Source organism: Erinaceus europaeus, chromosome 13 (genome assembly GCF_950295315.1).
Source record: "Erinaceus europaeus chromosome 13, mEriEur2.1, whole genome shotgun sequence".
In the NCBI taxonomy this organism is placed as follows: Eukaryota; Metazoa; Chordata; class Mammalia; order Eulipotyphla; family Erinaceidae; genus Erinaceus; species Erinaceus europaeus.
In genome coordinates this window covers 46,198,022-46,268,819 of record NC_080174.1, presented here as the reverse complement: position 1 = coordinate 46,268,819, position 70,798 = coordinate 46,198,022, and the positions used below count along the sequence as shown (strand labels likewise).

Genomic DNA, 70,798 nt, shown 5'->3' with positions numbered 1-70,798 from the left:
TCCCTGCTGAACATGGGTGTTGGCAGGTCAATCCATACTCCCAGCCTGCTTCTCTCTTTCTTTAGTGGGGTGGGGCTCTGGGGAAGCAGGGCTCCAGGACACAGTGGTGAGGTGTCTGTCCAGGGAAGTCTGGTTGGCATCATGCTAGCATCTGGAACCTGGTAGTTGAAAAGAGAGTTAATATACAAAGCCAAACAAATTATTGACCAATCATGGACCTAAAGGCTGGAATAGTGCAGGTGAAGCGTTGGGGGGTCCTCCATTTTGTAGATAGCTAGTAGGCATACTTTAGTTATATTCCAAAGGGCCTGTTGTTATACTAGGTTTTTTTCCTCCTGAGCCTGAAATATAATATGCAGGGGATTGAACCTGGGACTTTGGAGTCTGGGCATGAGAGTCTCTTTGCATAACCATTATGCTATCTACCCCTGGTTTACTCTTTTTAAAAAATATTTATTTATTCCCTTTTGTTGCCCTTGTTGTTTTATTGTTGTGGTTGTTATTGTTGTTGTTACTAATGTCATTGTTGGCTAAGACAGAGAGAAATGGAGAGAGGAGGGGAAGACAGAGAGGGGGAGAGAAGGATAGACACCTGCAGACTTGCTTCACCACCTGTGAAGCGACTCCCCTGCAGGTGGGGAGTCAAGAACCGGGATCCTTAGGCTGGTCCTTGTTCTTTGCGCCACATGCGCTTAACCCGCTGTGCTACCGCCCGACTCCCTTGTTTATTCTTTCTTTATTTTCTCTTGCTGGTGGGGTTGAGTCTCCAAACACATCTCTAATATCAAACTCCCAAAGTTCTTCTATGTACTTTATAATTTTAGGCCTAATATACACTTTTAGATTATTTTAGTGTATGGTGTGAAACTATGGTCTAGTTATATTTTCCTATGTGTGAATGTCCAGTTTTCTAAAAAGCATTTGTTGAAGAGGTTTTCTTTCACCCCAATGAATGGTTTTGGCTCCTTTGTCATTTATCAGATACCTGGGTGTGTGTGAACTTATTACTGGGCTATTCTCCTTTAAGCAATAAAATTGTCCTTCCCAATGAGTTTCTAAAGAAGTGGCATTTAAATTTTTTTGGTGAACTCATTCCTCTGGGGTGTCCCCATCAGGTTTCATCTTCCCTCACTTGGGGTGTCCTTCCCTGCCATTTCTCAGGCTGCCATGGGCCTGGCTCTAGTCATGGTGCCAGAAAACGCTCAGATGTGACCCTGCTCAGGCGGCAGCCATGTTGTACCAGTGCCTCTGGGGTCTGTTAAGTCAGGAAAGATCTATGTCATTTTCTTTTATTTAAAACTCAGTGGATTCTAAACACCACTTAAAAATGCATTAATAATGGTGTTGGTGCATTATCCATCTTGGAGAAGTGACAGATGTTTCCCTCAGCAAAATGCTAAAGTGGGAAGTGGGGAGGGAGTCAGGAGATTGATTGGCCTCTGTCAAGCGGCTCATTACCTCGTCTAGATGACCTGCTTACCAGTCCCCTGATTCCGGTTCCTGCACCCCCACCCTGGCCCAGTCTGTTCCCCCTGCAGGTGTTTAGTTAATCTTGCAGACACAGTTCAGAGATGTGGAGTGGAGTTGGGGTGCCTCTTTCCCTCTCTCAGTCCTTGGGCATCATGTGATACTGACAATGTGCCCCAACTTCATGCCTGCCCAAGGGATAGACAGACACCCACACTTGGGCACTAAGAGTGTTGCAGACCTCCAGCCAGTGACTGGCTCAAGGGCATGCAGTGTGCCCACCACTGTTTGATGTACAGACTCAACTGTAACGGAAGTTCACCTTTAAACATCCTAATTATGGAGCAATGCCCCCTTTATAAAATAAAAGGTCAGTCATTGGGTGCTTGATACTTGTAAACAGGAGGTGTAGGACTTAGGAGGTGGTGCAGTGAGTAGGGCACTGGACTTGGACATATGAGGCTCTGAGTTCAGTCCCTGGCATCCCATGTGCCAGAGTGATACTCTGGTTCTCTCTCTCTCCTTCTCTCTCTTTATTGCTACCACGGTTATCACTGGGGATCGGTGCTAGCATTATAAATCCACTGCTCCCAGAGGCCATTTTTTTCTTTTTATTTTACTCAATAGGACAGAGAGAAATTGAGAGAAGGGAGAAGAAGAAGAAGAAGAAAAAGAAGAAGAAGAAGAAGAAAGAGAGAGAGAGAGTATGTGTGTGTGTGTGTGTGTGTGAGAGAGAGAGAGAGAGAGAGAGTGTGTGTGTGTGTGTGTGTGTGTGAGAGAGAGAGAGAGAGAGCTGCAGATCTGCTTCACAACTTGTGAAGCATCTTATTTGCAGGTGGGGAGTATGGTCTCAAATCTTGGTCTTTGTGCATGATAACATGTGTGCCCAACTAGCGGTGCCACTGGGTGCTCAACTGGCTGTGTAAGCCCCCACTGGTTCAGTTTCTCTCCCCCCTCTTTTAATAGATACAATCTTAAAAAGAATGTTGTGATTGCACACAGTATGACCTTGAATAAGTCCATTCTCCTTGGTATCCTCAGTTGCCTCATCTGAATAATGGGAGTTGGATTCTCTAAGGTCCTTTTAGCCTGGGAGGTTCATGCTCCCCAGATTCTGGGTGTGGATACCTGCTCATTAGGGTCATAGGTGGATGGGCTCAGCCTCTATGAAGCTTTTTCAGGGGAAGCCTCTGTGGGCAAGCCCTCTTCAGACCTCCCTCTACTTCAACGCTGCTGACCATGAAGGTGGTGACAGAGCAGGCTTCTCTGGGGGCAAGACAGGAGGTACACATGCCTTCCTTAGGATGGACTACTGCGACCAGCCCTGGAAGGTGCTGTTCCTGTTCTGTGCTTTACAGATGCTGCCAGGCACCGTCAGGATTTGGTTCCATGTCCTCAGGTCAGCAGAAACCCATCTTTGCAGGTAACAGTTCTGAACACATGTAGAACACTGCACTGAGTGGCTTGACTTCACAAGGGTTTAATATAAAATGAGTGAGCGAATGGATGGATGGATGAATGAATGAACATAGGCCCATCATGACCAGGCTCTCCACTACATCCCCAGCCTTAAGTCCAGAGCCTCTACCTCCTGTTTTCCAGACCTCCATGAACAGGTGTAATTTCTATTTTTTTTTTGCCGTGTGTGTGTGTGTGTGTGTGTGTATGTGTGTGTGTGTGTGTGTGTGTGTGTATCAAACCCAGAGCCTCATTCATGAGGTATGCATTCTACCACTGAGCTATATCCCTGTCCCGCATGCCGTGCTTTCTGATGGCTCAGTCCTGTACATGTTCCCTTTATTTGCCACCTACCTGGCACACACATCTTCAGCATTCAACCCTGCTCATTTCCTGGCTCAGCACCTGTTTCTAGAGGCTCTCCTGTGTGCCAGGCACTCTTCTGGGTGCTGGTAGTGGCTCAAACAGAGAAGTCCCTGTTTTCATAGTCCTTGAAGAGGGCATAAAATATAGAGGATGCCAGTGGCTGATAAGTACTTTGAGTGAACTTCAGTAGGGAGCAGGGGAAAGGGGAATGCTGTGGAGGTGTGACTTTTGGCTCTGAATGGAGAACATTAGGAGAAGGTTCTTCTGGCCCACTGGTGAAAGCATGAGCCTTGTACATCTTTGAGAAGGGGGTATTGAGGTGGGGGGCATAGCAGATGCAAAGGCCCTGAGTGGAGAATGAGCCTCCACATTAGAACAACAAGGAGACCTCCTATACTGAGGATAATAGCAGTGGTCACTGGTCTTTTACACCAAGTGGCAGTGGTGTGGTGGGGGAGGGGGTGCAGGATGGAAATAGGCCAATTGGAAGGCTGGCAATAATTCCAGTTGATAGTGTGGTGGTCAGGACCCTTTTTGAGGCTGTGAAGGTCAGAATTTGTCCATGTGGGGTTTTAAGGGCAGAGGGGAGAGAATGAGCAAGGCCCTTGAGATGTTGGAGGGCTGGCCTGCCCAGCAGCCTGGCTGGATGCTGGGTGGCTGGATGCTGGGTGGCTGACTCTAAGGTGTTTGTTACTCATTTGTTCTTGAAAATGAGGGTGAGTGGGGTCTGGGTGGAGGAACACTTGGTTGGGAGCACATATTACAGTGCGCAGGGTCCTGGATCAAGCCTCTATCCCCATCTGCAGGGGTAGCTTCACAAGTGCTGAAGCAGGGCTGTAGGTCTCTCTCTCTCTCTCTCTCCCCTTTCCCCCTCTCATTATCTCAGTGTTTCTACCCCAAAAAGAAAAAAGTAAAAAAGAAATAATCCTAAAATAATCTATAAAAAACAAGGGTGACTGGCTGGGTTGAGAGTTCTGAGGAAAGCTGGGGCTGGGGGTTTGGGGAGAAAAAGGTGATTCAAGTCAGAGACTGTGTGTGTGCTGGGGTCGGGGTGCTTGGTCACTTGGATAGGGCGTGGAGGAGATGAGCTCTGGAGGTGGTCCCATGAAGCAGGAAGTTGAGAGAAGTTGCCCCAGAAGTGGAGATGAGACAGATATGTTCCCTTGAGTAGGCTGCTATCAGGTCCCATAAACCAAGGGCTGGGACGTGGTCCCTGGGTCCAGCCATAGGCAGGTGGTTGGTGACCTTAACCTGGGCAGGGAAGTCGATACTTTCTGGGTGCAGCTTCCAGAGGGCTGCCAGTCTGGAGGCTGATGGGAAGTTAGGAGAGAACTTGGAGGGTTTCATTTATTTATTTTTAAACATAAAATTTGGCTTCCAAGGGGAATTTTTAGAGTCTTCGATTCTGAGCATCCCATGCGGAGCCCCTTTTACCACCCCCACCCCCTTCCTTATCCAGACCCCTGCCTGCCCTCCCAGCCTCTGACCCAGCTCCCTCTAATCCTGGCCAGGCTGCAGGCAGGAGGCCCTGAGGCCCCTGGGCGGAAGTTGGGGAACAGTAAGACTGTCCTGGGCTTTGGCTGTGTGAGGGTCCTTTGTCCCTGGTGGCCCAGCAGTTTGATCAGGCCCCTGAGGCACTGGAACCAGCCTCTGATACCAGCCAGACAAAGACCTCTTTGAGAGGCAGGAAGTGAAGAGCTGGGATTGATTCACCAGGGGATTCGTGAGACCATCCTGGGGCCAAAGCTTAGCGCTCTGGGCTCTCACAGACTTGTCACTATTATGTTTCTGATAATGTTATGATACTGATGTTGTACTGGCGAGGCTGGGCTGTAGCTCAGCAGGCAGAGTGCACACCTGGCCACACACAAGGTCCTGGAGTTGAGCCCCCAGGCCACATGGAAGCACCATGGACAGCAGCAGGGGGAGCTCTATGGATGTTGGAGCTGTGCCTCAGTCTCTCTCTCTTTGTCTGTCTCTCCTCTAAGGATAATAGAATTGGACCTGAGAGGCTGCTCAGTGATGTCACATGTGTGTGAGACCCTCAGTTCATTCTCCAGGCTTATATTCAACACACACACACACACACACACACACACACACACACACACACACACACACACACACACACACAGTCTCATTCTCATTGCTCAGTCTCTCTCTCTTTGTCTGTCTCTCCTCTAAGGATAATAGAATTGGACCTGAGAGGCTGCTCAGTGATGTCACATGTGTGTGAGACCCTCAGTTCATTCTCCAGGCTTATATTCAACACACACACACACACACACACACACACACACACACACACACACACACACACACACACACAGTCTCATTCTCATTGCTCAGCTCTCCTAACCCCATTTCCTGACTCATCCCTCACAAACAACCTGTCAGGACCCTCACCACCCAGAGAGTGGCTTAAGTGTGTGTCTAAGCAGTGCCAGCTCTCACTGTATGCCAAACACAGCTCGCACCAGCATTCTCCATATGTGCACTCAGTTAATCCACAACTACCTTGGGAAGGTGGAAATACTGTCCCATTTTACAGATGAGCAAATGAAGGCACAGTGGGGCTAGAAACTGACCCAAGTTTACTATAAGGAGTGGAGCTGGGTCATACCATATCCTGACTTTTGCCTTTTTTTGTGTTAATTTTTTATTATCTTTATTTTTTTTGAATAGAGACAGCCAGAAATAGAGAGGGAAGGGGGTGATAGAGAGGAAGAGAGACAGAGAGACACCAGCAATACTGCTTCATCACTCACAAAGCTTTTCCCCTGCAGGTGAGAGGGAGAGAGACAGAGAGATACCTGCAGTCCTGCTTCATCACTCGCAAAACTTTTCCCTCTGTGGCTGGAACCCAGGTCCTTTTGTGTTGTAACATGTGCCCTTGTGCACTCAACCAGGTGCACCACCACCTGGCCCCACTTTTTCCCTTTATTTAATTTATTTATGAGAGCCAGAGACAGAGGAGAGAGAGAGAAAGAGAGAGAAAGAGAGAGAGAGAGAAAGAGAGAGAGAGAGAAAGAGAGAAGTATTGAATGATTGTAATGCCAGTAATTAAACTTTGTACATTAGGCTTGCAAATCCTGTGCTTGACCACTGAGATATCTCTCTAGCCCTAAGATCCTGATTTAGATAGAATTCTCCCATGCTGGGGAGGTGCAGAACGTCATTGGTGAGTTAGGTGTGGAGATAGAGCCCTGTAACCTTACAATCGTGCAAACCACTAGGAAAACTGTATTAAATCATAGAAATACCTGCACACTGTTGGGCACCCTTTCATGTGTGCAGAGTTGGGAGCAGAGGGGAGGCATTGGGAAAACTATGATGTGGAGTGGTGATACCTTTGGCACATACACGGCCACTGGGATGGGCATCAAAAGACCAGGGTAACTTCTTCCCAAGCCATAGTAAATGCAATCTTTGAGGAAAAAAAAAATCATAAAAAGAATTCCCCCAGGGGAGAGGAAACTGTCCAAGTTACACATTGGGTTGTTGGAAAATTCATCCTTCCATGTTTTTGTATGCAAAAATGCATCATGGCTTTTCCCACCACCTAATAGGCAACCACAGAACTGGCACTGGAGCCCATGGCTGTGGCTGCTAGTGCAGAGGTCTGGCTTAGAGCCCAGCTTTTTCTTTTTTTAAATTTAATTCTATACTTGTTTAAAAATATTTTTATTTATTTATTATTGGAAAGAGATAGGGAGAAATTGAGAGAGAAGGGGGTGGTAGAGAGGGAGAGAGACACCTGCAGCCCTGCTTCACCACTCCTGAAGATTTCCCCTACAGGTGGGGACTGGGGCCTCCAACCTGGGTCCTTGCACATTGTAACATGTGCAGTCAACAAGGTATGCAATCACCTGACTCTTCTCCTTCTTCTTCCTCTTCCTCTTCCTCTTCTTCTTCCTCTTCTTCCTCCTCCTCTTCTTCTTCTTCTTCTTTTTCCTCTTCTTCTTCTAAATTTATTTATTTGTTTATTTATTTATTCCCTTTCGCTGCCCTTTTTGTTGTTATTGATGTTGTCATTGTTGGATAGCACCGAGAGAAATGGAGAGAGGAGGGAAAGACAGAGAGGGGGAGAGAAATAGACACCTGCAGACCAGCTGTGAAGTGACTCCTCTGCAGGTGGGGAGCCAGGGGCTCAAACTGGGATCCTTATGCCAGTCCTTGTGCTTTGCACCACGTGCGCTTAACCTGCTGCACTACCACTGGACTCCCTTCGTCTTCTTTTAAAAAATATTTTATTTATTTACTTATTGGATAGAGATAAAGAGAAATCAAGAGGGAAGGGGGAGATAGATATAAAAAGCAGCACTGCTTTACCACTCAGGAAGCTTCCTCCCCTGAAGATGGGGACTAGGGGCTTGAGTTGGATTCTTGCACATGGTAACATGTGCTCAACCAAGTATTCCGCTTCCTGGCCCCTAGTTACTTCCATATGACTGTGGGCAAAACTCTGAGGGCAATTCCTCCCCTCCCCCATGCTTGCTGAGAAGCAGGTGAGGGAGATGTGTGTCCAGAAGTCATGAGTGCAGGGCCCAGCTTCAAGGTGTGGACTCCTGTCCCTGTTTCTCCTGGCTCCCAGCTTCCACTGAGAACCACAGCATGGGCTTGACATGTCCCAAAGCACTTATACCTTAATGGTGGCCTTGGGATACTGCCCCTTCCCCTAAGCCATGACTTTTCAACCAGGGGGTCATTCTGAATCACCCAGGAATTGCACAAAGGCCATAGTCCTGGGTCCCACCCCAGTACTTCTGATCCAGATCTTCTAAGTCTTAAGTGCCAGAATAGTGAGATGATATCTGCTAGTTGTGGTAGAGGAGAGAGTGAGATGGCTCTTTTCTACGCTCCCAGTGTGCATGTCCAGTTCTGACTCTCCACTTCTGACTCTGTTGTACTAGATTCCTGGAAGGTTGAGGCCCTGTTGGAGGTTGTACTCCATAAGAAAGAGGGAGGGTTTTCAGCAGGGATCTGAAGGGGGGCACGGTAGTCCATGGGGCTCCTGGACACCTCCCTCCACAGTAGTGCCACCACCACAGTGGGTCCCAGGGATCCATCACATGTCTGTCCCCCGTGGACCCATAGTGGGATGAGTCAAGGGAACTCCCCACCACAGTCCAAATGAATGGCTGTCTGCTGGGCTTGGAGCCAAAGCCTGGCCACAGGGGCTGGGTCTGTCTGGCTACTCACAGCACTGTCCACAACTTGCCTCCAAGAGGAACACAGGGGGCTCAGCTGGGCTCCTTACAGGGCTCAGTCCTGCTCAGGAAGATATAGATAGGGGCCAGGCGGTGGTACTCCTGGTTGAGCACACATGTTACAATGCACAAGCATCTGGATTCAAGCCCCTAGTTCTTACCTGTAGTGAGGAAGCTTCACAAATAGTGAAACATGTCTGCAGGTCTCTCTCTCTCTCTTTTTCTATCTTCCCCTGCTCTTTCAATTTCTCACTTTCTCTGTCATATATACATATACATACATACATACATATATTCTTTGCCTCCCTGTGCCTCAGTTTCCCTGAGACTTTCTTGGGAAGACACTGGACAGTGGGAATTTTGTGGCCTCCTCCCTGAAGCCCCTCTTGTCCATCTCCTGTTGTGCCTGGAGAGAAGGACCAGGACTGGGTGTGCTGGGGGTGTGAACTACTAGACTCTTACCCTGTCCTCCGGTGGCCATGGATCTCACTGTAAAAGGGGTTGAGTTCTAAGCCTCTTCCACCCTTCCACTTCTGGTGGCTATGAAGTTATGACAGACTGTCCCTTCCAAGTTCCCCTGAAAGACTTTGGAGCACCCTTCCCAGGGGTTGTCACCCTTCCTCAAGCACAGAGCTAGGGACACTTGGGGTTTTGCAGTGCAGCGCGCCCCCTGGTGGCTATTCTAGAACACTGCTTCATCTGGTCGGGAGTCCAGCTTCCCTGGGCAGGCAGGAGCACGGCTGCATGGGGAATCAACTCCTTCTACCCATTTTGGGGGTGAAGGTGGGGGTGGGGGACTGGGAGTGGGGAAAGGAAATGAAGCTATAGCTTCTGGAATGATTTTCTTTTCTTTATTATTATTTTTTTGGTTTGATTTATTTTTAAAAAAAATTTAATATTTATTTTCCCTTTTGTTGCCGTTGTTTTTCATTGTTGTTACAGTTATTATTGTTGTTATTGATGTCATCGTTGTTGGATAGGACAGAGAGAAATTAGAGAGGAGGGGAAGACAGAGAGGGGGAGAGAAAGATAAATACCTGCAGACCTGCTTCACAGTTTGTGAAAGGACTCCCTTACAGGTGGGGAGCTGGGGGCTCGAACCAGAATCGTTAGGCCACTCCTTGTGCTTTGCGCCACGTGGGCTTAACCAGCTGTGCTACCACCGGACTCCCCCCCTTTTTAAATTTTAAAGTTTATTAGTGATTTACAAGGTTATTTGATAGTAAGAGTATAATTCCTCACCATTCCCACCACCAGAGTTCCTTGACCTCACACCAGTATAAACGTCATAGTTCTCCTATGGTCATAGTTATGAGTTGACTATATGTATTCAAGTTCACATGTTTCAATTCTCTATATTTCACTTATGAGTGAAATCACCTCATAGCTGTCTTTATTTTTTCTTCTTTCTTCTCAGATAAGGGAAACAGGGCCTGACTTCCTCAGGTATTCTCCAGAATCTCTTTTCTCTCAGTGGTAGTGAAAAAACAGAGGTTACTTATCACAAAGGTTCTGGGTCCTAATGGATCTGGGGTTAAGAGCTCTCTTGTCATCTTCCCTTAACACTTCCCTCTCTGGGAGTATGGACTTTTTGGGGGTGCAGAAGGAAGGAGTTCTGTCTTCTGTAATTACTTCCCTGCTGGACATGAACATTGGCTGGTTAATCCATACCCCCAGTCTGTCTCTGTCTTTCCTTAGTAAGGCAGGACGCTGGAGAGGGGGAGGTTCCAGGACACATTGGTGAGGTTATCTGCTCATAGAAGTCACGATGGGATCATAGTAGCATCTTGAACTTGGTGGCTGAAAGACAGTAAGATATAAATGAGGATGAAATGTAATAATAATCTGGAACCCAGGAGTAGAAATAGAGCCAATGAGAATAAGGACTCTAGGGGGGAAAGAGGCTAAGATATCTATTTTGGGTATGTCCTAGGAGCCCAGGACTTTAGTAATCTTTGCTGGAGCTTGATAGCTAACATGAAAGTGGAGTAGAAATGTTGTCTGGAAAGATGGTGTCAGAGTTGACAATAGAACTAGAAAGCCAGATTAGGGCAGAGAGTAGCTCCTACCCTTGAAGAAAATAAATAAATACAACTGACTGTTTACCGCATCAATCTAACCCAGGGCCCACGTATGTTCACATTTAGCACAGGAGCCTCTATAATCTCTGGGTCCCTGTCAATTTGAGCTCACAGTCTGTGGTCACTCAGATGCTTATTGACCATGAATTGTAATCCTACCACCAATATCTTCACCTCAGAGAAATTAAAGTTCTGGATGGACCTTTTTCTCCTATTTCCAGGTAGTTTATGTGGGGTCTCTATGAGACGAGTGGGAGATTTTGACATCATGGATGAGGACACTGAGTCTCAGGGGCCTTGGGAATCTGTACAAAGCCGATTTCCCAGGCCTCAGCCTTGGTCCCCTCACTCCCCAGAACTCCCTCACCCCTGACTCTGACCTCCCAGGCTGCACCTTCAGCTCACATGCCTTTCATCAAGGCTAAGTGTACACGTGCCTTCACTTATTTGTTTTTCATTGTCATATATATATATATATATATCAACACATTTTTTAAATTAAAAAAGTTTTTCATATATCAACACATTTTTTTTTTTAATTAAAAAGTTTTTCATTGACACCAGGGTTATTACTAGGTCTCGATGCCTACACAAAAAGTCCAACATGCCCTGTGGTCTTTTTTTTCCTTTTTAACTTCTTTTTCTTTTGATAGGACAGAAAGAGATTGAGAGGGAAGGGGAGATAGAGAGGGAAACAGAAAGGCAGGCCTCTGCACTTGCTTCACTGCTCCTTAAGCGCTCCCTCTGCTGGTGGGGACCAGGGGTTTGAACCCTGTCTTTTAAATTTTTTAAAAAATTTATTTATTTATTTTTCCCTTTTGTTGCCCTTGTTTTCCATTGTTGTAGTTATTATTGTTGTTTTCATTGATGTCGTTGTTGGATAGGACAGAGATAAATGGAGAGAGGAGGGGAAGACAGAGAGGGAGAGAGAAAGATAGACACCTGCAGACCTGCTTCACCACTTGTGAAGCGACTCCACTACGGGTGGGGAGCTGGGGGCACCAACGGATCCTTACACTGGCCCTTGCACTTTGAGCCACGTGCGCTTAACCTGCTGCGCTACCGCCCGACTCCCCGACCCCTGTCTTTGTGCATGGCTATCTTTGTGCTCACCTGGGTACACCACTACTTGTCACTTTAGACACATCTTTAAAATGTATTTATTCCTGCTGTTATTAATACACATATTACACATATTTTTATTTATCAGAGTATTGTTTAGCTCTAGTTTATGTTGACATTGAAGATTGTATCTGGGGCCTTTGGTGCCTCAGGCATGAATTTTTTTTTTTTCGGCATAGCCATTATGCTGTCTCCCAATCCCTAAATTGCCACTTGAAAGTATACATTTTGGTGGCCCCAAGTACATTTACACAGTTGTGTAATCGACGGGTATATCTCAGTGGTAGAGCATTTGACTGCACAGTTGTTTAATCACCATCGCCATCCATCTATAGAACTTTTTCCTTCCCAAATTCAAGGAGAGAACGAGTTCTCAGCGCTTTGCTTGCCCATGTGGCACCTTCCCTAGCGTGTACCGGCAGCCTGGAATGAACTCCCTTAATGGCCAGCAGGGGGCGCCATTGACCAAGAGCTTAAGTTTAGTGGAAAGAGCACATCTTCAGCCTCAGGGTCCCCCTCTCATCAATTCCACAACACTACTGACACACATCTCTGACTTGGGCCCTCAGCTCTGAATACAAAGACCCCTGGGGTAGGGACTCAGGATAACTTGATCGAAGTCTGAGAAATTCTCGCATAAGCAGTGTGTGGCATTATGCAAATGACTGAAATATTTTGAGCCTAAGTTTCCCCACCTTTGCTTTTTTTTTTTTTTTTTTTGAGAAAGATAGGAGGAGGAGAGAGAAGGAACCAGATATCACTCTGGTATGGGACCTCCTGCTTGAGAGTCCAATTCTTTTTTTTTTTTTTAATTTCTTCATTGGGGAATTATGTTCTACATCTGACAGTAAATACAATAGTTTGTACATGCATAACATTTCCCAGTTTTCCATATAACAATACAACCCCCACTAGGTCTTCTGTCATCTTTTTTTTTTTTTTAAATTGTTTATTGGGGAATTAATGATTTACATTCAACAGTAAATACAATAGTTTGTACATGCATAACATTTCCCAGTTTTCCATATAACAATACAACCCCAACTAGGTCCTCTGCTTCTTGGACTTTGGTGCAATATGCCAATTCCAGTTCAGGTTCTACTTGTGTTTTTTTTTTTTTTCTGATCTTGTTTTTCAACTTCTGCCTGAGAGTGAGATCACCCCATATTCAGATCACCCCATATTCATCCTTCTGTTTCTGACTTATTTCACTTAACATGAATTTTTCAAGGTCCATCCAAGACCGGTTGAAAACAGTGAAGTCACCATTTTTTATAGCTGAGTAATATATATATATATATATATATATATATATATATATATATATATATGTATGTATATATATATATACACCACAACTTGCTCAGCCACTCACCTGTTGTTGGACACCTGGGTTGCTTCCAGGTTTTGACTATTACAAATTGTGCTGCCAAGAACATATGTGTACATAGATATTTTTGGATGGGTGTGTTGGGTTCCTTAGGATATATCCCCAGGAGAGGAATTGTGGGATCATAGGGTAGGTCTATTTCTAGCCTTCCAAGAATTCTCTAGACTGTTCTCCACAGAGGTTGGACCAATTGACATTGCCACCAGCAGTGTAGGAGGGTCCCTTTGACCCCACAACCTCTCCAGCATTTGCTGATGTTACCTTTTTTGATGTATGACATTCTCACAGGAGTAAAGTGGTATCTCATTGTTGTCTTTATTTGCATTTCTCTGACAGTCAGAGGCTTGGAGCATTTTTTCATGTGTTTCTCAGCCTTTTGGATCTCTTCTGTGGTGAATATTCTGTCCATGTCCTCTCCCCATTTTTGGATGGGATTATTTGTTGTCTTGTTGTTGAGATTTGCAAGTTCTTTATATATTCTCGTTATTAGCCTCTTGTCTGATGTATGGCATGTAAAGATCTTCCATTCTGTGAGGGGTCTCTTGGTTTGGGTAGTAGTTTCTTTAGCTGTGCAGAAGCTTTTTGATTTGATGTAGTCCCACAGGTTTATGCTAGCCTTAATCTTCTTTGTAATTGGGTTCATTTCATTGAAGATGTCTTTAAAATTTATGTGGAAAAAGAGTTCTGCCAATATTTTCTTCTAAGTATCTGATAGTTTGTGGTCTAACATCCAAGTCATTGATCCACTTGGAATTTACTTTTGTATTTGGTGAAATATAGTGGTTCAGATTCATTCTTCTGCATGTTTCAACCCATTGTTTCCAACACCATTTGTTGAAGAGACTCTGCTTTCCCCATTTAATAGTCTGGGCACCTTTGTCAAAGATTAGATGTCCATAGGTGTGGGGGCTCACTTCTGGGCTCTCAATTCCATTCCACTGGCCAGTATGTGTATTCATGTTCCAGTTTTGATGACAATGGCCCTATAATACAATTTGAGATCTGGGAGTGTAATGCCTCCAGTTCTGTTTTTTCTTCTCAAAATTGTTTTGGCATTTCTAGGTCTTTTCTGGTTCCAGATAAACATTTGTAGCATTTATTCTATTCTCCTAAAAAATGTGGTTGAGATCTTGATAGGGATAGTAAATTTGTATATGGCTCTGGGTAGTATATTCATTTTGATGATGTTAATTCTTCCAACCCATGAACATGGAATATCTTTCCACTTCTTTGTATCTTTTTCAATTTCCTTGAGTAGTGACTCATAATTTTCAGTATCCAAGTCTTTCACTTCTTTGGTTAGGTTTATTCCTAGATATTTTATTGTCTATGTTGCTATAGTAAAAGGAATTGATTTCTGGATTTCAATTTCTCCTAACTTAGTGTTTGCATAGAGGAATGCCACTGACTTTTGAATGTTAATTTTATAGCCTGACATCTTACTGTATTGCCTGATGATTTCCAAAAGCTTCTTGCTGGATTCCTTAGGTTTTTCTATGTATAATATCATGTCATCTGCAAATAGGGAGAGTTTGACTTCTTCTCTTCCAATCAGTATTCCTTTAATTCCTTTCTCCTCCCTTGTTGTTATGGCAAGAACTTCTAACACTATGTTGAATAGTAATGGTGATAGTGGGCAGCCCTGTCTAGTACCTATCTGAGGGGAAATGCTTCCAGTTTTTCACCATTGAGTATGATGCTGGCTGTAGGTTTGCTATATATAGACTCCACTATCTCCAGGAATTTTCCATCTGTTCCCATTTTTGTAGTGTTTTGATCATAAAGGGATGTTGTATTTTGTCAAAGGCTTTCTCTGCATCTATTGATATGACCATGTGGTTTTTGGTCTTGCTTTTACTAATGTGGTAGATCACATTGATGGATCAACATATATTAAACCAACCTTGCATACCTGGAATAAACCCCACTTGGTCATGATGAACAATATTTTTAATATACTGCTGTATCTGGTTGGCTAGAAATTTGTTCAATATTTTAGCATCTATGTTCATCAAAGATATTGGTCTGTAGTTTTCTTTTTTGGTTGTGTCCCTGTCTGCTTTTGGTATCAAAGTGATTTTGGCTTCAAAGAAGCTGGAAGGGAGTATTTCGTGTCTCCAATATTCTGGAAGACTTTTAAAAGTAGAGGTGCTAGTTCTTCTTTGAAGGTTTTGTAGAATTCATTTGTAACACCATCTTGTCCAGGACTTTTATTGTTGGGAAGATTTTTGATAACTGTTTCAATTTCATTAGCTGTGATGGGCCTGTTCATGTTATTTAGTTCCTCTTTACTTAGTTTTGGAATTTGGTAGGTATCTAGGGAATCATCCATTTCTTCCAGGTTCTCTAGCTTGGAGGCATATAGTTGTTCATAGAAGCCTTGCATGAGATATTGAATTTCTGCAGTGTCTGTTGTGATATCTCATCTTTCATTTACTATCTGATTTATTTGGGTTTTATTCCTTTTTTGTTTTGTGAATCTGGCTAATGGTTGGTCAATTTTGTTCACTCTTTCAAAGAACCAGCATTTACTTTCATTGATCTTTTGTATGGTTTTCTTATTTTCAATATTATTGATTTCTGCCCTAACTTTAGTTATCTCTGTCCTTCTGGTTGCCTTTGGGTTCCTTTGTTGTTCTTCTTCTAGGTCTTTAAGATGTGCAATCAGGCTTTTTATTTATGCTTTTTCTTGTTTCTTAATGTGTGCTTGTATGGCTATGAACTTCCCTCTCAGTACCGCCTTAGCTGTGTCTCAAATATTTTGATAGCTTGTATGTTTATTTTCATTGAACTCTTGAAACATTTTGATTTCTTCCTTGATTTCCTCTTTGACCCAGTAGTTGTTAAGGAGTGTACTGTTGAGCTTCCACATTTTGGGACTATTCCTAATCTTTTGTTGATTGTGAAGTGTTAGTTTAATTCCATTGTGGTTTGAGAAGATGCTTGAGATGATTTCAATGCTCTTGAATTTGGTGATGTTGTCTTTGTGGCCTAACATATGGTCTATCCTTGAGAATGACCCATGTGGACTTGAGTAAAATGTGTATTCCAGTTTCTTGGGATGAATGACTCTGAAAATGTTCAATAGTTCTACTTTATCTATCTCTTCAATTAGCCCCATTATGTCTTTATTGATTCTCTGCCTGGATGATCTGTCAAGTTGAGAGAGTGGGGTGTTGAAGTCCCCTACTATGATTGTGTTGCTATTAATATATTGCTGTAGCTCTTTCAGTAAAAGTTTGATGTATTTAGATGGCTTCTCATTGAGTGCATAGATGTTAATAATTGTTAAGTCCTCTTGATTGACTGATCCTCTGAGCATTGAGTAGTGTCCATTCCTATCTTTTTTAATCTTATCTATTTTAAAGTCTATCATGTCAGATATGAGAATAGCTGTTCCTGCCCTTTTTGTGGGCCACTGACATGCATTATAGTTTTCCATCCTTTCACTTTGAGTCTGTGTTTGTCTTGTTGAGTTAGGTGGGTTTCCTGTAGACAGCATATTGTTGGGTTGTGTTTTATGATCCATCTTCCTCCTCTGTGTCTTTTAATAGGTGAATCCAGGCATTTGACATTTATTTACATCAAAGATTGAAGATATTTTAATGCCATTCTTGTAGAGTTTGAGTGTTCTGATATATAGCCTATTTATGGTGGTCTGACTGTTTATAGGAGACCTTTCAGAACTTCTTTCAGGGCAGGCTTGGTGATAGTTGATTCCTTCAAATGTTGCTTGTCTGAGAAGGTTTTTATGCCTCCATCTAGTCTGACTGACAGTCTAGCAGGATACAGTAGTCTTGGTTGAAAGCCTTGATCATTGAGGACTCAATAGATAGCTTGCCCTTCTCTTCAGGCCTGTAGTGTTTGTGTGGAGAAGTCTGCTGCTAATCTTATGGGTTTTCCTCTGTAGGTGACTCTTTGTTTTTCTCTTGCTGCCTTCAGGATCCTTTCTTTATCCTTACTCCTTTCCATTCTAAAGATGATGTGTCTTGGTGTCTTTAAGTCTGGGTTAATTCTGTCTGGGACCATCTGGGCTTCTTGAATCTTTATGTCTTTGATGTTGTCTAGAGTAGAGAAGTTTTCAGCTATTATGGCCTGAAGAATGCTTTCTTCCTCTCCCTCTCTTTCTTCTTCTGGTAATCCAATAATGCATATATTGTTTCTTTTGAAGTCATCCCATAGGTCTCTGTTGTTTTCACTATCTCTTAATTTTTTTGAGATCTCTTACTTCTTTTTTATTTGTCTCTAATTCATCCTTGATCTTGCTAATTCTGTCTTAACCCTCATTGATTCTATTCTGTCTCCTCTCTACTGTTTTCTGCAATTCATCTGTTTTGTTGCCCTGTTCTGATACTGTTTTATCTTGTTCAACTAGTTGTGTTTTTAGCTCAGCTATTTCAGCTTTCAACTCTGTAATCACCTTGAGATAATTAATGTTTTCTTCCAGAGTCTCATTTGTTGTTTCTGCATTTCTGATGACAATTCTTTCAAAATCTTTACTCACTCCTGTGATTATTTCCTTAACTAGTGTTTGGATGTTGAACTCCTTATTTTGTTCTTCACCCTTTGAGGGGCTTTTAGCTGGACTCTTGTCCTGGTTCATTTCTCCAATATTTCTTCTTTTTGGTTTAACCATTTTATATATTATGTTATGGGGTCCCTCTCTCAGTACTTTTCAAATTACTGATCACTCTTATCTGGATTGACTTGTGTTTAAGTAAGGTAATTCAAGGGTTCACAGTTGTGGAAGTTAACAGTTGTTTCAGTATTATTTTAATCCCTGATTTGGAGCTCAGTGGCTTAAAAGCCTCTTTTGTGCTTTTTCTCCCCTGTATGCTATAGGAGCCTGAGGGCTTTTGAACTATAAGTAGGCTTCTTAGCTTAATCACTGACTCCTGACCAAGAGATAAATCAGGGTATGCCAGCAATAATCCAGTGGTTATGCAAATTGACATTTCACAGCCCAGCCTATGCCACGGAGGTATAGGTCTTCTCCTGAGTTTCCTGGTCAGTTCTCTGATCCCTGGTGTCAGCACAGGGCCTCCCTGCTGCTGCTCCAGATTCTGAGGGCAGTAGCAATGGAGACTCACAGTTGCACTTGGTGAGTCTCAGGGGAGTCCTCTACTCCCTTCAACTGCCCCCTTGTTGGTGGAACAGACTGGAGGTGGTTCTCAATTGATAAGCTGCCGGACTGTTACCAGCCACTTAATCTCTCCCTAGGCTCCTCTCTGTTCACCACTCACATGTGTTTGCACTCACCAGTGATTTGGTGGGTTCCTGAAGTCATTCTAGTCCTGTCTTCCCAGGTGGTCTCCTTTGGTATTCCTGATGCATGCACACTCGGACTTTCCAGCATCTGGTCTCTCACCAGCCTGGCCCCTTGTTCTTTCAGGCATAAGTTTTGCCCCCCCCCCCCCCCCGTAGGGCAGTTCCAGTTCAGCTTCCTGTCCCACCCACCCACCCCAGAGTCTTTTATTTGGTGCAGTTTCCCCACCTTTGTAATGGAGGCTACTGTTGCCCTGAGGACCCCTTAAGAACATAAACATACTCTTCAGGTCTGAAGCATTTTGACATCCTGAAGGACTGAAGTGAATAAGGCCTTATGGGAGGGTGGGAATGGAAAAATTGAACATTTCAGACAGTCAAAATTGCCTACCTGGATAGTACACTTGCTTTGCCATGTGACCAGGGTTTGAGCCCAGCCCCTATATCATTGGAAGAAGCTTCAGTGCCAGGGTTTCTCTCACTTTCTGTCTCTGTCTCTCAGTTTTTAACTGAAAAAATTGGCCTGGAGCAGTGAAGCAATAAATAAATAAAATAAAATGGTGAACACACACACATACACTGAATGTTTATGGGGGGAGGCTCTGTGTGCTCCCAATATATTTACTTTTATGTTGATACAGTGAAATGTGGAACATTACTCCAATTTTCAGATGCAGAAACTAGGCTCTGAGAAGAGAGGTGAACGGCTCTAAGCTCATACACACACATGGTGGCAGAGCTTGAGCTCAAACCCAGGTCTTCTCTCTTTTTCCAGGTGGCTTTCTCACAAGAGGCTAATGTGTAGCCCAGAGAGGGGCAGAGGGCATGAAGAAGGCTGCCTACATCCCCCCCACCTCCTTGGACTCTGGAATGAGAGGTTCCATCACCTACCAGCCTCGAGGGGGACTATCTCTTTGGTCACTAAGGCTCAATGCTTGCATCCTGCTGATGCATCTGTTGAAACCTAGCCCCCTACCTAGGTCATGGTGTGGGCAGGGGAGCCTTGGGGAGGTGACTAGGTCATATGATGGCGCTGCACTGTGATATAGGGGCCTCTGCAGAGCTCTCCCCCTCACCCTTAACACTGTGTGAGAGCGTCAGATGAGATGGCCTCACCAGATGCTTTGATCTTGAACTTTCAGTTTCCAGAACTGTAAAAAAAAAAAAAAAAAGTTGTGTATAAGCTTCCTTCTCCAACTCTTATTTATTTTGTTATAGCAACCCCCCTAAAGGACCCTGCAGTGAACCTTGACTCATCCAGGATCTTATCTGACTTCTAGTCTGGGAAGTGCAGGGGTGCAGCTGGTTTCAGGGACAGAAATAATGGGGCACCTTTAAGTGGCAACCTCTGTGTGCATCTTGATGCCTTAGTCTGCATTTGCGTGGTGGCTTCCCTTCCACTTACTGCCACTGGGCTTCCTGCACTTGGCCCAGGGGTACAGAGAGCCGCCAGTGGGAACTTTCCAGCCTGGAGGAAGTGAGGGCTCCAGCATCAATAGGAAACCCCAGACAAAGAGTTTGATTGGCTGCTCCTGCCTGCTTCTGAGCCTATCTCTGTGATCGAGTGGAAATGAGGCATTCCGGTTGGCTGGGCTAGGTCACGAATGAAGGAAGTTTCAGTGCTGTGGTCTCTTTCACTCTCTTTCTGCCTCTCTAAAAAAAAAAATAGTAATGAAATAAAAATCCAGATGGAGAGATAACACAACATCAGAATGTTCTCCAGTGCTGTAACCCCTCCCATGTGGTGCAGGGGCTGGAGATGGGCTGTGTCTATGGCAGAGCATGTGACCTGCCTGGTAAGTTATAGACTGTGTAGGATCAGAAGGAAGTCTTCTTTATGCACTCCAGTGTCAATAATCAGAGCCTGTGTTCTCAGTTCACTTATACAACACCTGTAGTGCCTGTGGAATTGTTGGAGGGAAAAGGAAAACTGGCAGATAGAAGCTACTGTGTCTTTTCTTTTTCTTATCCTCTCCATGTTTTTTCTTTAGATTTGTCAATTAAGGGGCGAGAGAGAGGGAAAAGAGCATCACTCTGGCACATGTGATGCTGGAGATAGAAAACTAGGGCCCCATGCCCCAGCCTTCCTCTACTGTGCCACCCCCTGGGCCATAGCTGTTCCGTCCCTTTACCACCCACAGGGATCTCAAATGATGCAGTAGAAACACAGACCTGTGCTGGTCACCAAAAGGTCCATTTGGGGTGGAAGGTGCCCTTGTCTTTCCTTGGGAAATCAGGGCAGACAACATCTTTCCTAGGGAATGCTTGGTGTCTCTGGGGAGGGAGCCTCAGCCTCTGAGGCTCTACTCTTTTGCTGAGGACACAGGAGGAGGCCAGTTGGGCATTCTCCCTCTGCATCCCCCACTACCCTGGAAAGAAGTCTCCCTTGGTGTGGAGGGAGGCCTATGTGAGGGTCCAGCATGGTTCTTCTGAAGTCTGAGGCTCTCTGACTCCTGAGGGCATGGCGCCCCTCCTGGGCATCCTCCCTCTGTCTGTGTTATCCTTGGACTCCATGGATCATGGGCTCACCAGGGGCTGGGGTGGGTCCCTGCTGGGTACAAAAACACTAGCCATCCATCCAGTAGGCTGTGAACAAGGGAAGCCCTCAGTAGAGCTCGATGAGGTTTCCAAAGAAAAGACTGGGCCCCCGAAGACTGCATTCCTCCCTTCTGCTGGCATCTGCTAATTTATGCTAATCAGATGCATGAAAACCCCAAGTCCCCAGTGGGCCCTGGGGGTACAGGGAGGGCCAAGATGTCTGAGCAGAGCATAAAGTGGACCTGTGTTACCCCGGCATCCTGGCCCCTGCCCTTGCTTGGGTGACCCCAGTTCCCCTGACCCCCTGCCACAAGGGGCCAACAGCACTCATCCTTGTCCTTAGTCTCTTAACCTTGGGGAAGGTTCAAAGGATGAGGCTTCAGGGCCTGGTGGCTAGCTGGCTAAGAAGCACCTGGAGGGTGTCACTTCACTGACTTCCTTGGTTCCCCAGAAGTCACCCATGGCCAGGAGGGTATAGAGGCCTGGAGTGGGTAGCCACTCTCAGACTGGGAGCCTGACCTCCTGGACCAGCCATTGAATACTGTGTGGCTGTGAGTGAGCTTCTTCACCTCTGTGCCACAGGCTCCACATCTGCAAAGCAGGGGTAATGCTGGTGCCCCTTCCTTCGTTAGTGGGAGTTCACAGCCTTGTTGTGACCACCAGCAAAGGGTGTAGTGGAGCCTGAGCTCACTCACAGGCCAGTCTCCTTTCTCCCCCAGGAGCCCTCTCCATCAGAGGCCCCCACAGGGTGGTCTATGCCTAAAGGCACTGTGGTGGTCCCTGGGGATGCTCCTGATTCCTTTAGGTTCTTGAGTGGGTGGCCTCAGGTCACGGGGTGTGCTCAGGAATCAGGGCTAGGGACTCTCTGCAGATCAGGCTGATCCACATGCTTAGAGTGGCAAACCAGTCAGTCCTACCTTGTCATTCATTCCCAGCTATTCTCCTTTGCTGGAGCCACCTCTGCCCCCCAGAGTGGCGTTTCTCTCTCCTAGGCCCTGCCCAGCTCCCTTGTCCAGCCCAAGGCTTCCCCCCCCCCCCCACCTAGACTCAGCTTCATGGACTGGTAGTCCCTGACCTCCTCCTCCACATCTTCCTCTCTCCCTTCTCCCCATGCCCCAAGCTCATCCATTCACTCATTCTTCCCAGTATTATTGGCCTATCATGAATGTCATGGTGCTTTTCTCTATGCTTTTCTACACAAAAATGTGTCGTGACTTTTCCAATAGCTCAATCTTTTGCACAGAGATCAGTACCTAACACCTACAAGGACTGAGATAATCTTATTCTGTGCTTAGGGCTTTTTCTGTCTGTCGTTGCCTCAGTTTCGACATCTATACAGTGCAGGTAGGGTTTCCATCTTAAGGGGCTAAAGAGCAGGTGGCTGAGTGGTCTTCTCTAGACGTGGGGTGGTCTCTGACTTCCCTGGGCTTCCGGGCTCATCCAAGCCATGGCTGTCAGGTGGTTCCAGGTGGTCTGCCCGAGGGCCTGGACCTCACAGCCATGAAATAGAATTAATTTAAAATTTCCATGGAGGCACTGGCTCCAGTCTTAGTCTAGGTGAGTTATTTTGGGACACCTTGGCTTGTGCTTTTTGTCCAAATAAACTGGCTCCTACCAGTGAGGCCTAAGAATCTCCTAGATGCCGCAGTTTTTGGCCCTGCTGGGCTCTGTGGCTGGAATATGGCATGTGCTGTGGGCTCCCCAAGCCAAGGCTAGGTGGGATGGGCAGAGGCCGCAAAACAGTCCTGACCTATTAATGGCAATGTGGTTGCTGGGCCAGGCACGAGTATCCTGACCTGAGGGAAAACAAAAATAAAAATAACATAAATATAAACAACCCTGTGCCACTCCTCTGTGAGGCCTCCTCAGGGTATGATGGGGAAGGGGAATGGGGATGAGGCAGCTCAGATGTAGAGGAAAACTATTTTCCTGTCAGCTGATCATGAACTCACATGTGACCATGGGGCAGGGCAAGCAGTGCTATGATTTTTCCACTGAGTGTACCAGCCCATGCAAAGCTGCTTACTGTTGAGTGTCCAGGCACCCAGGGGTCTCTCTCCCTCTGCCATAGCTCTGTCACCCCAGAGAGGTTCCTACCTTTCTTCTGTCCAGACTGGTGTTCTCAGTCTGTCTGACCCCTCTGTCTCCTGCAAGTTGGCCTGGATCTTTCCAGATCTTCTAATGCAGTGCCTCAAAGTAATGTGTGTGTGTGTGTGTGTGGGAGGCAGGGGCAGGCAGGGGCCACTGGAGACTAAGAGGGCTGTGGTGGCCTCACATATGGCAGCTTTGATGACTTACAAGACTTAAAGATTCCTTCACATCCACTATAGCCTCAGCAGTGAGACAGTCTGGACACAGTTTAGGGGGCCAGACCTCCTTATCTTTCTGCTAGGCCAACAAGAGTGATAGAAACCATCACTTATTGAGCACTACTGTGTGCCTGGTATGGTGGCAAGTATGTTGCATAACCTCCTGTAATACCCATGGCAACCCTGTGGGAGACTCTAATCAGGGTATACTGTGTTTCTGGAAAAAGAAGATTCAACTGCCAATTCCCCTGGTATGAATACTTCCACTGCAGAGGAGTTAGGGAAATGCACACACAGCCAGCCCCAAGAAACAGTGGGCCTCTGCTCTGAGTGTGCATTGGATCTCCTATTCCCTTTTAATATATGGTGGGTAGAAATCTCTTTTGCAAATCCAGTTTGTGAGAGAAAGAGCTTTATAGTCTTTCTGTTTTCTTGAATAGACTTTCTCCCTCCCTTCTTCCCTCCATCCCTTCTCTCTCCCTCCTTCCTTCTTTCCTCTCTCATTTCTCCCTCACTTCCCCCCCTCTCACTCTTTCTCCTTCCTTCCTTCTTTATTTCCTTCCTACATTTCTTTATTCTGTCGTTGCCAGGTTGACTTTTTTTCAGATACACACATGTGCGCACACACACACATACATGGAGAGAGAAAGAGAAAGAGAGAGGGGGCAGGTGGTGGCACAATGATTGAGGACCTGGGTTTAAGCCTCTGGTCCCCACCTGCATGGAGAAAGCTTTGTGAATGGTGAAGCAAGGCTGCAGGTGTCTCTCTCTTAACCTTTCTATCTCCCCCTTCCTTCTCAATTTCTGTCTCTATCTAATAAATTGAAAAAGAGCGAGGGAGAGAGAGAGAGAGAGAGAGAGAGAGAGAGAGAGAGAGAGAGAGACGATAGCATCTATGCTTCCAGTATAATTGGGGTCTGTTCAAACCTGGGTGGCGTACAGCAGGCCACTATCCTAGTGAGCTATTTCACTGGCTCCAGACTTTAATTCTGATCTAATGCCTTCATCCTAGTATATAAGGAAAACACTATGACCTAATTATCCAGGAGCCCTCCTGACCTCTGCTGCAGGATTGTTTCAAGCCATATTGACAATGGGTAGACACATATGCATTGTCATGTCTGATTAGAACCTCCCACTCCCTGGGGTGGGTGTCAGGGCTGTTTGACACCATGGATCCAGGGGAGGATTCTCTGCACCTGCTCCTTTGAAGGCAGAGCCCTTGGGGCCCCTCCATGGCCTCTTGAGAAGGGGATTGGCTACTGCTTAACCCTCAGGAAGGACTATGTTCTCATGCTAGGTGGGACAGCCTGCCTTTCTCCTCTATCCAGGCTCACTAGAGACATTTGGGAGATGCTCACTCCTCCAGGGGCTCAGGGACCCCCTTCCTATCCACTATGTTCTCAGGGCTTTCCTCTGTGCCTTGTATGCCTCCTCCCACAGCCCCAGCCCCTGACTGTTCTCAGGGAGGACTCCTCTGGTCATCCATGTGGACCTCAGTGGCAGAGTCCAGCCTCTGGGCACTCAGTCCAGTGAGTGCAGCTCCTCTGCCACCTGAGTCCCCCTGAGCCATTCCTAAGGAAAGCAGGATGCCCAGCCATCCTCTGGTATGGGGGCTGAGCAGGTGTGCAGGTGGTTCTGAAAGAGAGGCAGTGGTGACGTTTTCTCACTGCAGCCAGCCGAGGACTGATAAGCAGACAGACGCAGGGATGAATCACCTCTCCTGGGCCAGCTGGCAGGGCAGGGATTCAAAGGGCTATGCTGAAGCCCCTGATGCCTGGGCCCCAACAGTCTAAGGGTTGAACTCACTGTCTCCTTTGACCCAGTGGGACCAGCCATCCGGAGAGGGGAGGAAGCCATGTGAGTGAGTGTGTGGTGGAGGCAGTGCAGAGGCCAGGACTCAGGTTTTCCATCTGTCTCGTGTTGGTCCCTGGGGACCAGTGGCTGACCAGAATTAGGGGTTGGGGAGGGGGTTTCAGAAAGCCTGAGGGTGCGGGGAGGAGAGAAGCCTGAGAAGCAGGAGTGGACACCTCGCTGGCTATGTGACTAGGCCAGGGTTAGGCTCTCTCTGGGCACCATTTTCTCACACTATTGTCTGGAGGTGCTTGGAAAAGAGATGGGTGAAGGGTGGATGGGTGGGTGGGTAGGAGGATCAGACCTCTTTTGGTTTCCAGACCTCCTCTTTCTATCCCCTTTCTGAGCATTGATTGGTAGTTCAGGTCTTAGACTTGGGAGGCTCCTCCCTTCCCTCTGGCCTCTAACAACTGCTAACATTTTGGACAAAGTCACAATTGTGGTACAAAAGCATGCTTCCTCTCTGTCCACCAAGACAAATACATGCCATGTGATCACCCCCACTCCCTGCCCCAGAACACTGAGCCACTTGGAACCTAGAGCCCTGGTGTGGTGCTGACACTTCTCTCCATAGCCCTCTAGCTCTGTCCCAGGAGTGTCCTTCCTGTGAAGGATTCCCACTCCCCTGTTTATTTCCACCAATATTCACCCTCGAGAGCCATTCTTTCATGAAAGTCCCAGGCCAGCCGTTTGGGGAGAGTTCCTGGTATGGAGTTTGTTTCCTCTTGAGTAGAGGCCAGCTGGGCACTTTTAGCTGGACGGGGATGGAAGTGACAGGGATCAACCTGCTCGTCCTCCCAGGTTCCTTATCCTGCTACATGTCACTTTCTTTCAATATGCTCCATTATAGAAGGTGGCCTGGGTCCCTCCAGTGGGCCAGCTCTGCAGGCTTTACCAAGCCACTCCTCCTTCACTAGATGACAGTGTTTCATGGGGAAGTATTTTGAGGATGTAAATGGCTTCTTCCTCATTAGCTTTTTTTTAAAATGAGGGTGGGAAGAGAGAGAGAGAGAGAGAGAGAGAGAGAGAGAGAGAGAGAGAGAGAGTCGAGCCAGAACATCACTCTAGCATACATGATGCTGTGGATTGAACTCAAGACCTCAAGCTTGAGAGTCCAGTGCTTTTATCCACTGTGCCATTTCCTGGGCCTCCTCATCAAACTCAATTCATTTGATTTATGTTCTTATCCATATGGCCTCACTATTTCCTGTTTCATTCCACAAGTGATGATGTGTTCCTATCATTCTTAATTTTGGTAAAGGGGCAGGGGGAGCCCTTTCAGTCTGGCTCTTGTGTTCTCACAGATGTCTTCATCATTCTCTTAATTCTTCCTTTCTGGCCCAAAAGACATGTTCTGGACTTATCTTGTCCTGTCTCTGATGCAGCCCTGGAATCAGCCATTCATTTAAGGAAGGGCCTGACTTTAAACTTTCTATGTGATTTTTCAAGTGAAGTAAACTATACAGTTACTGCATCACAGGTGTGTGTGTGTGTATGTGTGTGTGTGTGTGTGTGTGTGTGTGAGAGAGAGAGAGAGAGAGAGAGAGAGAGGGAGAGAGAGAGAGAGAGAGAGAGCTGGGTTTGTGTCTGAAGAGTTTATTTATGAAACACAACATTAAAAAAAATAACCCTAACCACCTTATAACTGTTTTGGGCAGTTATTTTAAAAATTTAATACTGGGAGCTTGGAAGCCTGGGGTGGTGGTGGTCAGGGAACTGTGCCCAGAGCTTCTCATGGTTTCTGCCTTGTCCCCTGCCTAGGAGGTGTCTGTACTCCACCTGGTCCCCCTCCCACCCTGGCTGGAACAGCTGCAGCCCAGAGGGGTGCAGGTGAGGCTGGGGCTCAGCCAGAGCAAGCACAACTCCTGCACCAGGCCAAAGGAAATAGCCTTGGGTCAATATTAGCTCGTGTGGAACAGGCCTGCAGAACATGGGCTCCCTGTGGCCTTGGAGTGGGAGGCATGGTGGTGGCAGGGCCTGGGGAGTCACAGGAGCCCTGAAGCCACTGCTCTCACCTCCTTGGGGAGGAGAGAGAAACTGAGGCCCAGGAGATGCAGGAACTGGGCTCTAGTCAATGGTATACAAGCCATAGGAAAACTCTCCTTTGTGTTTTTCCTTCTCCTTCCTGTGTTTCTGCTTTTCCTTTGGGCAAGGTAGGGCAACAAACACTGAACCAGGAGTCAGAGCTCCTGGACTCTAGTTTGGCTTCTGCCTGGATCCACAGTGGGGTTCTAGGGTGCTACTCCTTCACTCAGGGCTCCCTTCACCCTCAAAGATGGCCTCTCTCCCTTCATCTCAAAGATGGCCTCTCTCCAACCTTGTGCATGTATCCCACTGCATCAGCTCCTCCAACTCAAAGTCTTTTGGGGGCCAGTAGAGAAGATACATGCACATCACAGTGGCTGTGAGGTAACAAAGAAGGAAGAGGAATTTGGTGAGCTGTGGCATTGGGGCGGGGGTGGGAGGGTGATGAGAACTTGCAGGACTGCTGTAGGCTTCTCTGGGGAAGGAAAGACAGGTCACTTGCTTTCTCTCCTGATCATGCCCTCTCCCATACATGATCTCACTAAGGTGGCCTGGTGTGAATGGCAGCACTCTGGGCCAGGGAAACATCCCAGGATTGTGGCTTTGATCACCCGCCCTGAGTAGCAGGGAGTGGGCTCCACTGGGCCTGGGACTCAGTGCTCCCTATTCTAGCATTATTTCCTGGCTAGCTGAGATTTCATCTGGTCTCAGCTGCACACATGCTGTGCACATGGCCCTTTTTTGCACAGGATCCTGTTTCCCGAGTGCATCTGCTTCCCCTGCCCACCCTTCTGCCCCCAAGGAGAAGTCACTAGTCGCCAATGCTATGCTCATCCTGCCTACCCATCCTCCCCACCCTGTTGGCCCCTGAAGAAGCTGGAAACCAGTTTCTACTTACCCCAGGCCAGCATTGGAGTTTCAGCCCTGGCCCATGTGGGGAGATTACTCAGCCTCATCTCTCTCATCCAGACAATGGGAGTAGTGCAGGCTGGGAAAAGGAGCTCAGCTCAAAGCATGGGCTCAGCACAGCTCTCCAATTATCCAGGACTGCCAGGGTGGATCAGAGACTCTGGGTCTCAGCATAGCAGAGCCCAGAGGGCAGCCTTCCTTATCCTGGAAGTCTTCCCTGATTGCCACATCCCAGAATAAACTTCACTTTCTAGACTAGACACACAGTACAGCAGTAGGAGAGGTGTGGGAGAGGAAAGGACTTTAGAGAGCACCTTAGGCAACCTTCTTGTTCTGAGGTTCAGGGACTCAGCTACACACACACACACACACACACACACACACACACACACACACACACACACACACACACACACGGAGAGGGAGGGAGAGGGAGAGGGAGGGAGGGAGGGAGAGAGAGAGAGAGAGAGAGAGAGAGAGAGAGAGAGAGAGAGAGACCATTGTTCCTCTATGATCTCCCTGTTGTTCCCAGGGAACCACTGAGCATCCCCTAAGGGAGGGCTCTCAAGTTTGATAAATGGACAAATGGAGGCACAGCAAGTACAGTAGAAGTAAATTTCAGGACATAGCTCTTCTTGGCACCATGCCCTCCCCCTCCCCCCATCCCTTCCAGTAACCCAGGACGGCCAGGGAACAAACATTCACAGACACTGGTTCTCTGCCTGCCTGCCCAAGCCTCGGCTCCAGACTAGTACACAAACAGGGCTGAGAGATGGTGTGAGGGCCTGGAGAAACGGTGCAAGTCAGGACACTCTAGTAACTCAGGCAAGAGAGTGATGCAGAAACAACAGTATAAAATAACAGAAAACAGGTGGAGAGGAATATTTTTATCACCAGGCTATTTAACAGGTACTAATTCCCTTTAATATAAGAAACTCAGACACATTTTTCTGATTTTATTTTTTATTTACTTTGTATGGTGTTGGGAAATGAGTCCAGGGCCTTGCACATACATTATACTACTGAATAGTCTCCTCTGAGATTGATTTGTTATTATTATTAGTTTTTAATTTGAGGAAGAGAGTGAGGAGAGCGAAAGAGAGAGACCCCAAATACACCAAAGCCACCAAAGATTGCCATCTCTCGGAGCTTCTCCCATGCTGCCCATGGTCTCCCATGTGGTGCTTGGGCTCCTACCCAGGACTTGTGCATAGTAAGGCACTAGCTCTACCAGGTGAGCACTCTCTCTCTTTCTCACTCCCCTTTGGAATACTTTTAAAATAGCCAAAGCAAGTAAGCCAACAAACCCATATGTATATTAATCGATAAACTGTGTACAAATACTTGTGGTGTACAGTACTGACCAATGATTAATATCCTTAATATGCAAATAGCACTTTCAAATAAATAAGAAACAGATCACTAATCAACAGAAAAAAATAAACAACTGATAAAGAATAAAGTCTTTCTTTTTAAATCTTTATCAGAGCACTGCTCAGCTCAGGCTTATGGTGGTAGGAGGAATTGAACCTGGGACTTTGGAGCCTCAGGAGTGACAGTCTCTTTGCATAACCATTATGCTATCCCACCATGGATAGTTTATAGTAAGGAAGCATAAATGGCTCTTAAACATATGAACAGGTTCTTAAACTTAAGAAATAAATTGAACTGCAACACAAGTCATATTTCATCTCTCATATTGATAAATATCAAACACTTTGAGGGCTGGGGAAATAGTACATCGATTTATGGAGCAGACTTGCATTCCTGAGGTACCAAGTTCAGTCCTGAGCACTGCTATAAGCTAGAATTGAGTGGTGATCTGGAAAAAAAAAGAAAAAGAAAAAGAAAACCAACAACACTGTTGATAACTCACTGTTTTGGTGAGGATGTGGGAAGCAGGCATGCTTTTATATTTCAGGTACAACCTCTATGAAGAGTCACTTGTCAATATTGATGAAAATGGACATACCTGCACCCTTTAATCTTAATAATTCTACTTTTGGGGATTTATTTTACATATGTACTCAGACATATGAAAATAACACATATACAATGGTAATCAGATATATGAAAACAATGCCTATACAAAGGTATCCCTTGCCGTAGAGTTTATAATTGCAAAGAAGTTAGAGAGAGCTGAATATTCATTAGTTAAGTCCTGTTTAGTTATGAGATAGCTTCTCAAAGGAATACTATGCAGCCATAACAAAGAACACCATGACACTTTATGCACTTAAGTGCAACAAGTTATGAGCAACATCAGGAAGCCCTGAAGTGTGGCAGAGAATACAAAGATTTCAAGTATGACTACCTGCAAATCAGTTCACTACTAGAATCATTAGTTTTTCTAGCCTGTGAAATGAGGAGAATCCCAACACCTCCAGATAGTTAAAATGAAAGGCTTCATGTGATAGACCTCCCTTTTCACACCCCTGGGAACCCCCTTGGGGCAGGACCCAGCCCCCAACCTCCTCAGCAGGATCACACAACCACATCCCCACTTCGAGAAGCTGAGGGCGGGTGGGGTGGAAAATGTCAACATCAGATTAGCCCCCATGGGAAACAGCACACTTCTCCAACCACACACGCCCCCACATTTCCCCCCAGTAGAAAGGGGCCTGGGGTTAGGGAGGGGGAAGCGGGACTGAGGCTGGTGACACCCATCACACCTTCAGAACACCCTCAGTCTCCTGGGCCAAGGTGCTCTTAGGAAATGGAGCGTGTACCTGCAGGGGATTCTGGGTCTTGTGTCCCCACTGTGTGGGGTTGAGGCTCTGCTTCATTGGGAGCCACAGAGGGGTGGCACCTGCTTCTGTCTGTGAAAAAATAGGCCTCTCTAAGTTCAAGACCAAACGCACAGCCTTCTAGTACTGTCAGTCAGACACCAGACGCCAGTGCCTGCAACATAGATGACACATATCATTGTCCTTCATTTGTTCTTTAGACATTTGCTCCAAAAATGCTGGTTTGTGAAAGTGACTTGAGAGACATTAAAAAAAAAAAGGAGAAAATAAAAAAGGAGATTATGGATGACAAACCTCCCTCCCAGCAGTGATAAATCCTGGAGAAAAGGTCAGAAAAACCGATGATGTTGTGAAGCAAAGAGCCAGCAGACAAATTATTAAACCTTTTAAAAACACTTAGGGGAGCTCTTAACTGTCAAGTAAAAACCATCATGCTTACATCTTTACATGCTTTTGTTTATTTAAACAAAGAATAATTGTCTTTTTAAAATTTTCTTTAAATTTTTATTTCATAGAGAGAAATTGAGAGGGAAAGGTGGAGGGGTGAAAGGGAGAGAGACACTGGCAGCACTGCTTCATTACTTGTCAAGCTTTCTATCTGTATGTGTGGGGCCAGGGGTTTAAAGAATATTTTTCTAATAATAATAAAAAAGAATACATCTTATGGGCCAGAGGGAGCCATTGATTGTTTCTGAGTCACCTGGGTATATTCAGAACCAATCCTGAGGAAGTATGGCTGGTAGGAAGAAAGGTGACATACTTGGAGGAGGGATAGATGCTCTAGAGGCCGCCTGTCTTCATTATAGTATCTGTGTTGCAACACCACAAGAAAAACCAACACACTGTTACCTCCTTTTTCCTGATAAGAGGACAGAGAGGCAGAGAAACTGGCCTTTATTGGGGTGTGGTAGACCCGGGCTTGTCACCTTCCAAACTCTGCAGACTTCCTCTATGCTCAAGTCCCTTTCTAACCAAGGGACCAGATATTTTTAGGTCACTGGCGTCATCTCGATTATGCCTTTTACTCAGCGGTGGTATCACTACCCTCCTTTGTGCCACTGTTACTGATGTTGTGATATTATTGGCCTCTGCCTTTCCCCAGAGGGGGTTTGATTGCTGTCACCACCTGGGGATCCTCCTGCCTTGTCAGCTTTGGGGCAGCACCTGACAAGTGGGGGCATGTTTGGAGATACCCCCTACTTCCCACCCCACATCTTTTTTTATTTTTGTGGAACTGGAGCCATTTTTTTCACTGAGGAGAGAGAGAGAGAGAGGTATTTCTGTATTGCCATACTACCTCCCATGTGGTTCCAGGGTTCAAAACTGAGTTACATACCTGGTGATGCAGGCATCCCTACCTGGTGAGCTAACCCTCTTTCCACTTCCCCTTTTCACGAGTGGGGATTGCTCACATGGCAGACCTCTGTAGGCTGTGTGTCCTTGGCGGTCAGGTTGGTGTCTATGTGCTGTTCTGAAAGAGGACACTGGAACACACCCACACCCCCTTGACTATAAAGCTGATGTGGAGGGCTCTGCACAGGTGTACAGGTGTACCTCCTTAGCACCAGAATCCAGACCCCTGGCAGGTCCCGTGGGAGGTGATGTGGCCATCTGTCTGTCAGGCCTACATCCTAGGTGGCCTCCTTAGTGTTCCAGGGGTTCTTTCTTCACTTGTTACAAGTGTGTGCACGCGTGTGTGTATGTTTTTTGATTCTGAATTTGTGACCTAGAATCCCCTTCCTCATTTTCTTCTCTTCTTCCACCTTCTTGTCTACCTTCTCCTCTTCTTTCTTTCACTTTCTCCTTTTCCATTTTCTCCTCCTCTTCCTCCTCCTTCTAGTCTTTATTCTCCTTTAGTTGCTACGACTTCACTACTCCGAGCCAGCTTTTTCAGATAGAAAAGTGACACAAGGAGAGAGGGAAAGACACAACCCTGAAACTTCCCTCCATGTACTTGGGGCGAGGCTTTAAAGAACCATTGCTTAGAAAGACTGACATCCAGATCCACTCTCCAACCCCCTGGGCCAAAGAAACCCTTCTCATTTGGAGAACCGGGCCACGGCGAGGTGGTGGTGGTGGTGGTGAGCCCTATGATAGTTCTTGGAGCTTGTTCAGCTCTGAGCCCCTATTTCCACAGTTCAGCCCACTGGGAGGAGGTGGTGGCTGGACCCTAGTAGTGAGGATGGAGAAAGACAGAAGGAACATAGTTTGTGCAGGAGGCCTTTTATCTGGGAGGAAGCCGAGGTTGGGCCATGGGGAGGGGCCACAGTCACGGAGCCTCCATTTGACATGTCCTGAGCAGAAGGTAGAAGATGCTGTGGCATGACTATGTGCTGGATAGTAGTTGGATGTGTTGAGGGCCGTAGCAGATTGGAATAGGAGGCTAGCAGAAGCCAGGGGAGCCTGAGCAGATGCAGTGGTGGCTACAGAATCAGGGTGGCTGCCCTATAGCCTGGCTCCCCAGCTTGCCTAGGATGGCACCCAGTGATGGACTGGTCCAACCCTAACCAGCTCTGCAGCCTGGCCACTGGACACATCTCCCAGCTAGAGTTTGATGTTTACAGGTGGCCTGGAAGGGATGTAGGCCAGAGCCCAGGGCCAGCTGACCTTGCATCCCTGCTGTTCACCCAGCTCTGAGCAGCAGCCCAGCCATGGCCCAGACACCAGGCACTGTTCTCAGAGCTGGTAAGCTGCCTGCTCTGGAGTTTGGCTGAGCGGGCATCCTGCCTCAGATAGAACAGGGCTTTGAACTCCTCCCTGATATCACAGGCTGGGAAAAGGATGTTACAACAGGGAGATAGCAGGAAGGGCAGTGGTTTCCCCCACTAGAATGTTCATCCTTTAAAGCAGAGACCTTGTGTGTCTCATTCACTGCTATGTCTCAGGTACATAAAACCAGCCTCTTGGTGAGTGGATGATTGAAGTCAAGAGCCCTGGGGTGTGTGTGTTTTTTTCTCTTTTTTTTTTCTCAGGTCACAAGAAGCCCATAGGAAGGGGGTCTTTGTGATGCCAGTAAGGCTCTGAAATCTTTATTCCTCTGATCACACTCACCGTTGCAGGTGACAAGTTGTAAGCAACTCCAGACTACTGAAACTCTCTCTTTTAACTGGTGGGCAAGTTCAGACCTCCTGAATTCCTCCAAGTGAGAGGAGACATGCCTCCCATAGTTCCACCTTCACAGCCAGGTGGAGCAGCTGTGGCACAGTTTCCGAAAACAGTCCTCTGTGACAAAGGAGGCCTCTAACACTACCTGACTTCTCAGATGAGGACCACATCCTAGAGAGTCATCTCTGATATTGAAAAGATAAGAATTCTGGCAGGCCATTCTGCTTAGTAGCTGCCACCCAAATATACTAATGCAGAAAGGGATGCCTGTCCCCTCGAAGACGGAGTTAGAGGCGAATTCTCCTTGTTAAAACCAGAACATCATTGGAACTTCCCTCTTTGCCCACATGCCCAGAGGTGAAAATAAAACCCACAACTCTGCCAGGTTTCAGTTTTAAACAAAAAGCCTAGGAGTCCCCATGTCCTTTCAATTAACCCAAAGGGTCTGGTTCTTTGTGAGGACTCCACAGTGGGAGCTACTTTGATTCTGGTTGTTGCTGTGATGTGTCTGCCCTTAGTTATGCCCTCTCCCAGCTTGCAGAGTGGCTGAGCCTCCCCCAGCCCAGGAGGACAGCAGCAAGAAGGTGTTGGATCTTTGTCTGGAGTGTTTTGGGGGCGGCTGGTCCCTAACAGAACCAGAACACCTCCCCTTGGGGACAGCTGCTTAGGAAACCTATGTATGGTGGCAGTTGGGGGTAGTACTTTCCAGGGTTTCCTGCTCCTGGGAAGCTCCTGGGTGCCCTGTAACTGGTGCAGCATAAAAGTCAAGCTTTCCTGCCAAAAAACCCCAGGCCTCCGGCTGCTCTCACACCCTCTGAGGCTGGAGCTGGGACCTGCAAGGTCAAGGCCAGCAGGCTGGGATATAAGAGAAAGTAAACAGCACTCCCTCCCCTGTTTCTCCAAAATCCAGCATGCTTTCCACAGGGCTGGAGCTGGGACTTGCACATGGAACCTAAGGTGTCTCCCCCACCGCCTGTCCTGCTGAAGGCAGGCAGGACTTGTCTCAGAGAGCAAACCTGGCAAGGGCAGCCCATAGGCCTAAATGTGGGGTGAGAAGTCTCCCCAGGAACTTCCTGAAGCAGCTGTCAGACACCGTCAAGGACTCTGGAGGTCATGGACCACACCCTGGGGCACAGTTGTCCCGTATACTGGTCTGTGTGTGCTGCCGTGGGCTCTGCAGGCAGGAGGCTCTAGGCAGGGGTGCTGCCTTCAGAAGGGGCACTGGCTGTGGACAGCCTGCAGAGTATGCCAGTGCCCTTAGGCTGAATGACAGCTCAGGCCTCCCCAGAGTCCAGCATCTTTATCCTCATGCTCCCCAAATGGCTGCTGTTTCTCTGAATGTCACACCTGCATCCATGGCAGGAATAGGAAAATTAAAACAAAGGGTAGAACGCATGATCACAGAGTCCCTCCCTTGTTAATCAGGATAACTAGAGATTTCCCAGAAGTCCCTTAATAGTGCATTGACCAGAACCATAGATAGTAGCTCTCTGCCTTTCTTTTTATAAACAGCCTCTTCCAGGAACTTTACCCTTATCAGAGCTGATTGGTTTTGTTGTTTGGTTGTTTTTATTGATATTTGATTAAGTGAAAAACCCCTGTGTAGGGGGAATGCCCTAGTGAGGTCATTCTGACCATGGTGCTAATGACAGGTGTGCCGCTCTGGCCACCTGGGCCTGTCAGGCTCTCTCCTGCAGGCAGGGCTGGAAGCAGGGACAGGGCAGTGCCACCCAGGACTTCACAGGGACCCCTTGCAAGCACTGACAGCAGCCCTGGCTACACACGCGGTTCCTGTTCTATAGTGCCATCTCTTGCAGCAGCACCAGTTAGGAAGGGGCTGTGGCTTCCATGGAGCACGACAGGGCTCTAGTGCCATAGACCTGGGTTCTAGTGTGTGCTCTCCTGAGTGACTGTCTAAAGGTCCTGTTGCTGCTGGAACCAATCACCATCAACTTGGCAGCTTAAAACAACAGACGATTCTAGGTCAGAAATACTAAAGAGCAGCCCTGGAGATGGTGCAAGACTAGGCCCTAAGTTTGATCCCTAGCTCTGCTCATGTCAGACTGCTACCCTGGTCTCTCTCTCACACTCTTACTAATATATATATTTAGAGAGTTAGCTCTTTAGATAGGGAGTGTGCTTTGCTATGTGTGAGACTCCGGTTCAAGCCCCAGTACTATATGGATGGTGCCCAAGCACTAATGTAATAAAAAAATTCCATATTATAGTCCAAAAGTAACCAAAGAATGAGATCTGAGGCCACACAGAGGGCAGGGAGTTACATTTATTTTACCTTAACAAGTTACAGGTCAATTCCTACCAGACCTGCACCAGCTGGTCCCTCAGCACGCAGCTTTGATCAGTTTCAAACTGGGCGCAGCACAAACTGATTGGTTAGAAACGATGTCCATAAAAAAAAAAAAAAAAAAAAACCAAAGTCCATCAAGGTGCTGACAGTAAAGGTGAGAGCAGGTTGGTTATGATCAGAGCCCACCACATGGGATGCTGGAATGTAGAAGTGGGCAGCCACCAGGAGCCTAGAGACTTTTCATCTCACTAGAAAAAGCTCTGATACTGTGGATACTCTTTTCCCCCGTCTGTGTCTTTGTTGCTCTATCTGAGTAGGAAAGAAAAGTGGCCTGGGAGTGGTGAAAGTCTTACATGCCTGAGGCCCTTAGTTCTGAAAAAAAAAAAAAAAAGTCATTCCAAAATAGGTCTGACTGTACATTAAAGCTGAGTTCCCTGTAGACAGAGAAGATCTATTTCCTTGCTTTTTTCACTTTCTTTCTTTACCTTTTCTTTCTTTCCTTCCTTCCTTCCTTCCTTCCTTCCTTTCTTTCTCTCTTTCTTCTTATCTTTCAGAGAGAAATGGAGAGAGGAGGGGGAGAGAAAGATTGACACCTGCAGACCTGATTCACTGCTTGTGAAGTAATCTCCCTATAGGTGGGGTGCTGGGGGCTTGTACCTGGATCCTTGTGCGAGTCCTTGCACTTCATACTATGTGTGCTTAACTCAGTGCGCCACCACCCAGTCCCTCCCTCTTTTTTCCATTTTCTATAGTTGCCTGAATGCCATCTTCAGAATCAGAAGGTTGACCTCTCCTAGCCTCTAGCTCTCTCATGCTGATCTTTGCACTGGCTGTGTTCATTTATGGTGCTCCTTTGTGAGCCCTGCAACAATCTCGAGATTCTTTACCACACCTGCAAATTGCCATATAAGGGGAAACATATTCATGGGCTCCAGGGATCAGGATGTGGGCATCTTTGGGGAGTTCTTCTTCTGTGTCCCTGCATGGCTATGGGTTAATAGCCATTCTCTCCTCAGCAGGAAAGAGGTGGAAATTAAAATAAATAAATAATGGGGGAATGGGTGTTTAAGCACACACATTACCATGCACAAAGACCTGCAGGGGGAAGCTTCATGAGTCATGAAGCAGGTCTTCAGATGGGTCTTTCACCCTCTGTTATCTCCCTCACCCCTCTCAGTTTCTCTTTATCCTATCCAGTATAAAAAAAGGATAAGCAAAATTAATTAATTAATTAAAATAAAAGAAAGACTGTTAGGTTTCGGCCCTTAGGGAATGATTGAGGCCCTTTTGTGGAGGCAGCAGGTGTGAAGGCTGTGATCAAACAGAAGGCTTTCTTCCTTCCTTCCTTTCTTTCTTCCTTTTTCTTTCTTTCTTTCTTTCTTTCTTCCTTTTTCTTCCTTCCTTCCTTCCTTCCTTTCTTTCTTTCTTTCTTTCTTTCTTTCTTTCTTTCTTTCTTTCTTTCTTTCTTTCTTTCTTTCCTTTTGCCTCCAGAGGTATTGCTGGGGCTTGGTGCCTGCACCACGAATACACTGCTCTTGGAGGCTATTTTTTCCCCCTTTTTTTGCCCTTGTTGTTTTATTGTTGTTGTGGTTATTATTGTTGTTGTTGGATAGGGCAGAGAGAAATGGAGAGAAGAGGGGAAGACAGAGAGTGGGAGGGAAAGACAGACACCACTCGTGAAGTGACCCCCCTCTAGGTGGAGAGCCGGGGACTCGAACCGGGATCATTATGCCGGTCTTTTCGCTTCTCGCCTGTGCGTTTAACCTGCTGCGTTACCGCCCAACCCCCTTGATTCCATTTCTGCACAGTAGGTGCCAGGATAGTGATGTAATCTCTCTTTCCCTCATTAAATAAACAAGTCTGAGAGAGAGGGAGAGAGAGAGAGAGAGAGAGAGAGAGAGAGAGAAGCAACAAAAAAAAAAGGAGAAAGAAAAGGAGAAAGAAAAGGAGGCTGTACTGCTGTACTTCTAGGAAGGAGACAGTTACTGAGAGATGCCCCTTGTTCATAAAAACATTGCCCACTGGAGGTCGTAAAGCTGTTTCTGAGGTGTGTCCCAAACCACAGAACCTGACCCAGCAGGGCTCCAGTCCCAGCCTACATATGTAGGGTCAGGGTAGATGGGAAAGGACACCATAAACAGATGTGCACATGGCCTCAGTTCATCCTCACAGCAGTGGGACTTCCTCCTCACCCAACACCCCACACTCCATCTGTAGATGTGGAAACAGCTCAGAGAGATCAAGTACTCTGTAGAGACCACAGTTACTGAGCAGGGAGCTAGGCCTCCCAGACCAGCCCCCACACATCCTTCTTGATTGTTTGCCTCCTCCACCTGCCTCCTGCGGCTTCTGGATACTCTTCTTTAATCAGACTTACTGCTCTTTCATCTGTCTAAAATGAAACTGTATACTATCTCTATAAATGGGAAGCTGCAGAATTCATGGGCTAGTCGTGTTCCTTTTTATAATGTGCACGTGAGTGAGTTTGTCATCGTAAACTGGCAAGTGTTTCTCTGTGTGCCGTGGAAAGTGGCTTCACATACCACCAGTAGGTGCAGCCTTCTCTTTGGGAATTGGATCCATACTTACTCTGCTTTAGTGAAATTGGAATATTAATGATGATCATTTTTATGGTATTAAATTTTCAAATGGTTTCCTGGTACTGTTAAATCCAGTGCCCCAGCCTGACAGCAGGACATTCCTGGCCTTGCCTTTACCCTTCCTCCTTCCTTTTCCTCACCTGTCAACTCTGCCTCTCCAGCAAACCAGGACTTTAAAAAAAAATTTTTTTTTAGATATCTTATTTATTATTGGATAGAGACAGAGAGAAATTGAGAGGGGTGGGGGAGACAAAGAGAGACAGAGAGACACCTGCAGCCCTGCTTCACCACTAGCAAAGCTTTCCCCCTGCAGGTGGGGACCAAGGGCTGGAACCCGGGTCCTTGTGCACTGTAATGTGAGCACTTAACCAGGTGCGCCACTGCCAAGCCCCAAACCAGGACTTTTCTCCTTCTTTTCCCTCTCCCTCTCTGTCTCCTTCTCTTTCTTCTCCTTTTCCTTCTTCTCCTCCTCTTACCCCACCCCCCTCCTCCTTCTTCTTTTACTGTTTGACTCCCCAGCCAGAAAGTGCCAGAATTTGGACCCAAGCCCTGAGCCTTAGAGCCCCAAGCTCTTGCCTCCCTCCTCACATCACCACCTTTCTGTCATGTATAGTGTCAGCAAGGCCTATGGTGGGAAGGAAACAAATTTGGAAATGAAGTGGGGGGAGGGGTGGCTGAGTCATCCAGGAGCCTCAGGCCTCAAGCTTCAGGACCCCCTTAGTCTTCTTGGCAAACAGACAAAGCTTTGATCAAGATAACTTCCTCTTGGAAGTAGTTGGACTTGTTAAGGGGAGGAGGCTTAGAGTCCTTTTCAGTCTTTCATGGGGCAGGCGTGAAATGGCTGATCCCTATGATCTTACGTGGGGGGCAGGGCTGGCTCACTGTACTGCCCCAGAAAAGCGGGCAGCCTGATCTGGACAGAGCTGACTTTTTTTAAAATTAAAAAAAATTATCACTTATTTATCATTGGATAGAGACAGAGGGAAATTGAGAGAGAAGAAGGAGATAGATAGATATATAGATAGATAGATAGATGGGGGAAAGAGAGTCACCCGCAGCCCTGTTTTGCCACTTTTGAAGCTTTCCTTTTGCATGTGGGGACCAGGGGGCTTGAACTCAGGTCCTTATGCACTGTAGTGTGTGAGCTTAACCAGGTACACCACTACCTGTCCCCCCAGAGCTGACTTCTTATGGGCCTATTTCTTTTTTTGCCAGCATCTCACTATCCCATCCTCTGCTGCAATACTCATTATTCACATCAAGCATGGATCAGGCTTGAGGGTAGGCTTTTCCTGGCCCAGTCATGACAGTCTGGGAAACCTTCAGTTAAAGGCACCCCCCATGCTCACATGCACTGGGGAGTCTTCCCTCTTGCTCTTGGGGAAAGTTGGAATTAATAAACCGTGACTACTCAGCAAGCTACCCCAGGGTCTGTACTCCTTCCTCAGATGGTAAATGATGGGTATTGTGGCAGAGGGAGAGAATGTGAGAAGCTGGCAAAGGCCTGTAAGAAGGGGAAAAATGGCCACCCAGAGCAAGTGGACTCATTGTGCAGGTACATAGAAGAAAAAGATGGGGGGCAGCAATTGCACGCCCCTCAGGGGTCAGGTGAATGTCAAGGAGGTGTTCCAGGGAGGAAGTGCTCCTCAACAGCTCAGTTGGCAGCCTGGAAGGTTTGAATCCTGACACTAACACTGGTTACTGTGCCATTCTGAGCAAATCCCTTGACCTCTCTGGGCCTTTGTTTCTTGATCTGCAAATGAGTTTGCTTATAGTCTCTGCTCCTGGGGTGGCAGTGACCACCCAGAAAGCAGGTATGTGAAGCCCCTCACAGGGTGCCCTGGCATGCAGGAGTCAGGGCCATGCTGTGTCCCCAGGGAAGCCCCTCCTGGGAGGAGCAGGGGGCTGGCTGTGGCACTCCCAGGCTGGTCCTGACCCTGTCCAGCTGCCCCGCCCCAGTGGTGACATCTTGCCCCAGCCCGAGGGGCGGGAAGGAAGTGAGGAGGGCAGACAGGCAGCTGCTTCCCTTTTTTCTGCCTTGCTCAGGCTGTCTTTGCCTAGGAACCTGCAGGAGGACAGCAGCGCCATGGCACCCCACGCCGTCCGCCAGACCTGCTGCTGCTTCAACGTGCGCATTGCCACCACCGCACTGGCCATCTACCATGCGGTGAGTGTGCTGAGGCCGGGGAGGCCTGGGGGGTGTGGGCAGGAGGACCACTGCTCCCCATTTCTGCATGAGCCCAGGGAAAGACCCTCCTCTGCCCTGGGCCTCAGTCTCTCCCTGGGTCAGGGTGGGAAGGGGGCCCTGCGAGTGCCGCTTGTAGAGCAGCTGAGCAGCTGCAAGTTCATTCTGGTGCAAAGGGATGAACAGACACCAAAGGGCTTTGCAAGCCAGGGATCCTGGGAGAGTCCTGGAGCAAGACTGTCCACAGAATGTGGGTTACAGCACAGCCTCCCATGGGGCCTGGGCTGCTGGGAGTGAAGGGGGGAGGAGTAGGAATCTACTTTGTGGGAAGGTTTGAGTCCTCTTAGTGATTCTGAAAAACAGTGTTTTCTCTCCATGGAAGAAAGCTGAGTTCTCATGCTCACTGGCAGGGGACTTGCCAGTGCAGAAGAGGGGCTTGAGGGGAGCCCCTTTGGAGGCTGGGGGTGAGGGGACTGAGGTACAGCTTGGAGGTGGAATCTTAGCCTTCAATCTATTTATAGAGTGCTAGGAGCCAGTAACTGTCCTCCCACTCTTGTCCCCAGGCCATAGTCTCCCTCTCTGTCCTGGTAGCTGAGGGCCTTTGTTCTGTCTTGTCCAAACCCAGACCTCTCATCCCACAGTGCCCTGCCACACCCAACCCTCCCAGACCCAGGCTTCTTCCTCTTAGCGTAACTCAAGCCTGTGGGTGACCGTTTTCTCCTCAGCCTGGAAGAGCTTCCTCAAAATGAGCTGAAGGCTGCTGTGAATGGTTTAGACCCAGCTACCTCTGCAGAGAGGGAAGGCAGAAATGAGGCCTAAGCCCAGCTCCTGGTGGTCAGTATTGATCAGTGGGCAGTTCATGACCTGGATCTGGTCTCCCATGTGTAACCCTGACCTCAGGCTTCCTAGCTGCGAAGCCTTGGGAGACTTACTTAGCCACTCTGAGGTTCCTCATCTAAAAAGTGGGCATAAAAATAACACCGTTGTTGTGAGGGCCAGGGGCATTGTATCCTTCAGGTATGCAAGCAGCAGCCCCAGCAGCAGTATGAACACAGAGAATGTGGTCCACTTGCCTGGAGTCAAACTGCCAGGTCCTGGAGCTTGAGCCCGAGAGGGGCAAATGGCACCTCGACTGTCCTCATTCCCAGTCCTTAGGGCTTCTCCCAGCGGGGAGACATTCCTGGAAGGAATGGCAGTGTGTGTGTGTGCAGAGGTGTCCCTGTGGGAGGCAGGCCCCCAGGTCCTTACCCCAGCCCCATAACTTTAGACAGCTTTCTTTCTTACAGTTTCCCCTGTGTAGAGTGAGAACTGAAGTGTTGGGCAGGCAGGTTGCGGAAACATGTGCAGGGGCCCTGTGGGCCCTGTGTGTGTATGTGGGAAGGTGGGGGCACTCTGTGTCTGACTGCTGACTTCCCACAAGATGGAACATGGGCACTGGTAGCTGCTCTGCTGATGGTGCAGAGAAGCAGGAAGCAAAGGGTCTCTTGATACTGTTGAATGTTCCCGTGTAGGTGACTGCTTCAAGGCACAAAAGAAATCCCTGTGCTGGCCAGGCTGAGTTGATTTGCTGGCTGCCTGGGCCTGGAAGCTGGCTGCAGACCTGAGAAATTGTGATTGCAAGGGTTTCCTCTTGGTTACACTGTGTGGGGTCCTCCCCTGTGCATGGCTAAGTGACATCACTGCCTGTTAGAGAGCAGAGGATGTGTGGGTGCATCATCAGGGGGGCCTTCCCAGAGGTGGTGCCCCTGGCAGAGGCAAAGGGGCTTAGGGAGTATGGATGGGGGAGGAGGAGTGAGTGTGCAAAGGTGTGGAGGCTGGAGGATAGTGGCTTGTGCAGGGGACATGGACCTGCCCAAACTCGTTCAGGGGCTTGGATGGTCAAACTGAAGAGTCTGGACACTGCCTACCCTGTGTTATTGATATTCTGGATTGGAGAAGCTATTGCGGGGACTGACCTGTACATTGCTGGATGTTTAACACCATCTTTAGCCTCTACCCCCAAGACACCAGTATACTCCTCCAGCTGTGATAACCAGATGGGTGGGGGATCACTCATAGCTGAGGACTACTGCCTATAACGTGAGTCTGGTGGGTGGGGGGCATGGGAGCCATGACACATTGTAGAGCAGGAGAAGCTGCGAGAAGAGAGGAAGGAGCCAGGAGCTGTATGATTGGACCCTTGGCTGATTCTGGTGTGAGTTGGTCTTCTTGTCTGATCCATCATGTGTCCTTTCCCAGAAAGGGCAGGGCTGGGGTGGAGGGGGGGCTTTCCTGTGGCCTACTCATTGGGTGGCAGATGAGCCGTCAAGGCCTTGAACATCTGGGTGGAAAAAGAGAAACTGCCACCCAGATGTGTTGATGGCGCACATTGGTCGTCATCTGGAGCCAGTCATGGGCGACGACCTGGCACACTGAGTGCTATTCGTGGACACAGTCTCCCCAGGGAGTGTTAAACTGAGCCCTGGGTAGCCTGAGACAGCACAGCAATTTATCGAGTCCTGGGCTGTTATTACTGGAATACCTTCCCTGCCCAGCCAGGGGAGCTGAGCCTGACCATCTGTCTGGAGGGCCTTCTGCAGGACTTCCCTGGGTTTGTGGAGAGGATTCCCTGTGTTGTAAATGATGTCCAATTAAAATTACTTGTCAAGGCAAAAAATAGGGCGTTGAAGCAAGGCATTTATTCTTTTGCAAAAGAGCACGCCACCAACAGTGGCCGTCAGGCAGCAGCACACACCCCTCAGCCTTCCCCCATCTTTTCTATCTGATGCCGAACCAGTCTCCTCCACCCCTGGGCTGGGCTTCAGAGCTCACAATCTCCCCGTTGCCTAAATAAGGAAAGGAGGAAGAGAGTCTGAGGGTCTCTGCTGGAGGATCAGCAAGCACTGCAAGGAGCTGACTTAAAGAATACAAAACTACTGGCCACAGGTGCTCATAGATAACAATTTATAAAAAGATCAGTTAAAAACTAAACAGTTCAGAAGCCAGACCTTCTACCTTCTGCAACCCTCCACGACCCTGGGTCCATGCTCCCAGAGGGATAGAGAATGGGAAAGCTCATGGGAGGGGGTGGGTTATGGGGATTGGGTGTTGGGAATTGTGTGGAGTTGTACCCCTCCTACCTTATGCTTTTGTTCACTAATCCTTTCTTAAATAAAAAATTAAAAAAAAAAAAGAAAAAAAAAAAAAACTAAACAGTTGTTCTATTCATGTTCTTTTGAAAAGTAGACCTAACCATCTCTCACAGCTGGGTTTGTGGAGAGGTGGATGCAGTCTCCACCAAGCTCACACTCATGGAGATCCAGAGAACTTTCTTCCATTGGTTTCTGCAGATCTGCTTGTCTGCCAATCCCCAAACAGTCTTAAGTTCACCAGCAGGGATGCCCCAGGAGACCCCTCTGCCCAGAAATACCTCTCTCCTCGCCCCTCCCCTTTCCTCCCATCGTCTCCCATCCCCTCCTCTTCCCTCCCCCTTCTCCTCTCTGAGGTGCCTGACTTCCTTAGAAATGTATTGTTTGGGAGTTAGGTGGTGGCACACTCAATAGAGTGCATATGCTACTATGTGCATGTACTGAGGTTTAAGCTTTCAGTACCACCTGAAGGAGGAGGAGCTTCATAAATGGTGAAGCAGTGTGGCAGGTCTCTATCTCTCTGCCTTTCTATTTCATCCTTTCTTCTTGATTCCTCTCTGTCTTTATCCAATAAATAATAAATAAAATATTTTTAAAAAAGAAAAGAAATGCTTTGCTTAGACTAAAAGGTTGCACTGGCTCTGATTCCAGTTTTGGAGAACCAGGATCCATAAAACCCAGCCAGGGGAGGGAGCTGATGTGAGCTGAAGCTCTGATTTCATCTGCCTTTTCTGCTTTCTTCCGGTTTGGTACAATGAGCACTGCACTACTTTTAAAAGCAAGCTTTCTTTTTGGTCATCACTAGAGCTTCTAGGCTTATGTTTTCAGATTGAAAGAGACAGATAGAGAGAGCAAGACATCAGAGCGTCAAAGCTTTCTCCACGCTAGTGATGTTGGGCGAGCTGGGCTCAAACCTGGGTCACGTGCACGGCAAAGCAGCACACTATCCAAGCAGGCGATCTTGCAGGCCCTAAAAGGAGACTTTTCATTTTTGGACATTTTTGAGCATGGCACAGGTCCCTGTATACCCCTCTCCCAGTCTCTTGCTACCATGGGTGTCTTGCCTTTTGGTACAGTGGATGTGTCTGTACTGATTACCTGAAGTCCTAACTTTACCTCAGTTTCCTTAGCTCACCCCTCATGCCTCCTTTTTCTCCCAGGAGCTCACCCAGGTCACCATGCCACAGCCAGTTCTTATGACTCTTTCAGATTCTTCTTGTAGGGTGCAGTTTCTTAGATTTCCCTCCCTCCCATTGACCTTGACTCCTCAAGGAGTCTTCGCCATGCACTTGGCTGGCTGATCCTCAAATGGCACTTGTCTGCCAGTCTCCCACTGCTTAGGCCTGAGGATGTGCTTGGCGGCAGGCACAGAGTTAGCCTAGCCACCCTCAGCACAGCACGCCCCTGCTTGTGTTGCCCTTGGTTACCGGTTGTTCTCCTTGTGCAGGACTCTTCTCTGGCCCCTTTGCATGTGGTACTCTGGGAGAAAGCCGCTCAGTCCGGCTCACACGGAAGAGCAGGGGAATGATCCCTCCCTCCTGCTAGTGGAGGAAGCACATAGGCCATTTGTAGTTTTTCATGGCAGAGTCACCTATGATCTTCACTTATTATGTAAATAAATGATTTGTTTATTAATCTCTGTAGACACTTGTAGATATATTTTTAATATACCCTTGGGTGATAACCCAAACGCTCCTTTCTTTATCTGGCTGCTCATGTGCAACAGCTTTTAAAATTAAAAAACAAAAAAGAAAGAAAGCATCCTGTATTATTTAATGAGTGGCAACTAGACACTGGCGCACTCTGCTGTGTGTCTGTAGTGTAGGTGCCTCATCCCAGGACAGGGCAGGCCAACCTCATTCAGGGGCTCTGTTACCAGGGGATCCAGTTGACCAAAGAGAAACAGGGACTGTAATTAAAATTTTTTTAATTTATAAAATGGAAATATTGACAAGACCATAGGATAAGAGGGGTACAATTCCACACACAATTCCCACCACCCAACCTCCGTATCCCCTCTCTTCCCCTGATAGCTTTCTTATTCTTTTTTTAAAAAGAGATTTATGAGAAAGATAGGAGGAAAGAGGAAGAACCAGACATCACTCTGGCACATGTGCTGCTGGGGATCAAACTCGGGACCTCATGCTTGAGAGTCCAAAGCTTCTGCGCCACCTTCTGGGCCACGCTTTCCTGTTCTTTAACCCTCTGGGAATACGGACCCAGGATCATTATGGGGTGTGGAGGTGGAAGGTCTGGCTTCTGTAATTGCTTCCCCACTGAACATGGGTATTGGCAGGTCGATCCATACTCTCAGCCTGTCTCTCTCTTTCCCTAGTGAGGTGGGGCTTTGGGGAAGTGGGGCTCCAGGACACATTGGTGGGGTCGTCTGCCCAAGGGAAGTCCGGTTGGCATCATGGTATCATCTGGAACCTGGTGGCTGAAAAAGAGTTAAGATATAAAGCAGAACAAATTGTTGACTAATCATGAACCTAAAGGCAAGAATATTGCAGATTTGGGGTCTCCATTTTGGAGAGACTAATTAAAAAATTTTTTTTTATTTATAAAAAAGAAACATTGACAAAACCATAGGATAAGAGGGGTATAGCTTCGCACAATTTCCACCACCAGAACTCTGTATGCCATCCACTCCCCTGATAGCCTTCCTATTCTTTAGCCCTCTGGGATTGTGGGATGCAGAAGGCTGAAGGTCTGGCTTCTGTAATTGCTTCCCCGCTGAACATGGGCGTTGACAGGTCGATCCATACTCCTAACCTGGGAGAGACTAATTTTGATAGGTGACAGCACTGGGTGTGATGTGGCACCGATGAGGGACTTTAGCCTAGTCCTGGATGCAGGGCAGGGATTCAAGCATGTTTCTTGGAGGAGTGCTAAGGATAAGAAAGACTCTTCTCTGACATCTTGGGGGGGGTAATAGGGCAGGCCAGGTGGGGGGAACAGTGTGTGCAAAGACTCAGAGAGGGGGTAAGACTCCGTGGTGTTCTAAAACTATCAGCAGATCATAAAGCTGAGCTGTAGGGACATGTCCCTGAGAGGTGAGAGGAGTAGCTAGAAAGGTGAGTAGGGGAGTTATTCACCTCTTGCAAGCTTCATAGAGATCTCATCTTATTGAAGAAAAGCAAGAGGGGCAGTGCACTTGCTCCAGGTCATGCAGGGGGCTCTGCAGGGCCTGCTTCAGTCCATGCTGCTGGACACAGGTATGGAAACTCAGCGGGAGGGGGTGTCAGTGAATTCCTCTCTTGTCCCATGGGTCAGGGCTGGGCTGTCCACTGGGCCCTTCCCTCACCCAGGCTTCATTTCTTCATTATGACCCAGCCCTGAGAAAGCACACTTTTTTTTAGGAAGCCTTCCTGATCTGTCTTTCTGAGAATTCTTTTTCTTTCTTTCTTTCTTTCTTTCTTTCTTTCTTTCTTTCTTTCTTTCTTTCTTTCTTTTTCTTTTTCAAATTTTATTTATAAAATGGAAACACTGACAAGGCCATAGGATAAAAGGGCTACAGCCTCACACAATTCCCACTATGAGAACTCTGTATCCCATTCCCTCCCCTTGATAGCTTTCCTATTCTTTAACTGTCTGGGAGCATGGACCCAGGGTCATTATGGGGTGCAGAAGGTGGAAAGTCTGGCTTCTATAATTGCTTCCCTGCTGAATCTAAGGGCTCCCTCCTCTGCTTCACTTTGGGATCAAAAAGATCGCCCTCTCCCATTTGCTGTATGACTGTGAGCAGGCAGGTCATTTGTTGTCTGAGACTCAGTTTCCCCATCTGTGAACACAGTGGCCTCTGTTTCAAGGGAACTGTTTCGAGGTATCAAGTTGATGTGGCCCTGTTGGTGTGGGTGGGGGGGGGACTGACAAATGAGTGCCTGGAGTGGGTCTTAGAGGTCACACACACCCACCCCCTTTTGAAAGTTCATCTGTTGGGGGGGGTCTAAAAATAGACCCCCAACTGTCAGGTGGGGAAAGTCCCGCTGGGAGTCTGTTAGACCCTTCACCTTCACGCCTGAGGCTCCCTGAGAGGGCAGATGGCCTGGCTCTCTGCCCAGCTGCTGCTCTGCACCCTTCCTGGAGGGGTGGGAACAGTGCCCTCCCCGACTCCATCCCACTTCACCCTGCTCCTTCCATGACCCAAGGGCCTGCACTGGAGCTGAACTATGCTCCTCCTCCTCCTCCTCATACTGATTAGACCCTGAGGGCCCGCAGCCTGGTCAGGGGGTCTCTGGGTCACTGAGGGCAGCAGTAAGGGTCTCTGGGGGCAGGGGTAGGGGTGGGGGCAGAGTGATGGTGGTCAGTTAGGTGTGTGTGTGTATGGGGCGGGGGCAGGACAGGCTTTGTTCCCTCCCTACTTCCTGCTTCTCAGTTCGAGGAAAGAGAAGGGAATAGGTGTGTGGGGACTGGTAGTGGCTGGAGGTCCTGCTGTGTATGTGTGTGCATGCGGTGGAGAGTGGGGGGTGGTGGTTCTCTTGGTTGGTGAGACCCAATGTTGTCAGAGGGACATAGCTGAATGCCTGGCACACTGATGACCTCAAGTTACAGTAAATTGTCTCTTGGAAGCCCTCCTTGAGACCCCAGGTGCCTTCCTGGGACAGGGGGCATCTCCCCAGTAGTATGCAGGTGGAGGGCCTCACTTACTTACACTGGGCTCCAGGGCTGCAGGGCAAGGCCAGTGTGCAGCGCCTTCTCTGTCTCTGTCTCTCCCTGACCCTGGCCCTGGCCCCCTTAGGAAGTGAAGCTTTTATTTTGAGCCTATGGCAGTGGTTCTGAACCAGAACTTAGCTCTGAGCTCGGCCTGAAGTCTGTGTTGGTCTCCCAGCAGGCCTCACCGCCAGGGGAAGTGGGGTGTGTGTGTTGCACACAGAACTTCTTGTGAGTCAGGAAGCCTAACGGGGAACCATGCAGTGTATGTGGGCTCCCTGGCTTCTTGTCCTTATCCCTTCTGCAGGCTGGCTGCATAGCTTCTGCCTGAGTTTACTTTCCTGTCACATGGGACCAGCCACCATGACCTGTAGGGTCATTCAGAGACTCAGAGGAAAACAGGGAGGAGACACACTTGACACCAAGTGATTGGAGAGTGCCCTGGAAACCATGGCTGCCACTGCAATCTTCACTGTCAGGAGGGGAAACTGAGTCTCTGAAGGCTAGGCATCCAGCCTGAAGCAGAGAAAGAGCAAGTGCTCACATGTCCCGCTGGCAGCTGTGCTCTTCTGCACTCCAGACCTTGGCTGTGTGTGTGTGTGTGTGTGTGTGTGTGTGTGTGTGTGTGTGTATGGGGGTGTGTGTCTTCTGGGGAATCTTGTTCCCAGAAACCTGAAGATGTGGTCTCAATGTCACCTGCAAACTGGGGGAAAGTGTGAATGAAGCAGGAGCTGCCTCTGGGGCCCAGGGGAAGAGGAAATCGAGGGTATGTGGTGTTCAGAGGGGCTGGCTATGCAGGAATGTAAATGGGGGGCTAATGCTTTAAGGAGGTGGTTTGAGGGGTACAGGGTGCTTTCCAGATACACAGGAAATGAGGCCACAGGGCTTGGGCTAAGCGTGGAGGTTGGTGCTGAGTTCCCAAATGATTGCCTATAGAGGGGCATCAGCCTCCCCCCCCAGCCTTCTCTCTACCCCTTCCCATTCCCTCTCAAAAATGACAAAGGTTACTAGGTTAGGGACTTTTAAATTTTGCCTTCACTAGAGCCTCACTGCTATGGACTAATTTTTTTTCAGTGTAAATGTATACATGTACATGTATGTGCATATGTACATATATGTATATGAATATGTATAATGAAGAGAGGAGGGAGAAAGAGACAGGGAGGAAAGACAGAGATAGGGGTGGAAAAACCATAGCACCGAAGCTTCCTCCAATGCAGTGGGATTAGGCTCAAACCTGGGTTGTACATGGGGCCATGGCGAAGCAAGGCCACTATCCAGGGGAGATATTTTGCTGGCCTTGGGTTATCCACTTTTTTATTTTGCCATCAGGGTTATCTCTGGGGCTTTGTGCCTGCATAACTCCACTGTTCCAACTGGCCATTTTCCTCTTCTCCTTCTCCTGCTCCTCCTCTTCCCCCTCCTCCTCCTCCTCCTCTTCTTCCTCCTTCTTTTAGCACCAGGCTTGGTGCTGATACTATCATTCCTGGTAGCCATTTTTTCCTTTTTTTTTCTTCCCTATTTTTGAATTGATTAGGACAGAGAGAAATTGCGAGAGGAGGGGGAGATAAAGAGGGAGAAAGAGAGACACCTACTTCACCACGTGCTTGTGAATCATTCCCCCTTCAGGTGGGGAGCAGGGGCTTGAATCTGAGTCCTTGCACATGATAAAGTGATCGCTTAACCTCGTGTGCCACTGCCCACCATCCCCGCCCCATCCCAATTTTTTTCTTTTTTTGTAGGGAGTGAGATTCAGGGATAGAGAAAAGACTGCTCCACTGCTTGTGAAACCCCCTGGAGGTGGGGATGGGGGTTTGAGCCCAGGTCCTTGCTCATGGTAATGAGTGTGCTCTACCAGGCCTGCCACTGTTTAGCCTCTGGGTTAAGACTTTATCCTCAGTGCCTGTTCCTTTGGGTAGGTGGGGTGGATTGGCAGCCTGTCTGCTTTTGTAAGCCAGTGGGTAGGCCTTGCAGGTCCCCACTTTGCTGGGCATAGGTGGGGGGTGTGAGGGGGGCTGAGGATGACACCTTGGCTAGCTGCTGCCACCCGAGCTCTGAGTACTTCCTGCACTGCCGGGTGATAAACCACAAGGAGCAGAACCCAAGCCAGGTTCTTTGTGAGCACCTCATTTCCATATGAGCTGTCCTTTTACCTGGAATACTCACTCTCCCCTCTCTGCCAGCCCCTAAATCATCACCTCTAGAAATCCATGCCTTTCCCCAAATCCCTATACATTCTCCATCAGTTCAGCCATATGCAGCTGTCACTTCCTGGGGACCCTCTCTTTTCCCAGCACACTAGGACCCCCAAGCCACAGATTCTTGCCTTTCAGTGTTCTTTGAGCCCCTACTCCTGGACCTGAACTCATAGCCTTTGGCCCCATCCCTGGGCTGCTCCCCATCCTGAACTGCTGAGGCTCTGTGGGGGTGTCCTCTGGCCTGGAGGCTGCTGTATGATTCCCCAATGAGGTGTCAACCAAGAGTTCCTTTTAATATATTTTGCAACCCTTTCTCAGGCTGTGCAATTTATATATCCTAAGTGCACTGCAACATGGAGTGTTACAAACACACCCAGCCTCCACCCAGATTAAGAAATAGCATGAAATCAGGCCTAGAGGTCCCTAGTCCCCCCCACACTCCATACACACTTGTTAACTGTCTTGTCTCCCCAAACTTCTCCTGACACATGTAGTTCTAGAAGGTTCCACATAGGAATGAGATGCTACAGCTTGTGTTCCTTCGAGTCTGGTTTCTTTCTTTCCACATCATGTTTGTGAGCGCTATCTGTGAGGCTGTTTGTAGCAGCACATTCCCCCTTTGCCTTATGGGATTTTGCTGTGTGAGTTTGCCAGGATATATCTGTCTGTCCTGTTGTGGGAAGGCACTGAGGTTGTATCCAGTATGGCTTGCAGTTTGGTGTTTATGCACAAGTGCTTCTGCTGGCCAGGCTTCTTTCTGAATCTCTGTCTTTAAGAGCAGACGTAAGTCTCCTTGTGTGTGTGTTTCACAGCTGCTCTGCAAGAGGATCTTTCACTGCAGATGAAGAAACTGAGGCACAGAGCAGCAGTGTCTAGAGAAACTGGGTTCTGGATGGGAGAGGCAGCTTGATGGGAAGCTCAGCAATGGGCATCTTGAAGGTATCTGGGCTGGTTGGGAAAGTGGCTGCAGAGATAGTGCTGTGGGAGGGCGGTGGGAGGATGGCCCCCAGTCGGTGGCCTCCTGATATATGGAGGCAGGAAGTGTGCGTTGGGGTGCAGGGGGAGAGCTTCCTCTTGCCATGATACATCTGGCTCAATTCTCCCTTTGTCCTCCTTCCCAAGAACTCTGGGGTGCTGGTCAGGCAGAACTGAGCGGGCAGATGAAGTGGACAGGGGCTGAGCAGCAGTGAGGGCATGCTAACAATAATCTGGAGAGTGGCCGAAGTGTGCACGTGCCCTTGAGTCCTTCCCTAGGAAGGGGTGTGCACTTGGGAGTTGTTCTGCAAACCACAGGGCCATGTACAGCTGGGGAAGGAGGAGGCAAGCCTGGGTCTGACTCGTCTATTACCAGGGTCTTCTCTCCATCTACCAAGTGGGTGGACACTCCTGAGCCTGCAGATTTGTCAGGAGGAGCAAAGGAAGCTCCGGCTAGGCCAGTGCTCTGGGGATGCCTGGCCCAGAGCAGTGCTCTCTGTAAAACCTCACAGAGTAGGTCTCTGCCTGCCTATTTCTGAAAAAGGGGTGGAATGCCCTGAGCCCTTCATGGGGTGGGGGTCAGAGAGTGGGCCCACCTTCCCGGAGAGGGAACTGGTGCTGGGATCCCAGAATCAGGGGATCTGGTGTCACCTTGAACTTTGTCACCACCATCTTGATGTCACCAGCAGGAGCAGCATAGAGGCCACATGATCCTTGCAGTTAATTATCACTTCCCAGTGTGCCTACAGGTGCTGCCTCTATCAGCACTGCCCCTGACACATCCACTGTCACCTCTATTATCACTAAACACATGATCGTGACTGTCACCACCACAGCAATCCTGCTACGTAGGGGCAGCTGGTCCTCTCCTCCCAGCATGATCCTCTTGTCAGCCCGGCCTGACCCATCCAGAACTCCTCCACCATGTTTACCCTGGGGTGTTGCTGCCATGGTTCCATCATGGCTATGGCCAGGTTCAACAGTGCCCCAACTTCCAGGGTTTTTTGGCTTGCTCCCTCCACCCCCAAATCTTTGTTTCCTTCATTTCTGCTCAAGCTGTAGTTTGTTCCTTAGAATCACCAGGAATATAGAGAACCTTTTGGGCCTTCTCCCCCACCGCTCAGCTTAGGGAAGTTATGCTTGTTATTGAGCAAGAAGGGGTGGGAACCAAACCCAAGGGGAAGAAGAGGGAAGAGATGAAAAAGGAGAATGGGAAGTAGAGGGGTGTGTGAGGTGGTGGTGGTGGTGATAAGGGACAGACTGCTGATTAGGAAGCATCCAGTCCAAGTCTGGGACTGGGGTCTGTTCTGGTTCTGCCACAGGCTGGCTGTGTGACCTCTCTCTGAGCCTCAGTCTACCCCTGGGTCACTTTGGATCTTTGTTGCCAGACTCCACGTCTTTGCACATGACCTTCCTTCTCTGGAGAGATGTTCTCTTTTCTGTTGGAATACTTCCTCTTTATTCTTCAAAGTCTTTTCCTCAGAGGCCCTTGTTCCTGGGGGGTGGTGTGTGTGGGGGGTTGTGCTGTGGTGCTCAGCCCACTGGGCATTGAACATTTTCCTCTGGGGACTGTGACACCTGCAGTAAGGCCAGGGACTGGAGGTAAGGTAGCGGTGCTCAGAGTGTTTCCTGGCTGCACAAACAGGGCTCTGAGGAGCTGCCAGACAGATGAATGGACCCAACCCCACAGAGCTAGTCTATGACTGTGACTGGATACCTGACTTTGGACCAGTGCACCCCATAAGGCAGGTTGGTTCTCACCTAGCATCTCCCAGATGAGGCTTGCTAAGGGCACAGAGCTGGGGTTGCATCCTGGTGGGGCCATCTGTAGCCCTGTTACATCTCAGTACCTCAAAATCAAGGAAGTGGGAGTGAGAAGGACACTAGTGGAGAAAGGGTGTGTGAGCAAGTGCTGAATGCCTTGGCGCTGTGGGAAAAGAGAAGCCTGCCCCAGTCCACCCCACCCAGAGCAGGGAGCTCAGGGAAGACCAGTGTCTTGTCCTGGTGGAAGTGGGGTGGGGGTGGGGTGGACAGGAAGTTCAGGCAATCAAGCTCTTTGGATGAAGCATTGCAAGTGTTTGGTGAACAGAGTGCTCCTCCAGGGCTGGAGACCTGGAGGGTGGGGGTGGGGTCTGGGTGTGACATACCACACTTTGCAGGAGTTCCATTGTCTCATTGGCCCTGGCGGTGGCTCTCCCCATGGACAGCAGAGGGGAAACAGGTTGAGAAGCAGCCAGAACAAGACCAAGGTCAAATAGCAGTGTGTGTGTGTGTGTGTGTGTGTGTGTGTGTGTGTGTGTGTGTGCTGCCAGCTTCCAGAAAATGGCTCCTGAGCTCCAGGATTGAGAGGGAGCACAGAAGTGTGGAGATACTGGGGTCTCCACCTCCAGAACTGTCTCTTAGCCCTGGCACCTGGAAAAGCAGGTAACAGGATTCTGGCTGAGCAAAGCCACATGACACAGTACATGAGAGACCTTCTTACAGAGCTCCATGTCCCTGTCTGTAAAATGGGGACAGCTCGACCTCCCTCTTGGTATTTTGGGAGTATGCAGTAAGGACCTGTGTGCACAGGTCTGAGCACACAGTGGGTGCTCTTGAAATACCAGTTCTGTTCCTTTTGTTCTTTCTCTTTCTTCCTTCCTTCCTTACTTCCCTCTCTCCCTCCCTCCCTCTTGTCTTTCTCTTTCTGTCTCTTTTTCAGACCATTGGTAACCTCTAGCTTCTGGTGGTGCTGGGGATTGAACATGGGATGTCAAAGACTCAGACATGAAAATAATTTTGCATAACCATTATGCTATCACCTCCTACCTCCTGCTGCCATCTTTCTCCTGGATGGGAGTAGTGTCTTCTCTGGGTGCTTAAGAGCGAAGAGAAGGTACAAATCAGGCAGAAGTTGTTTGTCTCTGTGACCTGGGCCTGGCTCTTGTGCTTTATGAGCCTCAGAGTCCTTTTGTTTTATTATTATTATTATTTTAAATCTTTTATTATCTGTTGGATAGAGATAGAGCAATCAAAACGGGAGGGGAAAATAGACTGGGAGAGAGAGACAGAGACACCTGCAGACATGTTTCACCACTTGTGAAGCTCTCCCCCTGCAGGTGGGGGCTGGGAGCTTCTTGTAACACGTGAGCTCAGTTGGGTTCTTATGTGGCAAACAGAGACAGAATGATCCTCCTTTCACCCCACCACCCCCCAGCAGGATCGTTGAAAATGTGAATTTGGGTGAAGCTCCGGAGAGGCTGACTTTGATCACAGGTGTTCTGACACAGGAGCAGTGACATCCTGGGGTGCCTGCTGCTGATGCTTGGCTGAGCTACAAGGGAGCTACAGAGGACAGCCCCCCCCCAACTCTATCAAGGCCCTGATATGAGAGTGGGCAGGTGGCAGGTTCTGGTAAAATCAGAAGGCTGGGGGCTAGCTGAGGTGGGGACAACTTTAGTCTTGAGCCCATTGGCCTGGGTGTGAATCCCAACTCCATGAATTATGAACTGGAAGGCCATGGACATATTCCTGGGCCTCCCTGAGCCTGATTTCCTTTTCTATGAAGGGGCCTGGGGCGAGTAAGAATCTTTCTGTGTTTCTGTGGGAGGACTTCTTGGGACAATGTGGGGGGCACACTCCTGACATGGAGTTAGGCTGTATGGGTGGCCCTCACTCTCCCAGGGCTGGAGGGAGGTGAGGAGGGGGTGCTTGGGGTACTGTAGTTGGGCAGACTTGCAGGGTTGGGAGATGTTTGAAGACTCTGGGTGGAGGGTGGGGGAGTTGTGGGTTAATTGTGAGTGTTCTCCAAAGTGGGCCAATGTCCATGGCGAGCAGCAGCACTTCCGGATGACAACCTTAGAGTAATTAAAAGTTCCAGTCTGGTTCTTTACTTCTCTCTCTTTCTCTCTGCATGCACACACATTTTGTAAAATTTATGATGAACTGTGAGAGTAACCCATGTATGTAATTTAGAAATCAATGTAAAAGAGTATGTTCACAAGGTTTACTGACATGATCAAAATATCTAAGCCCTTTGGGGAAGGGCAGCAGGGGCTCTGAGGTATTCTGGAATGTTCTGGGAGGGCTCCAGGGCAATATCGAGGGTGTTCATCTCTCCCAGTGTGTGTGTGTATGTGTATGTGGGGTGTATGTGTGTGTGTGTGTTTGTATTGGTAGAGGGCAGCACTGAGGTGGAGTAGTACTGAAGGAGGACTTGGGGCAACAAGGGCATGCTTTTGGGATTCACACCGCGACAACTTTCTGTGTGCCCTTGGGCAAGTTGCTTAGCTTCTCTGAGCTTATAAAGCCAACAGAGGGAGCTTATGAAATAAGTGGACAGAGGAACTTTCTAGCAGTGGGAGGTTGGGATAGTCTGTCTCTGAGTTTTGCTCCAGACCTCAAGCAATCTTGGGTGTTGAGACTTCAAAGTCTCCTCATGTTAATCCTGGCAGACCCTCGCACGTCCCTTTTCAGCCTGGCTGGCACTTCTCTGTGTTCAGCTTGTACACCCCAGGCATGGGGACCTCACTACCTCTGTTGAGCTGAACCATCTGTCTCCTTGACCTTGAGGCAGAGCAGGTGGGCGGAGCTGAGGAAGCAGCTTGCTTCTCAGGGTTGTTTCCTGTGGGTGCCAGCCACAGCCCCACCACATCTGCTTTCCGCTCTGAACTGCTCTCCACCTTCCTGGTGAAGCAGAGCCTGTGGGTTCCCTCTGCATCAAGTAGAGGGGCAGCTGGAGTGCACTCACTGCCGGAGCCCAGCACCTGATCATGGCACCACTCTGCCTCTCCCCCAGGGCTCACATTAGCCCACGGCAGATCATGCTGCCTGGCTTCCTCCAGGCCCCCAGCTCAGGGCTGCAGCTTCTTCCTCACTAAGCCCTGGGAGGGCCATTTCCCCGATAAGAAAATCCAGGGAAGTGGATAACTTGTCCAAGGTTATATATTAACCTGGATTCAAATCCATCTCAATTTGATTTTTAAGGTCTAGTTCTTCATCACTCTTCTGTACTGTTTCTCTCTGCCACTTTGAGCAGGGTGTGACAAGGCAGGGAGGCAGCTTGAGACTTGTCTGAGTTCAAACACCTACACAGTCAACACGAACTACCAGCACAGGGCCACCTAGAATGTAAGTATAAACAGGCCATATTACTAGAGGTTGGGCATCCACTACAGGGGAGGAGATGAATCTTGTTCTCACTGTGGACAGGCAGTTCCTAAAGAATGGTGTGTGTGTTTGGGGGCTGGGAGCTAGGGGGAGAAAGGGCAGACAGAAGGTTGGCTACCAGGACAAAGCTACACAGTGACTGTGTGTTCCTGGGGCTGGAAGCATTTTAGCAGAGGTTGCTCTGCACAGGGTCCCTACACTGGATGGTGGAGCAGGGGTAAGCTCCACCAGGGTCCAGGGACCTTTTCCACTGCAGATTTATGGGTGGAATTCAGCTGCTTCTAAGGTCACCCCTACACTTAGGCTCATCAGTGCTTCTCCTTCCCCACCGCTCTTAGTGAGGGTCTCCTGAGGGGATGGGGTTTAGACATCATTCATTCATTCATTCATTCATTCATTCATTCATTCATTCATTCATTCATTCTTCTAATACAGCAGCTAGGACAGTGAATTGAAGAGATGCAGGCCTCCCCTGTCTGCAACCCATGGTCCAGGTGGGAAGGTAGTGACAGTATAGTGGCACAGCTTGGTACTTACCGTCTGCCAGGTACTGTAAGTGAATAATCCCACCTGCCTCCCTATAATTCTGTGGGGCAGACCATATTACTACCCCCATTTCTTCTTTTTTCTTTAATTTGTTTTATTAGTGATTTAATATTGATTTACAAAGTTACAAGGTAACGGGTACAACTCTGCCCTGTTCCCGCCACCAGAGTTCTGGATCCCCAGCCCCTCCATTGTAAACTCTAGCAGTTCTCCCAAGCTTGCAGAAATGGGTCAACTATTATTTTTACAACTATCTGTCTAGATTTGGCTATTTTTTAAAGGTTCCATCTTCTCATCCTTTCCAAGTCACACATACACCTGTTATTGTCCCTCCTTCTTTCCTACTCTCTCTCCAGTTCCTGATGGACTTGGAGTTCAGAGCCCTTTGGTCATCTTTCCCCTGTCATTTCTCCCCCACTGGGAGTATGGATCAAAATTATTTTTGAGGTACAGAAAGTGGGAGTTCTGGCTTCTGTAATTGCTTCTCCTCAGGACATAAACATTGGCAGGTCAATCCATACTCCCAGTCTGAGTCTATCTTTCCCTAGTGGGGCAGGGCTCTAAAGTAGTGAGGTTCCAAGACACATTGGTGAAGTTTTCTGCCCAGGGAAGTCAGGATGGAATCATGATAGCACCTGCAATTTGATGACTGAAAGGCAGAAAAATAAAAAGTGGGACAAAATGATTAATGATTAATGATCAGCAATAAAAGGTAGGAGTAGAACAGATGAGAATATGGAACTTAGGCTGGAAAGAAGGTAAGAAGTCCATTCTAGGCATGTTCCAAGGGGCCTAGGACTATCGTAGTTTTGCTTGAGTTTGATAGCTAACGTTGAGTTGGACAAAAATATTGTCTGAAAAGATGGTGTCAGAGTAGAGAAAGGGGCTAGAAAGCTGAACTAGGGCAGAGAGTAGTTTCCATTTTTGAAAGAAATCTATGAATAAAATTAACTGTTTACCTCATCTACCTGATCCAGGGACTATATATATTTCTATTTAGCACAGGGCCTGTGTAGACCCTGAGTCCCCATTGGTCTGAGCTTGCAGCTCTTGGCCATGCTGAGAATAGTGCAGGCTGCATTCATTTCAGGACCAGTCTTCCTTGAGTGGTGGGGCAGGATGACTCAGCCTCCCTTTGGGGACTGGGGTAGTTCCCACTATTGCTGCTTTATGGTGAAGGCAAGGTCCTGGGAAGGCTTTCAAGAAGGCTTGTGATGATGCTCCTGATGGAAGTGACCAGTGGTGGTGCTGACAGGGATCCAGTAGAGGTCGAGGCCCATCATATTTGTGTGGGAATCCAAGGATTCCCTAACTACTGGAGTAGTGTGGTATTGACCCAAAATACCATTATTAAGTGTCCTTGCTCTTATCCAACATTTGTAGCCTTCTCTTTACCTGATGACCTTGGACTTTCTTCCAGTTGTTTAAGCATTGAGTGTCATTTGTTGTTCCCAACCAGTACTGGGTTTTTGGGATATGTCTTCATTGGGCCTCTTTGCTAGATTGCCAAGCTAATTTGGTCTAAATCTGATCCATTAGAGAATTATTATGCCTTTTTTAGGCCCTTCTACTAGGATTAGGCTTATTAGGTCTAAGTCTTATCACAGGGGGCTATTTAGCACTTTTACTTTGAGTTCTGTACTTGCCCCTTGCTTGTCTACCCTCATTTTATAGATGAGCAAATCAAGGAGCTGTGGGGGCAGGACTGATGGGTATTCATGGATCACCTAGATCTCTGCAGTCGATTCCAAAGAATTGAAGTCTCATGATGGGCAGATGCTGCAATGAAAGCCTCATAATGCCCAGAGATGATTGTCATCAAAGGGGCCCCCTCCTATCTTTCCTTAAGCCCACCCATCAGTAGTCATAGACACTGCTTTACCCAGAGGTGGGCTTAGTTCTAGGTGCTCTCCTGGCACCTCCCTCTCATCCACTCATCTTTTTAGCCTCCCGGTTAACTGCTGGTGTTATCCTCATTATAGATGGAGGATCAGAGGCACAGAGAGGCCCAGTAACTTGCTCAAGCTCACACAGTTGGAAGCAGTCAGAGGACTGAGAGACTGAGCTGCCTGTCTGTACAGGCCCTTGATGTGTGGGCACTATGGGGGGGGTGTGTCCTCCCATAACTGACACACCCTTCTACTTTTAGATCATGAGTGTGTTGCTGCTTATCGAACACTCCGTGGAGGTGGCCCATGGCAAGGTCTCCTGCAAGTTCTCCAAGTTGGGCTATCTCAGGATGGGTAGGTCCAGGGCATGCTGGGAGGTTGGGGGGCAGGGAGGAAGCTGGGGAAAGGGAGGAAGGGGCAAAGGCACTAGTCAGAGGGATGAGGGCAGGCTGGGGCTTGGGGCCCTCCCACTTGTCCTCTGTCAGCCCAAGATTGCTCATTGGCAAGTGGGAATGTCCAGATTGCACTTAGAGACCCAGCTTGGAAAGGTGACAGTGGGATGCTCCTACTGATGCCCTTGACAGTGGCCTGTCACACTTCTCACCCTAATATCCAGCCCCTGCTCCCCACACTGGCCATAGCTCCCCTCAGCACCCAACTCTAGCAGCACGTGGTTTACACCAAGGCAGCCTCTTCCAGGCCCCTGCCTGGATTCCAGCCTGTTCCTGAGAGGCCTTCCCCAGACCAACCCTGGCTGGAACAGGTCTCCAGCCCACCTGCTCACCGGCACCTTCTGTGCACCACCAGTGCCACCCATAAGCTCCTGCTGGTTGCCTCTGAAGTCTGCATGGCCTTGGAAAACTGCACTGGAGCAGGGCTCCCTGGGCTGTCCTGTTCACTGCCACAGTCCCCACAGGGCCCCCAGAGACCAGCAGGCTCCCTCACCGTTCCCCTTTGCCTTTCAGCTGACCTGTTCTCCAGCTTCCTGCTCATCACCATGCTCTTTGTCATCAGCCTGAGCCTGCTGATGGGCGTGATCAAGGTGAGGACCCTAAGGGCAGGGAGGTCGGCTGGGGGTAGGGGGCTGCTCCCTTTCATTTCTGCTCTTGTTCATGGGCCTTTTGGGGACCCCCACCCTAGAGACTTCCTTAGAGAGCTTTTTTTTTTTTTTTAATTACAATTTTTTTTTTATTGCCACCAGTGGCTGGGACTTGGTGCCTGCATGATGAATACACCACTCCTGGTAACCATTTTTTTTACCTTATTAATTTTTTTTATTTGATAGGGCAAATAGAAATTGAGGGGGGGAGGGAGTTAGAGAGGAAGAGAGAAAGAGAGACACCTACAGACCTGCTTCACTGTTCATGAAGCTTCTCTCTTGCAGGAGGAAAGTGGGAGTTCAAACCCAGGTCATCACACATGGTAATGTGTGTGCTTAACCAGGTGTGCCACTGCCGGCCTCCCAGTCTTGTTTCAGCATATGACTTCTTGGGCTCCTTATATTGTACACTCCCCAGGGCAGGCATGGCCAGTTGCCCACTGATCTCTGCCATTTTGCAGAGACCTCACTGATAACTCACATCCTTTGAATCTGCTAGTGGGAGCAGGACGTTCTGACAGAGGAAACAGGAAGAGCTGCTTTGAGGTGTGGGAGAGGAGCATCTAAGACAGAGCCAGTCAGAGTCCTGACGGCTGTGGCTCAGCCTCCCACAAAGAGGAGTCTACCCATCCCCTGGCCCAGGAGTGGGGGGGCAGGAAGCCAGGCCTCACTACACCTCCACAGGATGAGGAGGACCCCAAAGAGGCTTCTCTGGGCAGACAGTGGCCTGGCACTCAGGCCAGCAGAGGGGGTGCTGTTAGAACCTAGCTGAAAGTGTTCCCACTTGGCTTTCTAGTCACTCCCCCAGCTGGTGCCTGCACCCCAACTGCCCCAGCTCCCATCTGCCCCCCCAGGGATTGTGCAGAATACAAACGGTCAAGCTAGTGAAATCAACTGGGCTGCCCTTAAGCTTTTGAGATTCAATCTGGGTTGTTCAGGCCATATTCTGAGTGATTTACACAACCACATGAGAAACCACGAAACCACTCTTTCTGTGATGCTTTCACCCAGCTGTGGGTTTAGACACATTCAAGCTGGTCACAGTGGTCACTTGCCCTCACTGGATGGAGGGCCTTCAGCCTTGGCCTCCCAGGGCCTCTGGTCATGACTGTACTTCCCATGAGTGCCTGCACAGGGGGGCTATTCATGCACTCTTCCCTACCCACCTCTGGACCTCGGTGAAGGCTGGCTCTTCTGCTCCCAGAGTTCTCCCCTTTCCTTCTTTCTTCTTCCTAGATCAACCCTAAGTCACCTTTCAGATTCCTTTTTTAAAAAACAATAAATTAGCATTTTCAATTATTTATTTATTGGTTAGAGACAAAGAGTTGAAAGGGATGGAGAGACAGAGAGGGAGAGAGACACCTCCAGCACTGCTTCACTGTCCATGAAGAGTCCCTCCCCCCCACCCTGAAGGTGAGGAGGGGGGGCTTGAACCTGGGTCCTTGTGCATGGTAATGTGTGTACTCAGCTGGGTATGCCACTGCCCGACTTCTTCTTGGACTCCTTTTTAAAAAAATCATTCATTCATTCATTCATTCAATTCATTCATTTGTAAGAGAGGGAACCATCACATATGCACCACTCTAGCATAGGTGATGCTGGGGTCCTTGTGCATGGATGTCTGGTGCTCTACCCTAGGTGTAAACTCCTTTCTTATCTGTAAGTGGAGTCCTGATCTCCGTAGTTGGGGACTGCTTCCTTTGTCTGCTGACACTCCAATACTCCTCAACCTGAGGACCTGGGTCTCACCTTCTCCCACCCCCCCACTTCCCACTCCCATCCCCAGAGCATCATTCTGGGGAAGGCGTGTGACTGCACATAGAATGACCAGGAGGGAAGGGAGCTGATTATAAGAGGGCACATGGGGGCAGCAACCTGTGGGTGCTTGTGAGGGTGTGGGGGGAAGCTTGAGTCCCCCTGATGGTGCCGGGCTTGCCTTTCAGAACCGGGAGAAATACCTGCTGCCCTTCCTGTCCCTGCAAATCATGGACTACCTCCTATGCCTGCTCACACTGCTGGGCTACTACATTGAGCTGCCTGCCTACTTCAAATTCGTCTCCCGCAGTGGCCGGGCTGTGAGTACCAGGCCTTGTCTTAACTCTTTCTGCAAACCTAGCTCAGGGAGGGGTGTGTGTGTGGTCAACCTGAGAAAGGTGGGAGCACTCAGGTCTCTTCTTAGCTGGAGTTTGAACAAGATCCTAAGTCCTTCCAAATCTGGGGGTAGCTAGTATAATGGTTATGCAAAAAGACTCTCATGCCTGAATCTTCAAAGTCCCAGGTTTAATCCCCCACACCACCACAAGCCAGAGCTGAGCAGTGCTCAGCTGAGCAGGTTAAACAACAACAACCACCCCCAAATCTCCCATGTTTCATTGATAAGATTGGAGAGCCTCACATGAAGAAAAGGCACATGGAGTGCTCAGCACATGCCAGCCACATGTGGCTGTTTGCAGCACAGGGGAAGACACCCATTTCAGTCCCCGGTCACTGTTTTGTCTCTTTTTAGTAACCACGTTGAAGAAAGGCAGGGGAAGGGGATAAAAGCCACAGGTGACCACCCCATGTGGCAATGTGGTGGTGGCTGATGCTAGTTGCTGAGGTGGCCTCAAATCTGTTTTTTTTTTTTACTGCCCTGCCTGCCATCCTGGAAGAGACAGAGGGGCTGTGTTCTAGAGGGTCCTGAGCTGGCAGTCAGAAGATGGTGGGTCCAGTCCAGGTTGGCCCTCAGCCTTTGGTGTCAATTCTGGGTATCTGTTTCCCTCTGGGTGGACTGGACAGTCTCTGGCACCCTTGGCTGGAGCAGTTTCAAAAGCCAAAGGCCCAACCTGTCCCCTAGTGTAACAGCCTCTTGCTCGGATCTTATTTTATTCTGTTTTTTGCCACCAGGGTTATCTGAGCTAGGGCTCAGTGCCTATTCTATGAATCCATCACTCCTGCTGGGCCATATTTTCTTCTTTCTTTCTTTCTTTCTTTCTTTCTTTCTTTCTTTCTTTCTTCCTTCATTCCTTCCTTCCTTCCTTTCTTTCTTTCTTTCTTTCTTTCCTTTTTGATAGAAACAGAAATTGAAAGGGGAGGAGGAAATAGGGAGAGAAACAGAGATACACCTGCAGCACTTATTCACCATTAGTGAAGTGCCCCTCCCCCTCATGGGTGAGAAATTGTGTGCTTAAACCTGCTTTTTTTTTTTGCCTCCAGGGTTATTGCTGGGGCTCGGTGCCTGCACTATGAATCCACAGCTCCTGGAGGCCATTTTTTCCATTTTTGTTGCCCTTGCTGTTTATCATTGTTGTTGTTATTGCAGTCCTTGTTGTTGATAGGACAGAGAGAAGTCAAGAGAGGAGGGGAAGACAGAGAGGGGGAGAGAAAGATACACACCTGCAGACCTGATTCACCACTTGTGAAGTGACTCCCCTGCAGGTGGGGAGCCGAGGGCTTGAACTGGGATCCTTACACCAGTCCTTGCATTTAACACTATGTGTGCTTAACCCACTGCATTACCGCCAGGCCCCTGAACCTGCTTTCTTACCCATGGTAATGTGTGTGGTCTAGCAGGTACACCACTACTCACCCTCTTGCTTGAATTTTAACTGCTGGCCTGTCTTTCTAAGGGTCCCTCCAAGGTCCCACTGATGACCCTGCAGCTGCTGGACTTCTGTCTGAGCATCCTGACCCTCTGCAGCTCCTACATGGAAGTGCCCACCTATCTCAACTTCAAGTCCATGAACCACATGGTGAGTCTACATAGCCTCCTGTAGACTGATTCCTTCTCTGTGCCCCAGGAGAGCCTGGGAGGAGGGTTCTTATGGGGTGAGTTATTGAGGCTGAGTTCTCAGGAAGACACTTGGAAGCACTGAGGTAAGTAAGTTGGGCAAGGGGGAGCCAGACAAGACCATGGCTTGAGGAGCCCCCACTCCACCAGAAGCCAGCAGGAGCCTGCAACTATGCTGTAGAATCATTAGTTAATCACTGCTAGCTATCAAAGTATCCCAGAGCACAGTGACTTATGGCATCAAACACTTGAGCATCAGGAATTTTCAAGTGGCCCAATTGGCTTGTTTAGAATTAGGGTCTCCTGTGAGGTCCCAGCAAGAGGGGTCTTGAAGCAGGACCTGAAGGCTCTACTTCTGAGATGCTCACTTGTGGGCTGTTTGCCTCAGTTTCTCTCATCATATGGGATTTCTAATAAGGCTGTTTGGGTACCCCTGTGTCCTGACTGCTGGCTTCTTGTGCTAAGTTGCTCACAGAGTGAGGTGGGAGCTTCCCTGTCTGTTCAGACTCATCTGGGAGGGTGCACTTCTCCCATCCGCATTCTATTCATGAGGACTGAGTCTGGTCTACACTTAAGGGAGGGCACATTAGAGCCTCCCCCTCTCTTTCTCTCTCTCTGTATTGAAGTCTCATGAATGTGGGATTCCACTGCTCCCACTGGACAAATGAGAGAGAAACAGAGAAGAGAGACAGCAGAGTACCACTCCACCATTTATGGAGCTTCCTCTGGCACTATGCATGATGTTCCCATGTGGTTCTGGTGGTGGTGGTGGTGGGGGGCTGGAATCTGGATTGTTGAACTTGGTAAATTGTGTACTGGGTCAACTGGCTCCATAAACTCTGGAATTTGACAAAAAAGATGTCAAAAAAAATGTGTGTATGTATTTGCAAATGCCACAGAGAATGTCCTCCTGAAGTGGCAACCTGGCGTCACTCAGCAGCTGCTTGCTGTGCCACCTCCTCCTCTGCCTGTGTGCAGAGTGGCCTTGCTCTTCCTCCTAGTGCTGTGGGGGCATTGTTAGAGCTCCCTGTCACCAGGGACACTCATGTGGCCTCCCCATCTGTTGCAGAATTACCTCCCCAGCCAGGAGGGCATGGCTCATAGCCAGTTCATCAAGATGATGATCATCTTCTCTGTTGCCTTCATCATGATCCTCATCTTGAAGGTGAGTGGCCTCTGTTCCAGGCCCTGGGAGGGATAGAGGAGGGCTGCCCCATGCCCACCTGCCCTGCTGTTAGCTCCTCACCCCAGTCATTGCTCTATTGGCTCATCTGATCCCACATGGCATCTTTAGAGGTGGCTTGTCTGGAAGAAATACATCTGCAAAACCATCTGTGTCTAGGTGCCAGAGCCTTCATGTGTCACCTCAAGAGGGCCCCTCCAGGGGAAGGAGGAGCTGCACTATTTGAAAGTAGATCAAGAAAGACCTGGGTTCAAATCCCAGCTGTCCTCTCACTAGCTGTGTGACTGTCCTTCAAGTCACTTCTTTCTGAGTCTTGGGTCTCATCTGTGAAAGTGGCATGATGAATCCTGCTTTGTGTATGTCATGTGCATTGGTTTTGAGGTCCTATTACTAGAGGTCTGGTGAGGAGCAGGAGGGAGTGGAGCGGTTTTTGTTTTCTTTAGGGCATAGTTGAGCTCAGGGGATAGATTCTGGTTTCAGGCTCCATTTCTTAGGAGATGGTGACTGACACTGACTTCTGGAGGTGAGCTGGGACTCCCCAGGGGCAGTAGAAGCTAACCTGGGCCCTTTCCCCAGGTCTACATGTTCAAGTGTGTGTGGAGATGCTACAAACTTATCAAGTACATGAACTTGGCTGAGGAGAAGGACCGCACGAAGATGCTCCCAAAGGTGAGCCTGCTGGGTGTCAAGTCCAACTCTACCACTCACTCACTGTGTCTTTTAGGAAGGTCTCTCTCTTACTAGGACTCAGTCTCCCTACTTGTAACAAAGGGGATGAACCCAAAACCCTCAACTCAATTTCACTCAAGTGAAAAACAGAAGACAACCTATGAGCTGACAGAATGTGAGAATCCAATGTAGGTCTACCTGAGTGCTGACCCCAACCCTTCCCTCCTGGTAGCAAGGTGGCTGCCCAAAACCTGAGGCTAACATCCCACCTCACAGTGACATCAGCTAGAAAGTAAAATCCCCCACCCCTTCAGAAGTATGTCTGGTTGGACTAGCATGAATCACAAACCCACCTTCAAACCAATGACAGTGGCTATTGTGATAACATTCTTCTGTGTGGTGGCCACACCCAGGTCATAAATGTGTCCCTGGATTTGAGGAGTGGGACCAATTCTGAAAGCTCATGAACTGAGGAGGTTTTCCCAAGGGAGAATGGTGTGTAGTGGTCAAAACAGGGGAGACTTAATAAGGAGCGGAAGAGGCAAGTCTGTCTTCCAGAGGGAGAGAGACTGCACCCAGCACAGAATAAGCAGCTCCTGTGTGACAGAAATTATGGAGTCATCTCTGTGCCAGAGGTGGGGGTGGAGCCCTGGGTGCCAGGCAAGGGTCTGGGCCTCTTTGCTAACCCTCAGCTCTGACCTCTCTGTCCCTCCTAGGTGGTCCTGCCGTCCTATGAGGAAGCCTTGTCTCTGCCCTGCAAGACCTCAGAGGGGGGCCTAGCACCACCCCCATACTCAGAGGTGTGATGTTCCAGGCCCCAGTCCCAGTGCTGGGAGGGGCGGAGCTGCCTCGCCATCCGCTTCTTCTTTGCTTTGGGGGGAAGGGGTCCCCTGTGGCCTGGGTGAAACACCTGGCTGCCTCCTGGACAATCGCTTGTGACCCCCTTGCTGGCCTGCTTCTCCAGTGGGGCCTGGGAGATACTCCCCAGGGAGTCACCACCTTTCTCCATTGAATGACTCCTTGGGTTCTTCAAAGATTCAGTCCAATGGCACTTGTCTCATTTTTTGATCAATTTTGACCTCTGTTTAAGGGACTAGTCATTCCTAATCCAGTGAGTTTGGTTAGCTACCTAGCAACTCAACCAGCTTTACTAAGTGACTGACAAACCCAAATCACACAAGCGTCAGTTTGGTAGGGTAAGCTGGTCACACGGAAGCAGCAGTCTGTTGCGTTGCCTTGTAAATGACTATCAGTTCACCTTGCTCTGCAGCCATGTGAAATCAAGGCTCCCCAGCAAACACACACATCTAGGTCTTTGTAGTATCATGAATGATCAGTCATCATCCAAGTCAGCCAATCATCAGTTGATTCAGACCTGTGATAAAATTCTATAATAATAATAATAATAATAAAATTGAACCACCTCCCTCAAACTGTTAAATTCAGCTTAATTCAGCAGCTGTCTGCCTCTCTGATAGTTTGGTATTTCTGAGTGACCAAACCGTTCACTCTAATGAGCACACGGCCAGATAGGTGCTGAACAGCTACTAGATGGCGAGTTCCAGGCTATCCCCACTGTGACAGTTTGCAGACTGTCTCTCCAAATGTCGAGTTGTCTTACTAAAGAGCTGTCATGGTCACCTGCATCAGACACAGTGTTTTTGGAGCCTGTCTCCCCAGTTGCAATCCTCTCGAGTTCCCAATGTCAATCTACTGCATAGCCTGCCCAATTCGTAGGCAACTCAGTTTTGCCTGAGGCTTGTGGTCAAGCAGAAATTCAAGCCTGAAATCAGGCAAATTCATTCATTGGACAAAATCCATGGGGCAGGTCACTCACAGAGGACACACCGTGGGTAGGTACAGACATATCAGGACACCTACTGGGAGTGCAGAGAGGAAAGTTCTGGCCCCTTTATCTTTAGCTTGCTCCACTGGAGACCAGGCCCCCCAATGGACTGACCCCCAAGGCAAGGAAAGGACCTTGAAGGCAGGCTTACTTGGGTCTGTGAGGGCTGACAGCAAGAGAAGGTTGTGGGAGAGGGACTCCACCAGCATCCCCTCCTGATTATGTAATTGCTTTGTGTAGGACAGGGAGAATCTTCAATAAAGCAGCAACATGCTTCTGTCTGTCTGGTGTGGTTCATACCTCTGTTGCTCCACAGCAAGAGTGTGTAACACACACACACACACACACACACACACGCACACGCACACACACACACACACACACACACATGCGAGCGCACGTGCGTGTGCGCCTTTGACTCAGAAATACACAGGGACCACATTTAGGAAGTGACACAGGTTATTGCTGGGGCTGTGCCAGCATGACAAATCCACTGTTCCTGGTGGCTATTCCCACCCCTCCTTTTTTTCCTTCTATTTTATTTGATAGTACAAAGAGAAATTGAGAGTGATGGTGTTGATGAGATGATAGGGAGAGAAAAATATGAATACCTGCAGACCTGCTTCACCACTCCTGAAGTGTCTCCCCTGCAGATGGCAAGTGGGGACAGGAACCTGGGTCCTTCTTCTTCTAGCGTTTGCCTTTCTTCCGTAGCCAGTCAACAGCGTCAGGCTTGAGTCTGCTTGTTTCTGGCTTTGAAAGTGACTGGGATCCATGTGGATTCAGTCGGCTAGGAAGGATCATCAGTTTCCCCAATAAATGGGTACTCACGGGATGCACCTGGGTCCTTATACATAGTAACATGTATGTTTAGCCGAGCACACCACCACTTGGCCCTACATTGACATTTTCTGATTTTTTTTTTTTTTTTTGCCTCCAGGGTTATTACTGGGGCTTGGTGCCTCCACTATGAATCCACTGCTCCTATGGTCATTTTCAATTTTTTGGATAGGACAGAGAGAAATTGAGAGGAGATGGAAAGATAGTGAGGGAGAGAAAAAGACAGATACCTGCAGACCTACTTCACCACTTGTGAGCAACCTCCCTGCAGGTGGGGAGCCAGGGGTTCTAACTGGGAAACTTGTGCAGGTCCTTGTGCTTCAAACTATGTGTGCTTAACCCAGTGTGCCACTGCCAGCCCTCCCCCCACCCCATTTTCTGATTTTTGAATCCCAAGGAGCAGCCTGATGCTTTCCAGATAACCACGTAAAGTATGAACTCCACTCATGTGGAGAACATCTCTCACTCCACCCCCCACCCCACACACACTCCATCCTGCCCCAGGCCTATGCTAGGTGCTGGGGGTGTTGGCAGTGGGTCAGGCTGACCTCTAGCTATCCAAGGTATGGGGTGGGGAGATATACACCTAACTAACTACAGTAACCCAACACCACAGTGAGGATGATATGATGGCCGCAGACAACCCAGGAAGTAAGGCTTCCTGGAGGAGGCTTCACCAGTTGTGTCTGAAGGACATGCGGACAGAAGCAAGCAAAGCAGGAGAGAGACTTCCGGGTCAATGTAGTGAACTGCAAGGAAGCCTCTGTGGAGGTCAAGCTGGTGGGGGGGGGGGGGCGGTGGGTGCTGGTGGCTGCAGGATCCATGTGGCAGCCAGCAGGGAGGGGGAGGTGGAGTGGCAAGCCTCTGGGTAACAAAGACTCTTTGCATATGTGGGGTTCTCTGGCTGTAAGCTTGCCTGCCTTGGCTAGCTTCAGCCAATAAGGCCATGTGCAGGAAGGGGATAGTTTTAAGAGACAGAAACCTTAGTGAAGCAAGTTTATTAAAGGTAACAAGTGTGGTTATAGTGTGTTTTGGCTCCTGTGAATGAACAGTTCCAAGGCTGCTGGCCTCTGGCATGGCTGGCTGAGTGGAAGAATCACATTCTTCAGTGATCTGTTTTTCTTTTTCATCTCTTGCCTTCTGTCACCTGGGCTTGCTGGGCTGGAGTGGGATTGAGGTGGGGTTAGGGGAGCTAGAGCAAAGTCAAAGGGCATGAGGAAGCAGACAGAGTCAACTCATTCAACTTCCTGTCCTAGGACTTTGGAAGTCCCACACTTATTGGGACAGGGGTAGTTCTTGCAGAGTTTTGAGGCTGGGATATTGTAGGGTCAGGTTTGGATTTTAGAATGGAAGGTACCAGGGTTGTGCAGAGGCGAACTTAGGTGAGTGCACATGTTACCTTGCATGAAGAGTCAAGTTCAAGCCCCCAGTCCCCATCTGCAGGGAGTAGGGAGCTTCATAAGATGTAAGATAGTGGAGCCAGGCAGTAGCGCAGTTAAATACACATGGCACAAAGTGCAATGACCGGCATAAGGATCCCTGTTTGAGCCCCTGGCTCCCCACTTGCAGGGGGGTTGCAGGGTGGTGAAGCAGGTCTGCAGGTGTCTATCTTTCTTTCTCCCTCTCTGTCTTCCTCTCCTCTCTCGATTTTTCTCTGTTCTATTCAGCAACAACAACAGTAATGGCAACAATAAAAACAACAAAGGCAACAAAATAGGAAAAATGGCCTAAAAAAATAAAGATGTGAAATAGTACTGCAGGTTTCTCTCTCTTTCTCTCTCCCACCTCTCTCTCTCTCAATTTCTCTCTATTTTTTATCCAATAAATAATTGAAAAAAAAAGAAAGGAAGACACCAAATTCAGGCTTCCTTAAACATATTAGTAACGTCATCCTGTGGGAAAGCAGAGAAGGGGGTACA

At 48.3% G+C, this 70,798-nt stretch overlaps 1 protein-coding gene across 1 annotated transcript; it reads left to right on the top strand.

Annotated features, from left to right (window-relative positions):
* Positions 1–40,764: 40,764 nt before the first annotated feature.
* LAPTM5 (lysosomal protein transmembrane 5) lies at positions 40,765–68,320 on the top strand. Its single transcript, XM_007522448.3, has 8 exons — positions 40,765–40,921; positions 59,734–59,827; positions 60,439–60,515; positions 62,516–62,647; positions 64,181–64,303; positions 65,411–65,506; positions 66,101–66,193; positions 66,910–68,320. The coding sequence occupies exons 1-8, from the start codon at positions 40,841–40,843 to the stop codon at positions 66,997–66,999; spliced, it is 786 nt and encodes a 261-aa protein (XP_007522510.1). The 5' UTR covers positions 40,765–40,840; the 3' UTR covers positions 67,000–68,320.
* Positions 68,321–70,798: the final 2,478 nt, after the last annotated feature.

What these genes read in the sequence shown, in the direction of transcription:
- LAPTM5 (XM_007522448.3), top strand. Translation starts at nt 40,841, where the DNA reads ATGGCACCCCACGCCGTCCGCCAGACCTGCTGCTGCTTCAACGTGCGC. An exon ending in TCTCCCGCAGTGGCCGGGCT is followed by an intron (nt 62,648 to 64,180) that starts GTGAGTACCAGG and finishes TGTCTTTCTAAG; the next exon opens with GGTCCCTCCAAGGTCCCACT. An exon ending in TCAAGTCCATGAACCACATG is followed by an intron (nt 64,304 to 65,410) that starts GTGAGTCTACAT and finishes CATCTGTTGCAG; the next exon opens with AATTACCTCCCCAGCCAGGA.